Source organism: Myotis myotis, unplaced genomic scaffold (assembly GCF_014108235.1).
Source record: "Myotis myotis isolate mMyoMyo1 unplaced genomic scaffold, mMyoMyo1.p scaffold_m19_p_42, whole genome shotgun sequence".
NCBI lineage: Eukaryota > Metazoa > Chordata > Mammalia > Chiroptera > Vespertilionidae > Myotis > Myotis myotis.
Genome location: NW_023416349.1, coordinates 727,540 through 796,814, shown reverse-complemented (window position 1 = coordinate 796,814; position 69,275 = coordinate 727,540). Strand labels below are relative to the sequence as shown.

General features: G+C 55.3%; 3 protein-coding genes across 5 annotated transcripts; 2 read left to right on the top strand and 1 right to left on the bottom strand.

Moving 5' to 3' along the window:
- Positions 1-1,898: 1,898 nt before the first annotated feature.
- NLRP8 (NLR family pyrin domain containing 8) lies at positions 1,899-14,526 on the top strand. The gene is made up of 9 exons (XM_036306533.1): positions 1,899-2,145; positions 4,905-4,979; positions 5,990-7,550; positions 8,080-8,247; positions 9,110-9,262; positions 11,166-11,336; positions 12,101-12,271; positions 13,456-13,626; positions 14,418-14,526. The coding sequence occupies exons 1-9, from the start codon at positions 1,899-1,901 to the stop codon at positions 14,524-14,526; spliced, it is 2,826 nt and encodes a 941-aa protein (XP_036162426.1).
- A 9,685-nt stretch (positions 14,527-24,211) lies between these two features.
- Positions 24,212-41,080, top strand: NLRP5 (NLR family pyrin domain containing 5). The gene is made up of 12 exons (XM_036306532.1): positions 24,212-24,500; positions 25,295-25,372; positions 26,974-27,030; positions 27,521-29,120; positions 30,923-31,093; positions 32,839-33,006; positions 34,520-34,690; positions 36,229-36,399; positions 37,566-37,736; positions 38,544-38,714; positions 39,662-39,832; positions 40,939-41,080. The coding sequence occupies exons 1-12, from the start codon at positions 24,212-24,214 to the stop codon at positions 41,078-41,080; spliced, it is 3,360 nt and encodes a 1,119-aa protein (XP_036162425.1).
- Positions 41,081-44,791: 3,711 nt separating this feature from the next.
- On the bottom strand, positions 44,792-61,649 carry ZNF787 (zinc finger protein 787). 3 transcript variants are annotated; one of them, XM_036306588.1, is made up of 3 exons: positions 61,477-61,649; positions 51,623-51,711; positions 44,792-46,476 (listed from the first exon to the last, which is right to left on the bottom strand). In XM_036306588.1, exons 2-3 carry the CDS (start codon positions 51,699-51,701, stop codon positions 45,413-45,415), a joined length of 1,143 nt encoding a protein of 380 aa, XP_036162481.1. In that variant the 5' UTR covers positions 51,702-51,711; positions 61,477-61,649; the 3' UTR covers positions 44,792-45,412. The 3 variants fall into 3 exon arrangements, with proteins under 3 accessions (XP_036162481.1, XP_036162484.1, XP_036162483.1); XM_036306591.1 differs by lacking the exon at positions 61,477-61,649 and adding an exon at positions 59,461-61,187; XM_036306590.1 differs by lacking the exon at positions 61,477-61,649 and adding an exon at positions 52,197-53,734.
- Between the last annotated feature and the right edge of the window lie 7,626 nt (positions 61,650-69,275).

Below are 69,275 nucleotides of genomic sequence, written 5' to 3'. Positions count from 1 at the left end.
GAACTTAACCTACGTAAACTTCCCCCCTTGTAAAATGAAGGGGAGAGGATCAATGTGATAGACGTCTTATGAAAATGTAAGGTTAAATGGACCCGAGGGTGGTCCAGATTCTACACTGACCCCGTCAAAGATGGCAGCTTTTTACCTTTTAAAAATGTTTACCCGTGCCCTGGCCAGCGTGGCTCAGTGGGTTGGAGTGTCATGATCTTAGCAAGTTTCAATTACACACTACAATACTAAACACCATAGCCATGGCGCTGTGCATGCTGCTGCTGGGACTTATTCGTCTTATAACTGAATCTGTGGACCCCGCATAGCATCCCCCAGCCCCTGGCAACCCCCATTCTACTCTCTGGTCTTATGAGTTCACCTTTTTTAGATTCCCCATAGAAGTGAGATTCTACAGTGTTTGTCTTTCTGTTTCTGACTGATTTTACTTAGCAGAACGCCCTCCACGGGTATCCATATTATTGCAAATGGCAGGACTTCCTTCTCTTAAAAAAAAAATTATTGTTGACACCATTACAAATGGCCCTCACTTCCCCACCCTTTTGCCCAACTCCAGCCAGCTCCAGCCCCCACAGCCTCCCTCTGGCCATCATTAACTATACTATTGTCTGTGTCCATGGGCTACACATATGTGTGCTTTGGCTAATCCCTTCACCTTCTTCTATCCAGTTCCCCACCACCATCCCTCTTCCTTCTGACAGCTGTCCGTCTGTTCCACACTTTCATGCCCCTGGTTCTGTTTTATTAGTTAATTTTTTTCAGTAGATTCCACATATAAGTGAGATCACATGGTATTTGTCTTTCTCTGACTGGCTTATTTTGTTTAGCATCATAACCTCCAGGTCCATCCATGCTGTCTCAAAAGGTAAAACATCCTTCTTTTTGCCCTAGCTGGTTTTGCTAGGTGGATAGAGCGTCTGCCTGTGGACTGTAGGGTCCCAGGTTCAATTCCCATCAAGGTCACGTGCCTGGGTTGTGGGCTCCATCCTCAGTAGGAGGTGTGTAGGAGGCAGCCAGTCAATGATTCTCTCTCATCATTGATGTTTCTATCTCTCTCTCCCTCTCCCTTCCTCTCTGAAATCAATAAAAAATATATTTTTAAAGATCCTTCTTTTTCACAGCTGCATAGTATTCCCTGGTGTAAATGTCCCACAGCTTTTTTTCTCTTTTTTTCCCAGAGAGGAAGGAAGAGGGACAGAGAGCCAGAAACATCAATGAGAGAGAAACATCGATCAGCTGCCTCCTGCACACCCCCTACCGGGGATGTGCCCGCAACAAGGTACATGCCCTTGACCGGAATCGAACCTGGGACCCTTCAGTCCACAGGCTGACGCTCTATCCACTGAGCCAAACCGGTTAGGGCACCCCACAGCTTTTTTATCCACTCACCTACTGATGGGCACTTGGGCTGTTTCCAGATCTTGGCTATTGTAAATAACGCTGCTATGCACATAGGAGTGCATACTAGTTCATTCTTTCCGATTGGTGCTTCAGGATTCTTAGGATATATTCCCAGGAGTGGAATCGCTGGGTCGAATGGCAGTTCTATTTTTACCTTTTTGAGGAAACGCCACACTGTTTCCCACAGTGGCTGCGTCCAGGGCACGTAGGGTTCCCCCTTCTCTGCATCCTCGCCCACACTTGCTTGTGGATGTCTTGATGGCATCCATTCATTTCCTCATGATCTCATGTCTCCACAGGTCTCGTCTGCTCTCCCTCTCTCTCTCTTCTGATTGGTTGTTTTTCTTGGTGGTGCCTGAGGTTCTCAGACTTGAGTGAAGATGGATTCTGACTCCTCGTCCTCCTCCTCCTCCTCCACCACTTCCTCCTCGTCTACCTCATCCTTGCCATCCTCGCCCTCCTTCACCTCCCCTTTCAAAAGTGGGGTCATGCGGTACATGCTCTACTTAAGCCAGGAGGATCTGGAGAGGTTCAAGCAGCTCTTAGTGCGGGAGCAGCCCGAAGCGGGCTCCACCCAGATCACCTGGGACCAGGTGAGGACAGCCAGATGGGGCGAGGTGGTCCATCTCTTGACGGAGTACTTCCCTGGTCACCTCGCTTGGGATAAGGCTCATCACATCTTTGCCAGCATGGACAAGACCCAACTGTGCGATCGGACGCGGATGGAACTACAAGGTGAGTAATCCTCTGGGCGGGGGAGCGTAGGGATGGGCTTGGGTGCTGACGAACTAAGTGCTTTACTGGCCACCTGAACACGACGGCAAATAGTGGGGTGAGAGGGTGGCTCTGACCCCAAAAGGCAAAGACTCCCCTATTAGCATATTTAATGAAGAAACCTGCCCTGACTGGTGTGTCTCAGTGAGTGGTTAGAGCAGGGGTGGGCAAACTTTTTGACTCGAGGGCCACAATGGGTTCTTAAACTGGACTCAGAAGAAGGAGCTGCGGCCGTGTTTCCCGACGTTGCCATGTTAACACTGCTGCTGGTGAAGGAGCAGAGGGGAGAGCAAGAGAACCCTCCGCTCTTTCGGCTCCGCGGGCCGGATAGAACAGCCAAACGGGCCGGATCCGGCCTGCGGGCCGTAGTTTGCCCACGGCTGGGTTAGAGTATTGTCCCACTCACTGAAGGATCAAGGGTTCAATTCCTGGTCAAGAGTATAAGGGCATGGCCCTAGCCATTTGGGCTCAGTGGATAGAGCATCGGCCTGTGGACGAAAGAGTCCCAGGTTTGATTTCGGTCAAGGGCACGTACCTTGGTAGCAGGCTCCTCCCCGGCACAGGCCCTGGTCGCGGCTTGTGCAGGAGGCAACCAATCGTTGTGTTTCTCTCACATGGATGTTTCTCTCTGTCTTACCCTCTCTCTTTCACTCTCCCTAAAAATCAATGGGAAAAATATCCCCGGGTGAGGATTAAAAAAGGGATAAAAGAGTATAAGGGCATGTGCCTGGGTAGCAGCTCTGATCCCAGGCCCTAACTGGGGCTGGTGGGGGAGGCAACCAATTGATGCATCCCTCTCACATGGATGTTTCCCTCTCTCTCCCCATCTTCCTCTCTCTCCCCTTTCCTCTCTCCCTTCCACTCTCTCTAAATATCAATGGGGCCCTGACCGGTTTGGCTCAGTGGATAGAGCATCGGCCTGCGGACTGAAAGGTCCCAGGTTCGATTCTGGGCTAGGGCATGTACCTTAGTTGCAGACACATCCCCAGTAGGGTGTGTGCAGGAGGCAGCTGATCAATGTTTCTCTCTCATCAATGTTTCTAACTCTCTCTCCCTCTCCCTTCCTCTGTGTAAAAAAATCAGTAAAGTATATATATATTTAAAAACACATCCATGGGGGTTCCCTAGCCAGTTTGGCTCAGTGGATACAGTGTCGGCCTGTGGACTGAAGGGTTCTGGGTTCGATTCCTGATCAAGGGCCCATGACTGGGTTGTGGGCTCGATCCCCAGTAGGGGCGTGCAGGAGGCAGCCGATCCATGATTCTCTCTCATCATTGATGTTTCTGTCTCTCTTTCCCTCTCCCTTCCTCTTTGAAATCAATAAAAATATATTTTTTAAATGTAAAAATAAATAAATAAATGTACCTCAATGAGATATTTACCAAGAACCAAAATCTACCCAACATTAAAAAAAAAAGAACCAATGACTACCAATATAATTTTATACACATATAAATATCCAGAGATAGGAACATGTCCATAGAAGATAGGCCCCTACACCTGAAGTGTATATATATTTTATATATGCATGCATGTGTGAGGGTCCATATCTGTGTGTATATCTCCCTTAGTGTTGGCTGGGCCATGCGTTTATGTATTTATTTAATACTAGAGGCCCGGTTCACAGATTTGTGTACTGGTGGGGTCCCTCGGCCTGGCCTGTGGGGATCAGGCAGAAACCAGCTCTCAGACATCCCCTGAAGGGTCCCGGATTGGGAGAGGGCAATTCTCGAGTGATGCACCCCGGAATTGGGCTCCCTCTTCTCTGGTTCCCAGTGCATCACCTGAGAACCGCAGCTGCCAAGTCACCACAGCTCAGCAGCTCCTGTGTTGAGTGTCTGCCCCCTGGTGGCCAGTGCATGCCATAGCTACCAGTCAGATGGTCAGACAGTCGCTTAGGCTTTCATATAGAGAGACTAGAGGCCTGGTGCATGAAATTTATGCACTGGAGGGAGGCAGGGTGGTCCCTCAGCCCAGCCTGCACCCTCTTGCAGTATGGGACCCTTTGGGGGATGTCTGCCTGCCAGCTTAGGCCCCTCCCCTGGGCAGGACATCCCTCTCACAGTCCAGTACCCCTTGCTCCTTCCACTCGCCTGCTTGCTGCTCCTTACCACTCTGCTCACTGCTCCTTAGCACTGCTGCGGAGGTGGGAGAGGCTCCCGCCACTGCCACTGCACTTTCCAGCCATGAGCCTGGGTTCTGGCTGAGCAGTGCTCCCCCCATGGGAGCACACTGACCACCAGGGGGCAGCTCCTGCATTGAGCATCTGCCCCCTGGTACTCAGTGTGCATCATAGCGACCAGTTGTTCTGGTCGTTCCGCCGTTGGTCACTTAGACTTTTATTATATAGATGTTTTTATTGATTTTTAGAGAGAGGGAGAGAGAGATCAATGAGAGAAAAACATCAATTGGCTGCCTCCCACATGACCCTACTGGGGATCGAGCCCACAACCAGGAATTGAACTGGCGACCTCTTGGTGCACACGATGACACACAACCATCAGGTCTAAGCGATACACGTACGTGTTCTTGAACACCTTCCGTGGCCCATGAGGAAACAGCACCCTTTTCTCTCTCCCTGACATCCCGATGGAGTCCAGCTAGTGCTCTTCTCCCCGAACGAAGGTGGGAGGTCCTTGAAGGGGTGGCCCCTGCTCTCCAGGGAGGGCCCACATCGCTCCTCATCTCAATGGGGCAGCCTCTTCTCTTGTCCATTGCAGAGCTCCTGCCTCACCTGGAGCCCACGGGCCCACCCCCAAGAAGAGCACTGAGGACCTTGGAGGAGGAGTACCCTGGTATGTGTGGAGGGCGTGGCAAGCGCTGTAGGGAGACGGGCTACGGGTCATTCCTAAGACCAGGGGAGTGGTCGATGAATTTGGTGTCTCCTTTTCTCTCCTTTTTTTTCAACCCTTCTTTTATGGATTTAAGAGAAGATATGCGTTTTTATTAATTTTAGAGAGAAGAGAAAGAGAGAGCCCTAGCCCGTTTGCCTCAGCTGTGGACTTGATCCCCAGTGTGGGGCGTGCAGGAGACAGCTGATTCATGATTCTCTCTCTCTCTCTCTCATCATTGATGTTTCTCTCTCTCTCTCTTTCTCCCTTCCTCCCTGAAATCAATAAAAATATTTTTTAAAAATAATAATAGTCCTAGCCCGTTTGGCTCAGTAGATAGAGTGTCGGCCTGCAGACTGAAGGGTCCAGGGTTCAATTCCAGTCAAGGACACATGTCCGGGGGGTTCAGGCTCAATCCCCAGTAGGGGGTGTGCAGGAGGCAGCTGATCCATGAGTCTCTCATCATTGATGTTTCTATCTCTGTCTTCCTCTCCCTTCCTCTCTGAAATCATATAGAAGATATTTTTTTAAATAAATAATAATAATAAAGTGCCCTGGCTAGTTTGGCTTAGTGGATAGAGCTCCTGCCTGCAGACTGAAGGGTCCCAGGTTCGAGTCCAGTCAAGGTCACATGCCCAAGTTGCAGGCTCGATCCCCAGTGTGGGCTATGCAGGAGGCAGGTCATCAATGATTCTCTCATCAGTGATGTTTCTCTCTCTCTCTCTCTCTCTCTCTCTCTCTCTCTCTCTCTCTCTCTCTCTCTCCCCCCCCCCTTCCTCTCTGAAATCAATAATAATAATAAAGTGACATGTTTTAAAATGAATAAATGCAGGGCTGGGCTTGCTGTCTACCTCCAGGCTGCTCTCCTTGTTGCTGGATTCCTTCTCACGATGATCTCTCTCTCTCTCTCTCTCTCTCTCTCTCTCTCTCTCTCTCTCTCCCTCTCTCTCTCTCTCCCTCCCCCCTTCCCCTAGCCATGGTACAGCACTACCGGAAGCAGGTGCTGGACCACTACTCTGACCTGGTGGACGGCCTGGCGTGGCCCGGGAACCAGGCGGACTTCTTCTACCAGGACATCCTCCGGCACCAGAGGCTCCTGCCCTGTCTGTTCCTCCCCCGCAGGCCACATGGCCGGCCGCCCCGGACAGTGGTCCTGCGGGGTGTGGCCGGGGCAGGGAAAACCACGCTGGCGCACCGGGTGATGCTGGAGTGGGCAGGGTGCACCTTCTACCCGCACAAGGCCTGGTGCGCCTTCTATGTCCACTGCCGCCACGTGGCCCACGACGAAGAGCAGAGTCTGTGCGGCCTGCTGTCCCGCCAGTGGCCCCAGGCAGGGGCGCTGGCCGCCAAGGCCCTGGCCAGGCCAGAACAGCTGCTGCTCATCCTCGATGGCTTCGAGACGCTGGCCTTGCCCCTGGCGCACAGGCACAAGGATCTGAGAGAGGACTGGAGGCGGAAGCTGCCGGTCCCCATCCTCCTGGCCAGCCTGCTGAGTGGGAAGATGCTGCCCCAGGCTTCGCTGCTGCTCCTGCTGAGATTCTCCTCCTGGAGGGTCCTCAAGCCCCTGCTGAGCTGCCCCTCGGTCCTGACCCTCTCGGGGTTCACCGCCCCGGAAAGGACCCGGTATCTCCGGAGGTACTTTGGGGACGGGAGGGCGGCCGACAAGGCCGTGGATTTCCTCCGGGGCAGCGCCATCCCCTCCTCCATGTGCCAGGCGCCCGCCGTGTGCTGGCTGGTCTGCTTGTGCCTCAAGGAGCCGATGGAGAGGGGCGCCGACCTCTTCCTCGCCTTCCCCAACGCGGCCGCCTTGTTCGCCCGGCACCTGTCCAACGCCTTGGTGGCCGCGGTGGGAGGCCTTCCGGGGACCCTTCTCCAAGAATGCCTGCAGGGGGTGTGCTCCCTGGCGGCCAAGGGCATGTGGGCCGCGCGCTGGGTATTTGGGGAGAAGGAGCTGGAGCGCGCCCAGCTGGGCCCGGAGGCCGCGGATGCTCTGCTGCGTGCCCATGTCCTCCAGAGCGTGGTGAGGGGCGAGGCCCGCTACACCTTCACCCTCCTGAGCTTCCAGGAGTTTTTCGCCGCCTTGTGGTACGTGCTCCGCTTCCCAGGGCGGTTCCCCGAGTTCCAGAAGCTGGACCAGGCCCACGTGAGGCGCCTGCTGGCCCAGCCCGGCAGGAGGAGGAACGACCTGGCCCTCATGGCGCTCTTCCTTTTCGGCCTCTTCAACGAGACGTGCGCCCGGGCGGTGGGGAGGTCTTTCCGGTGCGAGGTGTCCCTGGGGAACAAGGAGGTGTTGTCCCGGACAGCCCTGTGGCAGGACCGCCTGCCCACCAAGCACCACGGGCTGCCCCTGCTGTTCTACTGCCTGCACGAGACGCGGGAGGAGGCGTTCCTGGCCCAGGTGCTGCAGCGCTGCAAGCAGGCCACGCTGATGGTCGCCAAGCACAGGGACCTGCAGGTGTGCGCTTTCTGCCTCCGCTGCTGCCAGCGCCTGCGGGAGATACAGCTGGTCTTGACCCTGACCATCCACAAGGCGATGTGAGTGCTCTGAGCCTGCCCTGCGCATCTGCTGGATCCCGGGACCCTGGACACCTGGCCCGGGCATCTGGGGTTAGGGTTAGGGGAGGCCATGATCTTCCTGCAATGAACTGAGAAATCTTGTAATAGGTTTCTGGGCTTTATATATTTTTTCTAAATTTTTGAAAAATATGTCTTTATTGATTTCAGAGAGGAAGGGAGAGGGAGAGAGAGAGAGAAAGATCAACAATGAGAGAGACTCATGCATCGGCTGCCTCCTGCACGCCCCACACTGGGGATCGAGCCCGCAACCCAGGCATGTGCCCTGACCGGGAATCGAACCATGACCTCCCGGTTCATAGGTTGATGCTCAACCACTGAGTCACGCTGGCCAGGCTGGGCCTTTCTCGTTATGGGAGAGTCTTACTAGCCTCATGACGGGGTCTGTGATGGTAACTAGGGTGGGGCCCTCCAGCCTGAGTTGACTGCCCATTTTCTACAGTGTCACCTCTAACCCTGACTCCCTTTCGGACTCTTCCCTCCCACACAGACCAGAAGGCACCAACTGGCGCCTCTGCTGGTGGGAGGAGCTCTGCATGGCGCTGGCTCTGCAGGAATTGGAGGCCCTGTCCCTGACCAACAGCGTCATAGAGCTGGACACCGTGCAGGCCCTCAGCGCGGCCCTGAAGAGCCCTCGCTGCCAACTGCACACCCTAAGGTGAGCCCCACAGGGCCCAATGGTCTCCGCCCACTCATCTCACGGGCACCATGCCCTCTGGGTCCCGTCCCCCTGGGCTGCCTCGAAGAGCACATGATGTGTTTTGTTATAACAGCCGTCATTTCAGAGAGTTACCACTACAGTGTTTCCTCGTGCTCAAGTGGAATAAAAAAAAAAAATTAAAAGAAAGATAACAATTCCTGACCTTTACTTGTGGTAAATAAATAATTAAATACATAAAGCACATATGCACATACGTCGAAATGACGGAACTTTTTTTTTTTTATAAATAAATGGGAGATGGAGACGTAACCACGAAACGAGGTACGTTGAGTCTGATGTAACCCAAGGACTGCCTGTAATATCCTAGACGCATCTGAGATAGGGAAACCAACAGTCCCCCGCAGTCCCTCCCTGGCTGGCCAACCTCCCACGTCCCTCCTTGGCCCCGACCATGCACTAGTGGGGTCCCTTGGCCTGGCCCGCACCTTCTCACAATCCGGGACCCTTCAGGGGATGTCGGAAAGTCAGTTTTGACCGATCCCTCAGGCCAGGCCGAGGGACCCCACTAGTGCAAGAATTGGTGCACTGGGTCTCTAGTAAATAAATAACAAAACAAAACAGCTGAATTGCAGGGACTGAATGGAGACCTAGGCTCATCTCCTTCTTTAGAACCAATGGTTGGACAGCCGGTGTTGGCCCCAAATGCACATCCCATTCTGCCGATAACTTGTGGCTAGATTTCCAGGCTGGGGAAGATGCAGGTGACCCTGGAGCCGCTCTGCGGTGGGAGATGGATGAGGCTCTGTGGGCGCTGTGTTCCCTGGGGAGCTGAGGCGTGGCGTTTTGTGTGGCTCCCCAGGTTGGAAGGCTGCTCGGTCACCCCTACAAGTATGCTTGAATTTGCCGAAGACCTTTCAAGTAACCTGAAGCTGAAGACGCTGATGGTACGGAGGATCTATCTGAAGGACGAGGGGGCCTGTTCCCTGTCCAAGGCCCAGCGGGAGAGGCTGGCGTAAGTGCTGTTCTTGTTGCCATGGGACTGTGGCTTGTTTGGTCACATAAGTGCTTCTGGGACAAAGGCAGTGATAGGAGAATGTGTGTATCATGGGACACACTTAAGTCCTTTTTTAAAAAAATATATATTTGTATTGATTTCAGAGAGAAAGGGAGAGGGAGAGGGAGATAGAAACATCAATGATGAGAGAGAATCACTGATCGGCTGCCTCCTGCATGCCCCACATGGGATCGAGCTCATAACCCGGACATGTACCCTGACCAGAATCGAACTGTGATCTCCTGGTTCATAGGTCGATGCTCAACCACAGAGACATGCCGGCCAGGCCACATCCTTCCTTACTAATAGGTTTTTTTTCACAGTCCTACTATTCATCTCGGTCTCTCTAACATGAATGCCCGCTCATGTCTTTAATGCATCTTTCTGCATTTTTTATAAGTCCCATCCCCCTGTGTGTCCCCCATTCCTCCTCTACCTCTATCCTCTGGATCCCACTGATCCCCAGCCCACCACCCCTTCCATTGGTCGTCCCACTTCCAGTCCTCTCTCTTAAACCGTAGGCCCCTCAGAGGTGGTCCCAGATGTAGGAGGAGGCTTTTGTGTTTAAAAGGAAAGAAAGCCCAACTGGAATGTCCATCCCTCAGTAGGAGACAAAGAAAACCCAGTCATGGCCCTGGCCCGGTGGCTCAGTTGGTTAGAGCAGTGGTCGGCAAACTCATTAGTCAACAGAGCCAAATATCAACAGTACGACTTAAATTTCTTTTGAGAGCCAAATTTTTTAAACTTAAACTATATAGGTAGGTACATTGTTATTAACTTAATTAGGGTACTCCTAAGGCTTAGGAAGAGCCACACCCAAGGGGCCAAAGAGCCACATGTGGCTCGCGAACCACAGTTATATATTATATATATTATATATTATTACATACATTATATATTATCCTATATAATAAAAGCCTAATGTGCTAAGTGTCTGGTTGACCAGTCGACCATCCAACCAATCAAAGCATACTATGCTAATGACATGCTAAGTCTTCTCAGCTGTTCGCTATGATGTGCACTGACCACCATGGGCAGACACTCCAACCAGTAGGTTAGCTTGCTGCTGGAGTCAGGCCAATCATGACTGAGCAAGACAGGCTGGACACACCCGGGACCCCTCCCACAGTCCCTCCCCAGCTGGCCAACCTCCCGCATCTCTCCCTGGCCCCAATTGTGCACTGGTTCCCTCAGCCTGGCCTGTGCCCTTTCGCAATCCAGGACACCTCAGGGGATGTCAGAGAGCTGGTTTCAGCCTGATCCCGCAAGCCAGGCCAAGGGACCACACTGGTGCACAAATTCGTGCACTGGGCCTCTAATATATATTACATATATATTATATTACATATATAATATATAGCATTATATATAACAAATTATATATCATATATCATAGTATTATATATAACATAATTATATATTATTTATAATTATATATTCTATATTATGTATTGTATATTTATTATTTATTTTATATTATATTTAATGTAAATGTGTGTGTGTGTGTGTATATATATGTGTGTGTATATATATATATATATATATATATATATATATATATATATATATCAGGCATTATATATAATGCCTGATTAGTGTGGCTTAGTGGTTTAGTTTTGACCCATGAACCAAGAGGTCCATGGTTTGATTCCCGGACAGGGCACATGCCCAAGTTTCAGGCTCAATCCCTGATGGGGGTTGTGCAGGAACCAACTGATTGATGATTCACTCTCATCAATGTTTCTATCTCTCTTCTCCCTTTCCCTTCCTCTCTCTCTGAAATCAATAAAAAACGTATTTTTGGGAAACACACAGAGTGGTGGGTGGAAAGTGAGTGGCCTGCCATCTGTGTCTGCCCCAGGCTGGAGTGCTGTGACTACACGCTGCTCTCCTACCAAAGCCTCATCCTCAATCTCAGCAGCAACCACAGGCTGACCCACCTGAGCCTGGCCGGGAACGCCCTGAGGCCCGAAGGCGCCAAGGACCTGTGGAGCGCCCTGCAGAAAGCCAAGTGCCCACTACAGAGGCTCGTGTGAGTCCCAAGTGCTCTGTTCCTAATCTTGGGGTGTACAGCACAGCGCAGGAAATGGAGTCATAATCTATATATATAAAAGCCTAATGTGCTAATTGTCCCTCCAACTGGGCGATCATTTGACCAGTCGCTATGACATGCACTGACCACTAGGAGGCAGACACTCAATGCAGGAGCTGCTGAGCTGCGGTGTCTTGGCAGCAACAGTTCTCGAGTAACACACCCCAAAACCAGAGAGGAAGGAGCCCAATTCCTCGCGGGGCTACGCAATTCCACCTTCTGCCAGGGGTTATGTTGTTGTGGGGTACTGTTGGCCCCAAATCTGGTTTACTGCACACTTATGTTTGTGTTCCACACCCTGTAGTGACAGCAACATTGCAGAGTGCCCTCTCGCACTCCAGAACCCCGCAGGGGATGTCAAACCCAGTTTCGGCCTGATCCCTACAAGTCAGGCCGAGGGACCCCACCTGCCGGAGGAACCCTGCTCATTCTGCAAATGCCCTTCAAGCTATGCTGACGCCCCAGATGCGGCCGGCTGGGGAAAGACCATGGGAGGTTGGCTCCAGGGCATGTCCGGGCCATCTTGCCCAGTCCCGCCCCACCATCCACCTTCTAATTAATTTCCTTTCAATGTGCACGAATCCATGCTCCAGGCCACTAGTATCTCAAACCTGTTACACACACATACACACACACACACGGCAGGAAGGAGGCCCCACGGAAGGGTGTGTGGGTTGGTTCTTCCCTCCGTGTTCTCTCTGCAGCCTGAGGAACTGCGCCCTGACTGCCTGCTGCTGCTGGGAGGCAGCCTGCGCTCTTGTCCAGATCACCACCCTGCAAAGCCTGGACCTCAGCTTTAACAGCCTGACAGATGAGGGGTTGGACCAGTTCTGCAAGACCCTGGAGAACCGTAACTTCGGACTCCAGGTGCTTGAGTGAGTGGCTCCCCCACCCCTAACTCCTCCCTGCTGTGAGACCAGAGCAAGGGTGGTCTCAGGAGGGAAAACGGGGACGTCTGCATGCATCACTGGGTTTTTCTCCATCGGGTTGGAGGACTGGGGCGTTTCAGAACAGGGGTTCTCCAAGTGTGGTCCTCAGATGAGAAACACCCTGGGACACTGTTAGAAATGCCAATTCTTTTATTTTTAAACTAGAGGCCCAATGCACGAATTTACGCACCAGTGGAGTCCCTCAGCCTGGCCTGCGGGATCAGGCCAAAACAGGCTCTCTGACATCCCCTGAGAAGTCCCAGATTGCGAGAGGGTGCAGGCCAGGCCAAGGGACCCCACGGGTGTACAATGGGGGCTGGGGAGGGACGCGGGAGGTTGGCCAGCCAGGGAGGGACCGCGAGAGGGCTCCAGAGTGTATCCAGTCAGTCTCGCTTAGTCCCAATCAGCCGGACCCCAGCAGCAAGCTAACCTACTAGTTGGAGCATCTGCCCCCTGGTGGTCAGTGCACATCATAGCAAGCGGTTGAGCGGCCTTAGCATATCATTAGCATATTATGCTTTGATTGGTTGAATGGCCGACCAGTCAACTAGACACTTAGAATATTAGGCTTTTATTATATAGGATATATCTTTATTGATTTCAGAGAGGAAAGGATAGGGAGAGAGAGAGAGAAAGAAACATCAGTGATGAGAGAGAATCATGGACTGGCTGTCTCCTGCATGCCCCCCTACTGGGGATCAAGCCTGCAACCCAGGTGTGTGCCCTGACTGGGAATGGAACCATGACCCCCTGGTTCCTAGGTTGACAGTCAACCACTGAGCCACGCTGGCCGGGCATTGGTTGCTTCTTGTATGTGCCCTGAACGGGGATCAAACCCGCAACCTTGGCATATCAGGACGACACTCTAATCAGCTGAGCTCCCAGGCCAGGGCAGCGTTCAATTTTTGAAGGATTATATGGCTCATACCATCTCAGAATTAGGGATGGTGCAGCCTACTCTGAATAATTGCCCACAACACACAAAACAACTGACCCAAAACCTCAAAATGCCTTTGGAGGGAGGGGACTTGCTCCTCCCGGAGTGTGTCTCCCGGGCTGTGACCGTTGTCCGGCTGAGCTCTCAGACGTGGGACATGGGGACTCTCCTGCCGTCTCTGTCCGCCCCGCAGGCTGGAGGGGTGCCGGCTCACCTCCGACTGCTGCCAGGCCGTGGCCTCCTTGCTCCTCTGCCACCCGAGCCTGAGGCACCTGGACCTGAGAAAGAATGACATTAGGCTCAGGGGCGTCGAGCTCCTGCACCAGACCTTCGACCAGTGGAAGGGGGACACGAGGGTCGTCCTGTAAGTGTCTCGGAGACCCTGGACCTCAGGCGGCCCTGCAGGTGTCGCTAACGCTCTTCTCTCCGTTCCTGGGGGTTTGGGCTCTTCTTTCCATGGCCGAGCAAACCCAACCCCCCCCTTCCCACTCCCACCCATGCTGGTGTGGCATTGGAGAGTGGACCTGGATTCTTCGGGCTGATGTTCAGTTGTCTCTTCATCTTCTCTCCTTCTCCTTCTCCTTCTCCTCCTCCTCCCTCCCCTTTTCCCTCCTTCCCCCTCCTCCTCCCTCTCCTCCTCCTTCTCCTCTTCCTCCTCCTCCTCCTCCTTCCTCTCCTCCTTCCCCTCCTCCTTCTCCTCCTCCTCCTCCTTCCCCTCCTCCTTCCCTCCTCCTCCTCCTCCTTCTCCTCCTTCTCCTCCTCCTTCTCCTCCTCCTTCCCCTCCTTCTCCTCTTCTTTCCCTTCTTTCTCCTCCTTCTCTTTTCTTCTTCTTCTTTTCCCCCTTCTCCTCTTCTTCGTTTGCCCTGTTCTATGGGTCAGTGAGCCAGGGGACCACACAAGAGTGTGTATTCGGAGGAAGGATCCTTGGGGCCGTTTGGAGGGCTGCCTACTAGCCCTGAAAAGCAGTGGGTGGACCTAGGCATGGGCGGGTCCCCCTCCTCCCAGCTCCTGGGCGCATCCCCACTGGTCTCGGTCTCTGCTCGGGACAGACCACGGGGTCTCCCTGGGTCTCACTTCTACAGGGGTCTCCCTCCGGCTGTGCCTGCCCTTCCAGGACAGACAGACGGACGAGAGTGCGGTTTCTCTCCTTCGCAGGGAGAGGAAGCAGAGTTGCCATGTGAACGTGGGGCTCAGGCTGGAGGGGCCCCGGGTGGACAACAAGGTGCTGAGGATCCTGCAGGACTGGGACGCGAGGCCGCGCTAGTTGGGGGGGTCCCCCGACGCCCTGATGGGAAGTGGGGGTGGCTTCCCCAATGGGAAATGGGAGGGGGCGCGGATTCGTGTTCTGTGGGCCCTTCTGAGTCTGGAATCGCTCAGTCCGGTGTGGGGTGGCATGACCCCCACAGGCGCCCCGGGAGGCACTGAAGGGGACGGGTTGGGTGTTAGACGGGGCCACCCCGGGAGGAGGGTCCAGCCCACGGGCTCCCTGCACCTATGCCTTTGGGTATGTCCCGTTAGCTGGGCTGTGGGGAACGGCGGGCTCACTTTTTAGATTATTTAATTAAACTTGTACACAAGTAATTGAATTTGTATGCCAGTATTTAATTAAATTTGTACACGAGTATTTAAACTTGTGACAAGTATTTAATTAAACTTGTACGCGAGTATTTGATTAAATTTGTACGCATTTGATTAAACTTGTACACGAGTATTTAAATTTGTACACGAATATTTAAACTTATACACGAATATTTAATTGAATTTGTACACGAGTATTGAATTAAACTTGTACACGAATGCAATTTGCAAACTTGTCTGAGTGTCCTTTATTCCCCCAGAGACGGCCTGTCCGCTCTTAAAAGGAGGACATTTCCCAGGGAGACAGTGCAGTGTCGGGAGGTGAGCACTCCCCGCTGCCCTTGCCTGGTTCTTTTTTCTTTTTATCTTTCTCATAAACTTGTTTATTTCAGAGACACAGAGAGAGACGTTAATTTCTTTGTTGTTGTTGTTAATCCTCACATGAGGATATTTTTTCCATTGGTTTTTAAAGAGTGGAAGGAGGAAAGGCAGGGGAGTGGGGGGGGAGAAAGAGAGAGGGAGGAACATCCATGTGAGAGAGACACATTGGTTGGTTGCCTCCTGCAGCGTGCCCTTGACCAGAGTCGAACCCAAGACCCCTTTGGTCCTTGAGTTGATGCTCTAACCACTGAGAAAAACTAGCCAGGCCTCTTTTTAAAATATACATATATTTACTTTTATTTATTTATTTTAAATTTTGGAGAGAAAGGAAGGGAGAGGGAGAGAGAGCAAGCAACATCCATGGGCTGCCTCCTGCATGCCCCCTACTGGGGATCGAGCCCACAACCTGGGCATGTGACCCAACCACAGGGATAGAACCTGAAACCCAGGTCTGTGCACTGATGGGGGATCAAACCTGCAACCTTTTGGTGTACACAGGGTGACACTCCAACCGAGCCACACCGGCCAGGGCAATAATTGTTTGTATGTATGTACGTATTTTACTTTTCAATTACAGTGAACATTCGATACCATGTTCTATGAATTTCAGGTGACCCCCCACCCCATTCTGAAGAGTAGACAAAAAGAAAGCCCTAGCTGGTGTGGCTCAGTGGATAGAGTATTGGCCTGCGGACTGAAGGGTCCCAGGTTCAATTCCGGTCAAGGGCACATGCCCAGGTTTTGGGCTCGATCCCCAGTAGGGGGCGTGCAGGAGGCAGCCAATCAATGATTCCCTCTCATCGTTGATATTTCTATCTTGCTCTCCCTCTCCCTTCCTCTCTGAAATCAATAAAAATATATTTTTTTGAAAAGGCCCACCCAAAGTCAAGCTCTGTTGCCAATATGTTTTAGTCTGTTCTCCAGAGCCGGGAATTTAACAGCTGGAGCCGATCCGATGCCTCACTAAGAGCTCCCCCTCCCCTGCCTTGTAAATGAAGGCCTTGCTGGGGTCAATGGGCTCAGAGGTGGGCCCCATGAAGCCAGAGACCCCACCCACTGAGGTGCCCCCCCAAACGGTCTAGGAGATGCCCCCTTTCCTACAGCAATGAGGACACATGCCTTGGGAAGAGCAGGGCTAGGAGGAGGACAGTGCTCTTTGATCTTGGTGGCACATTGAATGACATGGGGACCTTCAAAAGTGCATAGGGGCCTGGCCAGTATTTCCCAGTGGATAGAGCATTGGCCAGCAGACTGAGGGATCCCGGGTTCAATTCCTGTCAAAGGCACGTACTTCAGTTGCACACTCCTCCCTGGCCCAGGCCCTGATCAGGGCGCATGCAGGAGGCAACCGATCAATGTGTTTCTCTCACGTCGATATTTCTGTCTTTCCTTTCTCTTCCACTTTCTAAAAAATCAATGGAAAAATACCCTCTGGTGAGGATTCTTTTTAAAAGTGCATATGAGCCTTGGCCAGGTGGCTTAGCTGGTTCGCGCTGACCATACATCAAGGTTTTGAATTCGATCCCTGGTCAGGGCACGTGCAAGAAACAACCAATGAGGGTAAGAGATCAACCTAAGGACTTGTATGCATGCACACAAGCATAACCAATGGACATGACACTGGGGGACAGGGGAGGCCAGGGGACTGTCAAGGGTGGGGGGGAAAAGGACACATGTAATACCCTTTGTAATACTTTAAGCAATAAAAAATATATATATAAAAAAAAGAAAAAGGAAAAAAAAAGAAACAACCAATGAGTGCATCGGTAAGTAAAAAACATGAATCTGAGGCTAGGGGACTGTCAAGGGTGGGGGGGAAAAAAGGACACATGTAATACCCTTTGTAATACTTTAAGCAATAAAATATATATATATATAAAAAAGAAAAAAGAAACAACCAATGAGTGCATCGGTAAGTAAAAACAATGAATCAATGTTTCTCTCTCTCTCTCTCTCTCTCTCTCTCTCCTCTCTCTCTCTCTCTCTCTCTCTCTCCGTCTCCCTTTCTCTCTCTCAATAAAAGTGCAACGGTATCCTGGCTCCCACCCCAGACATCCTGACCACTGGGATTTGAAAAGTTCCCCCAGGTGAGTCTAAGCTACGGTAAGGTTTGGGGAGGACTCGTAGGAGTTAGCATTACCTTTCACAACGTATGAGTGTATCACATCAATCTGAACCTACACGGGGATGCCAGTTCTATCTCAATCAAGCTGAGGGCAAGGGAGGAAAGAGACTGTGAGAGAAGCAGGAATGGGAGGATGGAGGCACGAGGCTGCTGGCATTTCTGCTGCCCCAGGTGGGCCCTGTAGAATGTTGGAGAATATTTATTGGATGACCAACGGGAATGCCTACTCCGAGGTCACGGGGAACCCAGGTGAGAGTCTCGTGGAGAAGGTCGATTGAACAACAGCGTCCTTTCATAGAGATCAATAAGCGCCAGGTGTGCCCTGGTTGGATGGCTTGGTTGGTTGAGCATCGTCCCATATACCAAAGGGTCATGGGTTCAGTTTCCCATGGGGACACATACCTGGGTTTCAGGTTCAATCCCTGGTTGGGGCACGTACAGGAGGCAACAGATAGATGTTTCTCTCTCTCTCTATCTCTCTCTCTTTCTCCTCTCCCTCCCTCCCCTCTCTCTAAAATATCAATAAAAACATATCCTCAGGTGAGGATAAAAAATAATATGTGCCCTGGCCAATTTGGCTGAGTGGATAGAGTGTAGGCCTGCGGACTGGAGGGTCCTGGGTTCGATTCCGATCAAGGGCACGTGCCTGGGTTGCGGGCTTGATCCCCAGAGGAGGGCATGCAATGATTCTCTTTCATCATTGATGTTTTGATCTCTATCTCTCCCTCTCCCTTCCTTTCTGAAATCAATAAAAATATTTTATAACAATAATAATAATATGCCCGGTCGGTGTGGCTCAGTGGTTGAGCGTCGGCCCATGAACCAAGAGGTCATGGTTAGATTCCTGGTCAGGGCACATGCCCAGGTTGCAGGCTTGATCCCCAGTGTGGGACAAGCAGGAGGCAGCCGACAGGTGTTTCTCATTGATGGGGTTTTTATGTTTGTTTGTATGTCAATCCTCACCCGAGGCTATTTTTCCCATTGAATTTTAGAGAGAGTAGAAGGGAGGGGGAGAGACAGAAACAGAGAAACATCAATGTGAGAGAGACACATCGATTGGTTGCCTCCCGCATGCCACACAAGGGGGATGGAGCCTGCAACCGAGGTACGTGCCCTTGACTGGAATCGAACCCGGGGCCCTTCAATCCGAGGGCTGATGCTCTATCCACTGAGCCAAACTGGGGCTCATTGGTGTTTCTATCTCTCTATCCCTCTCCCTTCCTCTCTCTAAGATCAACAAAATTTTTTAAAGAATAATAATGATAATTAATAAAAATAAATGCCAGGCCCTGACCGGTTTGGCTCGGTGGATAAAGCGTCGGCCTGCAAACTGAAGGGTCCCGGGTTCGATTCCGGTCGGGGGCATGTACCTTGGTTGCGGGCACATCCCCAGGAGGGGGTGTGCAGGAGGCGACTGATCGATGTTTCTCTCTCACCAATGTTTCTAACTCTCTGTCCCTCTCCTTTCCTCTCTGTAAAAAATCAATAAAATATATTTTTAAAAAATAAAGTAAAATAAATGCCAGGCGAAATGTCCAGGTCAGTTAAAGGACACACGTGTGCGCACACACACAATTATTGCTGCAAGACAAGCAGGTGAAGGCCGTGCTCGCCCCGAGGCCCTGGGCACAGGTGTGGTGGGGAGGTGCACGCAGGGGCAGGGAGCAGGTGCCCCTCATTCACTGGGCCGTGCCCTTCCCAGCCCAAAGCAGCCAATGGCCCGAGGCAGCCAATGGCCTGTGGCCACGTAACCACCCAAGATTCCCCAAAGACCCTCTGCAGGTGGTGCTGGTTGGGACCTGATCCTAGAGGTGAGGAGTGGAGTCGGTGAGTATTTCCTCAGGTCTTGTTCCAGCACCTTCCTTTCTCTTAAACGTTCAAACCTACTTGTTGAGCCTTCGTCTGGGTCCCCACCCTCCCCACTAAGACTCTCCGGAGCCCAAAGCCACCTTTAGAAAGAATGGAAGGTCCCGTTTCCCAAGCAAAACGCCCCTGTTAGGGGCCTTAGGAACCTGCCTCACCCTTTCCAGTCTCTGCGTCTAAACCTGAGGACGGAGCTGGGGTCCTGGGGTTCAAGGTCAAGGTCAGCGGAGGTGGTGGGAGTTGGGGTGCTGCTGTGTTCGTGGTGCTCACGTGAACTGTGGCTCAGCCACCCACCCTGCGGGAGCTCTCTGTCCAGTGAGGAAACAGAGTCCCAAGTGAGGTAACAGGGTGGTGAGGGTGGGACCCCCTTCGAAACCTCGCTGTAATGGGAACCGCCTCTGCGGGGTCCCCGAAGACCCTGTGATGTCCTCAGGGAGGAGAGAAAGGGTGGGCGCCAAGTGGAGTTTCGGGGGGGGGGGGCACATTGGAGAGAAACATACATCCCCATCGTGTTTGCTTGCTCTAAAATACAGAAAGGTATCTCCTGTGAAAGCATCATTTTAGGGAAAGCTGGTGGAAATAAATGGGTCTTACTAAAATGATTGAGCTGTTACCATTACCCATCTATTAGTGACAGAGAGACAGGGAGGTAGGAAGAGAGAGAGAGAGAGAGAGAGAAGAGAAAGAGAGAGAGAGAGATGGGGAGAGAGAGAGAAACGTTTTGGGGGTTGGGGAGGGAGACAAGCAGGAGAGCCATGCCCTCTCTCCCTCTCCCTTTTGTCTGCTCATTTAGTCTCAGAAAATAGCCTTCACCACCCAGCTTGTTTTGGGGGTTTTTTTAGTTAGGGCAATATTGGTTAATAAAACTATGTAGGTTTCAGGAATATAATTCTACACATCATCTGTGTATTGTGTGTTCACCACCCCCAAGTCTCCTGCCATCACCATTAATCCCCCCTTAACCTTTTCCTACCCCCCCCAACCCCCTCTCCCTCCGGGAATCACCCTACTGTTGTCTGTGAGGGATTAAGCAAAGGAAAAAAAAAGCTCACCTGGGGTGGAGACGGGAGCCGGGTGGAGGGGGTCAATGAGGGGGGAAAAGAGGAAAGTTGGGGTAGTACGTCTGTAATACTTTCAGCAATAAAAATAAATTTCAAAAGAAAAGAAAAAACTCATAGACACTGACCACCCCTCTTCATTCACACCCCTCTAGCCTACCCTCTTGCTGGGACACCATCTCCCCTTCCCTCCCCAGTCAACCCTTCCAGCTGGGCTCTAACCCCATGTGGGTGTCTGTCTGTCTTTGGGGCTTCATGTCCCACTTCCTTTTCTGGGATGTATTGCACGAGGGGTAGCAGTAGCTTTTCTCTGAAACACGGTGAGCTACTCACCACATCAGAACTTTGGCCTTCAATTCCATCAAGGGAGGACAATAATATCTCAACATTGAGGTAGTTTACAGAAAGCGTGAGTGGCGTACCGTCTGTCACCTGAGGAGGGGTTGGGCAAGAACATGCATTTATTTGTTTTTGATTCTTTGCTTGTTCTGCCTTTATAGATTCTTTTTCTTTTTCAATTAAATGTATTGGCATAGCATTGGTTAATAATGTAACATTCAGCAGTAGAGTTATTGGGGTGACATTGGTTAATAAAAGTATATAGGTCTCACGTGTACAGTTCCATAATGCATCCTCCGAATATTGTATTGTGTGTTCACCACCCCAAGTCAAGTCTCCTATCACCATATGTTTGACCCTCTTTACCCTCCAGCCCCCTTCCCCTCTCATATGCTGTTGTCTGTGTCTGAGTCTTTGTGTTTGTTGCTTTCTTTTATACCCACATATGAGTGAAACCATGTGGTTCTTGTCCTTTTCCATCCGACTTATTTACTCAGCACGATACTCTCAAGATCTATCCATATTGTATCAAATGACACTATTTTTTTTTTATTTTTCGTATAGACATTTTAAAAATGTTTTCATTGATTTTTATTTTATTTTTTTCACCCTCACCTGGGGATATTCTTCCATTGATTTTTAGAGTGAATGGAAGAGAGAGGGAAAGACAGAAATATCGATGTGAGAGAAATACATCAATTGGTTGCCTCCTGCACCAGCCCTGACCAGGGAAGAGCCTGCAACTGAGGTGCATGCCCTTGTCCGGAATCAAACCCGGGACCCTTCAGTCCACAGGCCGATGCTCTATCCACTGAGCCAAACTCGCCAGGGCTGGGCTGTAAGTTTAATTCAAATGTTTCCTTCAAGTTGTGGGTATGTATGAAAGTGTTTCCTTGTGACCACCCAAAATTCATTCTCTTTTAAATAAACTTCCTCGTTAATTTAACCACTCAACCAAGCAGTTGAGAGATTTTGTGTGTCTACTTTCCATCTCCGTGTATCCAGGTTCTTTTATGTTAGAGGTTTGGGAAAATGAGGAAATCATTTTAATTTTGAACGAAGAAATCTGAATTAGGATGTAACCTTTTCAACTTGTTCTTAGAAATAAGTGGGGTCATTTTTTCCCCCTCTAACCACCAATAGGATCGATAGTTTTCCTAGCTATTACATGGGAATGTGGAGAAAAGCTTAGTTTTTTGCTAGGGTTCTGTTTTGAATAATCCAGCACATAAACTTTATCATCTGTCCATTGTTAGAAGTTTTCTCCTCTCCGTCTCTCTCCGTCTCTCTCCGTCTCTCTCCGTCTCTCTCCGTCTCTCTCCGTCTCTCTCCGTCTCTCTCCGTCTCTCTCCGTCTCTCTCCGTCTCTCTCCGTCTCTCTCCGTCTCTCTCCGTCTCTCTCCGTCTCTCTCCGTCTCTCTCCGTCTCTCTCCGTCTCTCTCCGTCTCTCTCCGTCTCTCTCCGTCTCTCACTCATAGATGGGTAATAGTAACAGCTCAATCATTTTAGTAAAACACGCATTTCTACCAGCTTCCACTAAAATGATGCTTTCATGGGAGATGCCTTTTCATAGTTTAGAGAAAGCAAACACTATGGGAAGGTATGAAGTAAAATGTGTTCTTCGGTTCACCCTCCCCCCCTCAATCCATGTCCTGTTCATCACCCCTAAATAGTGTGTTTGGGGTGGGGCACTAATATCTTACAGGTGGAGGCACCGTTCTGCGCTGGCAGTTGGGTATTGAGGATGCAGGGCTTGAATGGACACACCTGTCTCGCTGTTGTTGAGAGTATTACAGATGTCCCCCATTTTTCCCCATTTGCCCCCCTCTTCCCACTCCTGCCCCTCCCCAGGCCTTCACGACACTATTGTCTGTGTCCATGGGCTATGCCTATACCCATATAAGTTCTTTGGTTCATTTCTTCCCGCCTCCTCCCCCCTTCCCTCTGAGATTCTACTCTCTGTTCCATGCTTCTACTAGTATGCCTCTGGACCTATTTTGTTCGTCACTTTGTTCATGAGGTTCCACATATGGGTGAGATCATGTGATACCTGTCTTTCTCTGACTTATTTCACTTGGCATAATACTCTCCAGGTCCCTCCATGCTGTCTCAAAGGGTAAGAGATCCTTCTTTTTCACAGCTGCGTAGTATCTCATGGTGTAAATGTCCCACAGCTTCTTTATGCACTCACCTACTGATGGGCACGTGGGCTGTTCTCACCTACTGATTGGCTCTTGTAAATAATGCTGCAGTGAACATAGGGGTGCACGTGCTCATCCTGACTGGAGCACACCTGTTCTTGATCAACCCCAAACGGCCTTCGGTGTTGCCGTTGCAAACAAGCCTGTGTCTAATGATATTAGCAGTTAGAGGGCATAGCTCTTGACAAACTGCCCTCCACAGACATGGCCCCAGTTGATACGTCTACTCAAAATATAGGAGCACCTATTTCTCAGCCCAAAGAAAAGTAGTAGGTCATCAAACATTAGGGAGCTGGCCAGCTGGCATATGGGACTCGGCACCTGCCAGCTCAATAAAGCCGAAATATTTCCCCCAGAATTTTATGGTCTATTTTTGGCTTTTGATAACTTGGCACTTGGAATTCTTATTGAGCAACATTATCATTCATGACTCTGTAACTAGTACAAATGGAAGCCACATCCAGGTAGAGTTGATTTTGTTTGTTTTTTTAATCCTTTGCTCGCTTTTAGAAAATGTTTTTATTGATTCCAGAGAGAAAAGGAAAGGGAGAGAGAGATAGAAAGATCAATGATGAGAATCATTGATTGGCTGCCTCCTGCACCCCACATACTAGGGATCGAGCCCGCAACCCAGGCATGTGCCATTGACCGGAATCAAACCTGGACCCTTCAGTCTGCAGGCCGGCGCTCTATCCACTGAGCCAAACCGGCTAGAGTGAAGCATTCTTTACAAGATCCAAGATCTAGAAACAGCCCAACTGTTTATGAGTGGGTAAAAAAAGCTGTAGCACATATACACTATGAAATACTTTGCGACTATAAAAAGAGAGAGAAACCCGGCTGGTGTGGCTCAGGGGTTGAGTATCAACCTATGAACCAGGAGGTCACATTTCGATTCCTGGTCAGGGCACATGCCCAAGTTGTGGGCTCGACCCCCAGTGGGGGTCATGCAGAAGGCAGCCAGTCAATGATTCTCATTATTGATGTTTCTCTCTCTCCCCCTCTCCCTTCCTCTCTGGAATCAATAAAAATATATTTACTTAAAAAAAAAAAAAAAGGAAATCTTACCTTTTGCAACAGCATGGAGGGACCTGGAGAGTATTGTGCTAAGTGAAATAAGCCAGTCAGAGAAAGACAAGTATTCTCACTCATATGTGGAATCTAAGGAACAAAATAAAGTGATGAACAAGACAGGACCAGAAGCAGGAGGCATGGAATAGACTGACATATCTCGGAGGGGAGGGGAGGGGGCCGGGAGGGATGGCAGTGAATGTGATCATGTGATGCTTGACTCTCCTTTGAATCTTGTCACTCTCCCCCACCCCCACCCCCAGGTCCCATCTGCTCCCTGCAACCAGGGAAATCTTCTCCATCCACACAGGGGGGCCCTCCACCTGGCGTAGCAATGGGAGAAGCCAACGTGTCCCCCTTTTCCGACTGTGGACTGCGCTGGTGTCTCCAGCAGCTGGACAAGGAAGAGTTCCACACGTTCAAGGAGTTGCTGATGGGAAGCACTTCGGGGCTGGTCCCGGGCTCCTTCCCGTGGATGGAGGTGGCTGGGGCGGACGCACAGCACCTGGCCTTCCTCCTGCATGAGCACTGCCGGGCTCTGGTGGTCTGGAGCATGGCCATGGACATCTTTCTCGAGATGAACCTGCCAGTGCTCTCTCAGAAGGCGAAGGAGGAGATGGAAAGTGAGTGAGGCCACCCAGCCGCTGTGGCTCAGTGGTTGAGTGTCAGCCTAGGAACCAGGAGGTCACGGTTTGATTCCCAGTCAGGGCACATGCCCGGGGTGTGGGCTCCATCCCCAGTAGGGGGCAAGCAGAAGACAGCTGATCCATGATTCTCTCTCATCATTGATGTTCCCCCCTCTCTCTCCCTCTCCCTTCTTTTCTCCCTTCTGCTCTCTCTAAAAACCAATGGAAAAAAATCCTTGTGTGAGGATTAACAACAAAATACTGAGACCACAGGATAGTTTCCCCTCTTGCACATTTAAAAAGAAAATCTGTATTATTGAAAGTATTACATAGGTGTGGGGGGTGGGGGTGGGGGTGGGGTCCAGGAGGCAGCTGATCCATGATTCTCTCTCATCACTGATGTCTTTCTCTCAAATCAATAAAAACATTTTTTAAAAATCAGAGCACCCTTCACATAAATCTCTGTTGTTTCTCGGTGATGGTGACACTTGAGGCTCCGACTCCACTGTCCCCATTACAGGCTAGTCATGGGGTAAACTGGCTCATCTTGGTTCCCCTCAGTCATTTGGGCAGAGAGTGCACTTAAAAATTATTTTTTCTTAATTTGAGAGAGAGAGATTTTTTGTTCCACTTATTGCACTCAGTGGTGGACTCTTGTATGTGCCTGACTGGGGATCAAACCCGCAAACAATCGGCATATCGGGATGATGCTCTAACCCCAACTGAATCACTGGCTAGGGCCATTGCTGTGATGTTATGGCCACTGTTCTGTCATCTGCTCTGTGTTGCAGAATGTTCACTGGCTGAAATACTACAAGATTTTACACCCACGAAGACTGACCAAGGAACAAGCATGGGCCAGCCTTCAGGTCAGTGTGGGGTGTTGGGTCAAGGGTTTCCTATCTCAGTCCATGGCCCTGCCATCCTCTGTGCTGCTCACACCAGAAGCCTGGTCATTATTTTTAGTACTAGAGGCCCGGTGCATGAAATTCATACACAGGTGGGGTCCCTCTGCCTGGCAAGCAATCAGGGCCATCTCACCCAGTCCCAATTGGGGCTGGTCACCAGGGAGGGACCGCAGAAGGGCTTTAGAGTGTGTCTGGCCCCATCTCACCAAGTCCCGATAGGCCGGACCCCAGCAGCAAGCTAACCTACCAGTTGGAGCATCTGCCCCCTGGTAGTCAGTGCATGTCATAGTGACTGGTGAGTTGACCAGTCGGTCAGACACTTAGCATATTAGGCTTTTATATAGAGAGATGTTTATTTATGATTGATTGACTCTTTTCTCTACCTTCTACCTACTTCATCAGAAAATCATATGAGACCTAACTCTGAAGTAGGACTTTTTTTTTTTTTCTTTTATTTTAGAGAGGAAGTGGGGGGAGAGAGAGAGAGAAAAAAACATCAATGATGAAAGGGAATAATTGACTGGCTGCCTCCTGCACACTCCCTACTGGGGATCAAGTCCATAACCTGGGCATGTGCCCTTGACTGGGAACTGAACCATGACCTCCTGGTTCATAGGTTGATGAACAACCACTGAGCCAAGTTGGCTGGGCTGGACGTATTTCTACACATTTATTACCATAGCCTGTATGTCAGAATCATCTCACTTGAATGTCTAATCTGTTTCTACTCTGGTTACATGGAATCCTTTCCCCACGGTGATAAGCAAGGTGATCTTTTAAAAATTTCCATCTGGCCCCAGCCACCTTGACTCAGTGGATAGAGCATCAGCCTGCGGACTGAAGGGTCCCAGGTTTGATTCTGGCCCAGGGCGCATGCCTAGGTTGCGGGCTCAATCCCCAGTAGGGGGTGTGGAGGAGGCAGCCGATCAATGATTCTCTCTCATCATTGATGTTTCTATCTCTCTCTCCATCACCCTTCCTCTCTGAAATCAATAAAGAAATATATATATTTTTAAAAATTTCCATCTGGACAGATTCATAGATAAAGAGGAGGCCATAGCTCAGGTGGGGATGGTGCTGGAGGCGTGGAGGGATTGAGCAAAAGAGGGAAAAAAGGAAAAGAACCCATGCCCTGGCCAGTGTTTCTTGGTGGTTAGAGCCTCAACCCTGGCACCAAAGGGTCTTGGGTTTGCTTCCCAGTCAAGGGCACATTCCTCGGTTGCAGGTTTGATCCCTGGCCCCAGTTGGGGCTCATGCAACCAATCTATGTGTGTCTCTCACATTGATGTCCCTCACTGGGTTTGACCTCTCATTTTAACAGCTTACCCAAAGGTCTCCAAAGAATAAAAAGCAGAAATGAGACCAAAACCCGTACCCTCTGAGCTTGACCCTAAGGCTCGTTTTCTGTCCACTGTGCCTCTCCAGCTGAGTCATAGTTTCAGATGGGTCAGAAGGTGAAATCTGGCGTTGCAGACCCTATCTCGGGGATACTGTGGGTCTGACCTTGTTAAGTCACCTCTAAGTGTGTGGGATTTCATTCTTCTTCCCTCTCTTTTCTGCAGAAATGTCAAAAGTTATAAAACAAGATGATACCACAGCAGCAAAGACAAAAGACCAAGGTAAAGAACTCTAGTTTATTCATAGTCTCTCTCTCTCTCTCTCTCTCCCTCTCTCTCTCTCACTCTTCCTCTTCCTCTCTTCCTCTCTCTCCCCCTCCCTTCTTCTTTCTCTCAAAATCAATAAAAAACATCCTTTTACCTGACCAGCATGGCTCAGTGGTTGAACATCAACCTATGAACCAGGAGGTAAGGATTCAATTCCCAGCCAGGGTACATGCCTGGGTTGCAGGCTCAATCCCCAGTAGGGGGTGTGCAGGAGGCAGCTGATCAATGATTCTCTCTCATCATTGATGTTTCTATCTCTCCATCTCCCTTCCTCTCTGAAATCTATATATATTTTTAAAATATATCCTCAAGTGAGGAATAATAATAATCACAATAATCCATTGCTGAGAAGCAACAAAGTCTCCTGTGTGTAGAGTGTCTGAAATCCAGACTGTCTTCCAACTTTGTCTCCTGTTTCTCTTCTGCCCTCTCCGGTCTGGCATAGGCCAAGGAGGTGACAAAGAGAACTACAAACATCATGTGAAGAAAAGGTTCGCCACAGTGTCGGGTGTACACCACAGTTTCAAAACCTTTGCCGCTGATTGTCCACAAATGCAAATGTTGTCTGGTGCTTTCGCTCCAGACCAGCAGGGCTTCCGGCCACTCACCGTGGTCCTGCACGGAAGACCGGGGGTCGGGAAGTCGGCTCTGGCCAGAAGAATCCTGCTGCACTGGGCCCGTGGGGAGCTCTACCCGGGTGTGTTCTCCTATGTCTTCTTCCTCGATGCCCGAGACATACCATGGAGGAGGAGAAGCAGTTTCACGGAGTTAATTTCCAGGGAGTGGCCAGACCCTGAAGTCCCCGTGGCAAACATCATGTCCCAACCAGACAGGCTCTTGTTTGTGGTCGACGGTTTTGATGACCTGGACGTTGCCCCCGAAAATGCTGACCTGAACGTCTGTGACAACTGGACGGAGAAGCGGCCCGTGTCCGACCTGATGTGCAGTCTGCTGAAGAAGGCCCTGCTGCCCGAGTCCTCTCTGATCGTCACCGTCAGAGACGAGAGCCTGGAAAAGCTCTGCTCGATGCTCATCTCTCCCCGCTACCTCTTCATTGAAGGAATCGCGATGGAGAAAAGGATCCAGGTGTTCCTCAAGCACGTCAAGAACGAGGACCAGAAAACGCAGGTCCTGCACGAGGTGCTGGACAACCACGTGCTGATTGACAGGTGCCAGGTGTCCGTCACGTGGTGGCTGCTCTGCCGGGCTCTTGAGCTGCAGACGGCCTCGGGGAAGGGCCTGCCCCCTACCTGCCAGGTCCTCACCGGCTTGTACGCCACCTTCGTGGCCCATCAGCTCGCCCCTCGAGATGGCCCGGGACGCTGCCTCAGTCCGGACGAACGAGTGGTGCTGAAGGGCCTGTGCCGGATGGCCGTGCAGGGCGTGTGGGCCAGGAAGTTCGTGTTCTACAGCGATGACCTGGGCATTCACGGGCTGACGGAGCCGGAGCTCTCCGTGCTGTTTCACAAGTACATCCTCCTGCGGGACAGCCAGGGGGAGCGGTGCTTCACGTTCCTGCACCCGAGCCTGCAGGAGTTCTACGCGGCCCTGTACTACGTGCTGGAAGGCCTGGAAGCCGAGTGGGAGCCCCATGCTCTGTGCATTGAGAATTCCAAGAGCCTGAAGGAGCTCAAGCAGGTCAGCTTCAACGTCCACGTGCTGCAGATGAAACGTTTCTTGTTTGGCTTCATGAACAAAGAGGTGGTGCGGGCCCTGGAGGACCTGCTGGGGTGTCCCGTGGCCCTGGTGGTGAGGCGGGTGCTGCTCCAGTGGGTCTCCCTGTTGGGTCAGCAGGCCACCACCACCTCCCCGCTGGACTTCCTGGACTCCTTCTACTGTCTCTTCGAGACCCAAGACGAAGAGTTTGTCCGTTTGGCGTTGAGAAGCTTCCGGGAAGTGAGGCTGACGATGAACCGGCCCATGGACCTGAAGGTGTCCTCCTTCTGCCTCCAGCACTGCCAGCGCCTTCGGGAAATTCAGATGGACGTCAGGGAGATCTTCCCCGAAGATGAGGCCACCGAGGCGTGGCCCGTCGTTCCGCAAGGGTGTTTGCCCCCCCCCCCCGCCCGCCCCCGCAATTTTCATTCTTTCCATCTCCACGCGGAGGTGTTGGTGTTTTGAGATGATCATCGCCACAATCGTGCTAATTAGCATAGCCATCCCTCACACAGCTACCTTGGAGCAGAAGACATTTAACATGTTGCGGACGGATCATGAGAATTCTCGCTTCATATGACACCGATTTACAGAGTATCATACTTTAAAAAGATATTAGCTTGTAACAACATGCAATGAATAACTTCAAAATGCAACGGGTATTTAATTTTAAAGCGTGCCTTTCACATTTACGTAAAATGCTTTTTGTACTCGTTCAATAGAAACTTATCTGGCCACTGGGTAAAGCTAGCAATAAAACTACTGGTCCGCAATGCGTTAAGACCTACCGTCCTAGCCAATTTCCAGTGCGAAACACCGTAGCTGTACGTTATATGTAACTGAGACTCTGCGCCCTTTGGCCAACGTGCCCCCATTCCCTCCACTCCCCCCCCCCAAATCACTGGCAACCACCGCGGAGGCTCGCTCTGCCTGTGTGAATCCCACTGTTTTACATTCTGCATGCGAGGTCATGCGTGTCTTTCTGTGTCTGGTTGGTCCCGCTCAGCATCATGTCCTCTGGGTTTACCTATGTTGTTGCCAATGGAAACACCTCCTTTTATAAGGCTGGGTAATATTCTATTGGGGGTACGGGTGACATTTTCTTCATCCATCCACCGACATCTGGGTTGTTTCTATAGGGTGTCCCCCAAAAATGTAGACACACACTTTATATACTTACAAAGGCCGTGTTTGTTAAAAGACATTTCATTTTCAAAATTGAGCTCTCAGCTGTGAGAGTATGTATACATTTTGGGGGGGATACTCTGCATATCTTGGCTGTTGTGGATAATAGAATGAAAATATCTCATAGGAACCTGACTATCAATTCTTTGTTTGTTTGTTTGTTTGTTTTGTAAAATATGTATTTATTGATTTCAGAAAGAGGAATGGAGAGGGGGAGAGAGATAGGAAGTCAGTGATGAGAATCATCGATCAGCTGCCTCCTGCACGCCCCATACTGGGGATGGAGCCCACAGCCCAGGCATGTGCCCTGACTGGGAATGGAACCGTGACCTCCTGGCTCATGGGTCGATGCTCAACCACTGGGCCATGCTGTCCAGGCCTGACTGTCAATTCTTTTGCATACATAGGATTATTGGGTCGTAAAGTAGTTTTATTTTTAATTCTTTTAGGAGCCTCCCTGCTGTTCTGCATAGAGGCTGCACCATTTCACATGCAAAGGGGAGCTGGCATCAAAGCACAATCTGACTCAAGAGCCACTGGCTCCAAACCATCCTACTGCACCCCTGGGTACCAAGGACTCAGGATGCAGGGTAGCCAGGAGTGTGCCCATGCAAGGCATGGACATCTCTATTGTGTCCTCTGAGCCTCTACACCCATCCCCATCTCATCCTGTAGACTAGTCTCTCTTCTCTGACATGGGAGTGGCTGTTGCTCATGTTAAAATCCATCCCATGGGCCTACCCAGTTTGGCTCAGTGGCTAGAGCATCAGCCTGCAGACTGAAGGGTCCCAGGTTCCATTCCGGTCAAGGGCACATGACCAGGTTTCGGGCTCGATCCCCAGTGGCATGCAGGGGCAGCTGATCAATGATTCTCTCTCACCATTGGTGTTTCTTTCTCTCTCCCTCTCCCCCTCCCTCTCCCTTCCTCTCGGAAATCAATAAAAATATATATTTTTTTAAAAATTCATCCTGTGGAAGCCAATGTTTCCTTCCTTCTCCCATGCAGGCTGCAGACCAAGCCCCTGGTCATCGAGTGGTGGGAGAACCTCTGCTCCGTGCTCAGCACCCACCCTAGCCTGCAACAGCTGGACCTCGCAGGCAGCATCCTGAGCGAGTGGGCCATGAGGACTCTGTGCGTCAAGCTGAGGCAGCCAACCTGCCAAATCCAGAAGCTGATGTAAGGCTGCCCTAAGGCCAATCTATAAACTGTAGATTCGGAGGGGACAAGTGCCATGGGAGGTATAAGAACCGAGCTCCCAAAAGCAATGGGATGGGAAGGGACTCAAGACCTCATGAAGGGTGGGTTCTTGTGTTGAGGTTTTGAAGGATGCATAAGAGTTGGTTAGTAAGGGGAAAAGAGAAGGGAGCTCATTTCAGGCGAGTGGTCCAGCATGAAGCAATGAATGCAAAGATCAAAGTGCATGATTTCCTGAAGCACTTCCATCAGTCCTTGGTGCCTTTAAGGTCATAAGGTCATATCAGTATATATAAAAGGCTAAGTGACCAACTGTATGTCCGGTCGACCAGCCGACCGGTACATATGAAGCACACTGGCAATTTAAAAATAAACATTGACTCGTGCATGCGCAATACATATTAAAATATTTTATATTTTAATTTTATACTACCATATTATATATACTACTTGACATGTAATTTTTTGCAGTAACTTAGTTACTGCACGAATCTTCTAATTTATTGCCTTTCCATGTGCACGAATCCATGCACCGGGCCACAAGTATAGTCATAAGCTCACACATATTTGAATGCTAATACGTTCCTGGGTCTGTAGACCCCGGGGTACTCACCAGGCACCTGCAGTGATCGAGGAAGGGTGAGTTGTACTTTGAAGGTTCTATTTAATGTTCCTTCCAAGGCCATGCAAAGCCCACAGGACAGCCAAGACGAGAGTCAGTCAGGTTCTTGGTTGCAAAGGCCGCCCCCTCCCCATCCTCCCCTTTCTGCGTCTGAGTGCTTTCCTTCAAAGGGGCTGGGCCAAGGGGCTGGTGACCCCACAGTAATGAATGGTGCCCTGTCACCTTACGTCCTGCACAGAACTTAACAGCTCTGCCCACTGCTATTTGAACACCCTCCCCGGGGAAGCCCTCCCCATAGCTGTCCCTGTGTTGCTGCTGTTTTTAATAAATTTTTATTGATTTCAGAGAGGAAGGGAGAGGGAGAGAGCGAGAGAGAGAGAAACATCAATGATGAGAGAGAATCATTGATAAGTTGCTTCCCATACACCCCACACTGGGAATTGAGCCTGCAACCCGGGCATGTGCCCTTGACCAGAAATCAAACCATGGCCTCCTGGTTCATAAGCCAACGCTCAACCACCAAGCCACACTGGCCAGGCATAGCTGTCCCTGCTGTAAACTCTTGTCACACCCTGTCATTGGCTCTAATCCATGTCATCACCATATTTGTAATACAACAGTAATACATGATAGTGGCAAAGAGATTTAGGAATTGCAGAGGTGTTAAGTAAACCCTTTGATGACTCTTCAACTTCCTGTCTCCCTCATTAATCTACATATTTTCCATGAAATTATATGTTAATATTGGCAGGAAAAGTCTAGTCCCCACCTGGCCCCATCCATAGTAATTATAATGTTACTGACTATATTCCCCATGCCGTACTCCACATTCCCATGACTGTTTTTGCAACTATCAATTTGTACTTTTCTTTTGATACTCACCCCAGGATGTGTTCATTGATTTTTAGAGAGAGAGAAACATCAGTTGGGCGCATGCAGGAGGCAACTAATCGATGTGATACAGGATTAGTTGCCAGGACCCTCTCTCCCTCCCGCTCTAAAAATCAATGGAAAAAATACCCTCAGGTGAGGGTGAACCACGACGAAAGGAATAATTAGGCTGCACCCAACCATCTAACTCTCGCTCCCTCACTCTCTCCGGCAGATTTAAAGGCACACAGATCACCCTGGGTCTGCCTCATCTCTGGAAGACGCTGATCGTCAACCATAACATTAAACACCTGAACTTGGACAACATTCACCTGCAAGAGGAAGACATCGGGGTCGTGCAGGAAGCCTTAAAGCACCCCCACTGCTTGTTGGAGTCTTTGAGGTAAGTCCCGGGTCTGGTTCTCAACTTTTCTTTTTTAAATCTTCAACTCCAGGATATGTTTAGAGAGAGGAGGGGGGAGATCGAGAGAAAGAGAGAGAGAGATGAATGTGAGAAACATACATCGGCTGCCTCCCACACACCCTGCCCAGGGATCAAACTTACAAGCCAGGTACGTGCCCTGACCAGGAATCAAACCCACAACCCCAACCAACTGGAGCCACCCAGCCAGGGTGATTTTCACTTTTTTGTTGTTTGGGGTTGTTGTTTTTTTAATTTTCACCCAAGGAAATTTTTCCATTGATTTTTAGAGAGAGTGGAAGAGAGAGGGAAAGACAGAGAAACATCGATGTCGGAGAAACACATCGGTTGGTTGCCTCCTGCACGTACTCTGACCAGGGCCCTGGCCGGGGAGGAGTCTGCAACCGAGGTACGTGCCCTTAACCAGAATCGAACCCAGGACCCTTCGGTCCTCAGGCCAACGCTCTTATCCACTGAGCCGATCCAGCTGGGGCGGTTTTCGCTTTTTGATTGTATGGATTTATTTTATTTATTTATTTATTTTTTTTGATTGGTTTGCTTTTTCACTTTCTATGTTGAAATAATTATTCCTGGCGAGTTGCAAAAAGATGGCAACAGGTTGGAAGGTTGACGAAGTCCAGAAATAGATGGCAGGGACACGGTACAATGATGTGAATGGACTTAATGCCCTAGAACTGGGCACATAGAATGGTCAGGGTGGCCATTTTTATGTTGTGTATATTTTACCACAATACAAAAGTCACTTGTGATGTTTCATAAAGTTGGGGGAGGGGGGGGGATCACAGCGTGGCCAGTGTGGCTCAGTGGTTGAGCATTGACCTATGAACCAGGAGGTCACAGTTCGATTCCCGGTCAGGACACATGCCCAGCTTGTGAGCTCAATCCCCCATGGGGGGGGGGGGGGAGTGCGGGCATGCAAGAGGCCGCCGATCCATGATTCTCTCTCATCCTTTTTTTAAAATATATTTTATTGATATTTACAGAGAGGAAGGGAGCAGGATAGAGAGTTAGAAACATCGATGAGAGAGAAACATCGATCAGCTGCCTCCCGCACACCCCCTACTGGGGATGTGCCTGCAACCAAGATACATGCATTTGACCGGAATTGAACCTGGGACCTTTCAGTTCATAGGCCGACACTCTATCCACTGAGCCAAACCCATTAGGGCTCTCTCTCATCCTTGATGTGTCTATCCCTCTCTCCTCTCCCTTCCTCTCTGAAATCAATAAAAATATACTTTTTAAAAAATCAAAAATAATCACAGTGGTTAGAATGTGGGCCCCACGCACCAAAGGGTCTCAGGTTTGATTCTAGGTCAAGGGCATGTGCCTGGGTTGCAGGTTCCGTCCCCGGCCAGACTTGGAGGCCACAGCGGACAGTGTCCAGGGACCAGCGGAGAGGCCCAGGTGCTGGGGACAGACGGACAGACGGATGGACGAGGGTGTGTTTCACAAACCTCCTCTCTGTCTGCAGGTTGGATCACTGCGGGTTAACCGACTCCTGCTGCCCACTCATCTCCCAGATCCTGTTGGCCTCCCACAACCTGAGGTCCCTGAGCCTCGCGGGGAACAAGGTCGCGGACCAGGGCGTGGCGTCCCTCTGCGAGGCCCTGAAGGTCTCCCAGTGCGCCCTGCACAGGCTGATGTGAGCGGCTCTTCCTTTCATAGCCGGGTTGTCTTTGTCTTGTCTTAACCGAGGTCCTCCCAGTCATGGGGGACCGGGGTGGGGGGTTGGGGGACCGGGGTGGGGGGTTGGGATTGGCTTATGCATGCACCAAGGGTGAGAGCAGGCGCTGTGACCTCAATGTTGAGGCTGAAGAAAGACCCAATAAATAACATCTGTGTCTTTGCTGCAAAGGTCTGATCTGATAGAAAAGATTGAACAGAGCCCTGGCTGGTGTGGCTCTGGCTAGAGCGCTGACCTGCAGACTGAAGGGTCCCGGGTTCGATTCCCGTCAAGGGCACATGCCCTGGTCTGGAGGCGTGCAGGAGGCCGCCAGTCGATGTGTGTCTCTCATATCAATGTTTTTCTGTCTCCCCCCACCCCTGCCTTCCACTCTCTCTAAAAAGATCAATGGGAAAATATCCTCCGGTGAGGATTAACAAACAGAAGTGTGCAGCGTTATAATACAACGGCACATGCTCAGATTCTGTTTCCAGTTTGCATCTCACCCATGTCAAACCACTCACTGTGAAATGTTAACGTCAGGGTCATTAAAAATTACCTATCTGCATTTTTTAAATATAATTTTATTGATTTCGGAGAGGAAGGGAGAGACAGAGAGAGAGAGAGACATCAATGATGAGAGAGAATCATGGATCAGCTGCCTCCTGCGCGCCCCCCACTGGGGACCCAATCCACACCCCAGCATGTTCCCTTGACCAGAATCAAACCCAGGACCCTTCAGTCCGCAGGCCGACGCTATCCACTGAGCCAAACTAGCTAGGGCTATCTTCATTTTTTAAATTTTTATTGGTTTTGGACAGGAAAAGAGGGAGAGACAGAAACATCAATGATGAGAAAGAATCATGGATCGGCTGCCTCCTGATGCCCCCAACTGGGGATCCTGGCATGTTTCCTTAACCAGAATCAAACCCCGGACCCTTCAGTTTGCAGGGATGCTCTATCCACTGAGCCAAACCAGCCAGGGCTCCATCTGCATTAACAACAAACAGTTCCAACAAATTAAGACGAATTAGCCATGTCAAAAACTGGGCTTTTACGGAAATCTTCTATATATATTATATATATATATTATGTATATACATATATACATAATATATATACATATATGTACATACATATACATATATATACGTATATATGTGTATATGTATGTGTATGTGTATGTATGTATGTATATAAAAGCCTAATATGCAAAGTGTCCCCTCGGGAGTTTGACCGGGAGACTGGGAGTTCGAACGCTCACTATGGCATGAGCTGAACGCCAAGGGGGCAACGCAGAATGAAGGAAGACTCCGGCCGGCAGCCAGAAGACCCTGATCAGCCCTGATTGCCGGCCAGGCCTAGGGACCCTACCTGTGCACGAATTTTGTGCACTGTGCCTCTGGTGATGATATAAAATACAGCAGCCGGTTCTGTGTAGTTGGCTCTTGGCCATGTTTGTAGGAGTCCAGCACTTGCTCTTGGGGGGCGGGGGCGGGCACTGTCTCTCCTTGCAGACTGGGGAACTGCGGCCTCACGGCGGCCGCCTGCCAGCACCTGTCCGAGGTCCTCACCAGCAGCCAGAGCCTGACGCACCTGGACCTGTCGACCAACCCACTGGGAAAGGATGGCATGACGCTGCTGTGTCGCAGCTTGAAGTGCTTCACCTGCGCTGTTCAGAGGCTGATGTGAGTCCCCCTCGCTCCCCGTGAGGGTTCCGTGGCTCCCTGACCAAGGGTGTGGGCCCATCTCAGAGAACAGGGAGCAAAGGAAGGTCAGCGTCAGCCTGCTGACTGAAGGGGCCTGGGTTTGATTCTGGTCAAGGGCACCAGGCTGCTGGCCCTGGTCGGGAGCATGTGGGAGGCAACCAGTTGATGTGTCGCTCTCACATGGTTGTTTCTCTCTGTCTCTCCCTCTCGCTTCCACTCTCTCTGAAAATCAATGGGAAAAATATCCTGAAGATTAACAATAAAAGAGTCATAGCATACAGCAGGTGCATTAGACATCGTGTCAAGAACTTCAAGGTCATCTGACATTAACACCTAACAACCTTTTTTTTTTTAGTTTTTTAATTTAAATTCTTTATTGTTGAAAGTACAGCGGGGCCTTGACTTACGAGTTTAATTCGTTCCGTGATGGAGCTCGTAACTCAGATTACTCGTATGTCAAATCAAAAAGTGGACGAGTGAGACACGTGATGCTGGGCTGATGTTGTGGCGTTCACTGTGACGTTCACTGCACCAACTAGCGGTGGGGTATCTGAAGCTGGCTCGTAACCCGAATTTTAGCTCGCAACTCAAAGCAAAAAAATCGGCCAAGAGACGGCTTGTATCTCGAAAAACTCGTTAGTCGGGACACTCGTAAGTCAAGGCCCCGCTGTCTTGCATATGCCTCCTTTTCCCCCCATTGACCTCTCCCCGGCCACGTCCGCCCCCCAGCACAGGCCCTCACCCACTCCTGTCTGTGTCCATGGGTTATGCTTATCAGTCCTTTAGTTGAGCCCTAGCTGGTTTGGCTCAGTGGAAAGAGCATTGGCCTGTGGACTGAAAGGTCACAGGTTCGATTCTGGCCAAGGGCATAGGCCTGGATTTTGGGCTTGACTCCAGGTAGGGGGGCATGCAGGAGGCAGCCAATCAATGGTTCTTTCACATCATTGGTGTTTCTATATTTTTAAAAAAAATAAGTCCTTTAGTTGATCCCTTACCTGCCCCCCAACAGCCTTCCTAGATACTAGCGTAATCCCCTCCCAAACGAGGAGTACCCTGAGGCTGGGACAGACAGACGGCCGACCCGAGGTGCAGGGTCACGGCGTCGCGAGTGTGACCCTCCCTGTCCCTTGGCACGTGCCCTGCAGGCTCCGGGACTGCCACCTGGACGTTATTGGCTGTGGCTTTCTCTCCCTCGGACTCATGGGCAACCGCCATCTGACCCACCTGAGCCTCAGCATGAACCCCCTGGGGGACGACGGCGTGGACCTGCTGTGCGAGGTCCTGTTGGAAACCACCTTTCACCTCCAGGACCTGGAGTAAGTGTCCCGTGGGGGGGAGGGGAGGGGGTCACCTCTACCCACGTGGGGGCTGGGGTCCTAGAAAGTCAGGAGACAGGAGTTGGGGGATGAGCACAAGGTTAGCGTCGGGGTCCACGGAGCCACGTGCTCCCCACCGGACACTGTGGGGAAGTGGATGAGTTGGCGCTGCAGGGATCCACGGATTCTAGGTCCTCAGGCGTCTCCCAGAGCTGCCCACGTCTCAGAAGGCGTCCTCCTGCTCCAATTTAATCTTTACCTCTTTATCCTTTTATTTTTTCATTTTTCATTGATCTGAGAGAGATACACTGGTTTGTTGTTCCTCTTATTGAAGCATTCATTGGTTGAGTCTTATATGTGCCCTGACCGGGGATCGAACCCACGACTGTGGCGTATGAGGACGATGCTCTAACGCACTGAGCAGCCAGCCAGGGTGGGTCGGCCTACTTCTGCTGGCACAGAAACCGAAGCTGAGCCCATGGGAGATGCCATTCTGGGGGGATTGCATTGAAGTGCTCAGCGACGCAGGCATCAAAGACTTGGTCATTCTCAGCCCGGTGGCGTGGCTCAGTGGTTGAGCGTGGACCTATGAACCAGTAGGTCATGATTGAATTCCCAGTCGGGGCACAAGCCCGAGTTTCGAGCTCGATCCCCAGTGTGGGGCGTGCAGGAGGCAGCTGATCCATGATTCTCATCATTGATGTCTCTCTCTCGTCCTCGCTCTCTTTCTCTATCTCTCTCTCCCCCTCTCCCCTCTCCCCCTCTCCCTCTCTCCCCCTCCCCCCCCTCCCCCCTCCCCCTCTGCAGGCTAGTGAGATGTGGCCTCACCGCCGCCTGCTGCAGGAAGCTGTCCCTGGTGATCATGACCAACACGCACCTGAAGAGCCTGGATCTGGCGGCCAACGCCCTGGGGGACGACGGGGTGGCGGCCCTGTGCATGGGCCTACGGCTGAAGACGGCCTCGCTGCAGAGACTCGGGTGGGCTCCGGGGTCACGGCTCGGGGCGGGCGGAGGAAGGGGGCCACGCACGGGGTCGTTGGAGCAGAGACGCGCCCCGACTTTCAGGATTCCCTTCAGTCAGAACGCAATTCTGAACCCCAGGCGTCCTTTCATGGGTGCCCACAGGGCCAGGGCGAGGTGGCGAAGCCTTGGCGTACAGCGCACACGTCCAGCCAGAAAGGGGGGCGCAAAGGGCAGGGATGACCTGGGGGGCTCTCACCCTTAGAGGCAGCGGCAGAATCTCCCATGAGGCACGTACCTCGGTTGCAGGCTCCTCCCCAGGCCCGGCCCTGGTAGGGGCTCATGCAGGAGGCAACCAATCTGTTTCTCTCACTTGGATGTTTCTGTCTTTCCCTCTCTCTTCCACTCCCTAAAAATCAATGGAAAAATATCCTCCAGTGAGATTTTAAAAGTAGAAATAATAATTTTAAAAGGGTAAGAGGTCCTTCTTTTTCATACCTGGATAGTATTCCACAGCATACGTGTCCCCCAGCTTTTTTATCCACTCACTCCTCCACTGACGGGCACGTGGGCTGTTTCCAGATCTTCCCTATTGTAAATTGTGCTGCTATGAACATAGGGGCGTGTGCATTCTTTCTGTAGGAATGGAGTCCACTACTTTTTAAAAATATCTTATTGTTTACAGAGAGGAAGGGAGAGGGACAGAGAGTTAGAAACATCAATGAGAGAGAAACGTCGATCAGCCGCCTCCTGCACACCTCCTACTGGTGATGTGCCCGCAACCAAGGTACATGCCCTTGAGCGGAATCGAACCCAGGACCCTTCAGTCCGCAGGCCGTTGCTCTATCCACTGAGCCGAACCAGTTAGCGCTTTTTTTTAACTGTGAAAGTGGAAGTCAAAGGGGTTGAAGGAAGAAGGCGGGAGCATTGGTCTTGGGGTCACCCCTGGCGTGTCCGGCCTGTAGGTTGGAGGCGTGCGAACTGACGTCCGGCTGCTGCGAGGCCCTGGCCTCCGCGCTGCTCTGCAACCGCTACCTGCGCAGCCTGAACCTGCTGCGGAACAACCTCTGCCCCGAGGGCATCCGGGAGCTGTGCCGCGCCTTCGGGCGCCCCACCTCCAAACTGCAGGTCATCGGGTGAGTCCTGGCGGCTGTCCTCCCAGACACGCGGGGGGCAGAGTGTGGAAGCGGGGGGGGGGGGGGGGGGGTGGTCGCTGGGAGGGGAAGGTCGTGGCTAAGCCACCAGAACGTTATCCAACCATTAACGCCTCCTGTGTCCCAGGCCCTGTGCTGGGCGCTGGGATCAGGGATACGGAGCTAGAGGCCGGTGCCGGCTTCATGGGCTTAACTTGGGGGTGGGAAGACATCATACACATGAAATGTAGATCCTCAAAAAACTAAAAACATCCCTGGCCGGTTTGGCTCAGCGGTTAAGCGTCCGCATGTGGATTGAAGGGTCCCAGGTTCGATACCCGGTCAAGGGCACATGCCCGGGTTGTGGGCTTGATCCCCAGTGGGGAGCGTGCAAGAGGCAGCCGATCCATGATTCTCTCTCATCATTGATTTTCTTTTATTTTTTTTAAAATATATTTTATTGATTTTTTACAGAGAGGAAGGGAGAGAGAGAGTCAGAAACATCAATGAGAGAGAAACATCGATCAGCTGCCTCCTACACATCTCCTACTGGGGATGTGCCCGCAACCCAGGTACATGCCCTTTGACCGGAATCGAACCTGGAACCTTTCAGTCCGCAGGCCGACGCTCTATCCACTGAGCCAAACCGGTTCCGGCTCATCATTGATTTTCTATCTCTCTGTCCCTCTCATTTCCTTTCTGAAATCAACAAAAATATATTTTAAAAATAAAAATAAATAAAATCAGTAAACATATCCTCGGGTGAGGATTTTTAAAAAAGGGGGTTCAGCCCTAGCCTGTGTGGCTCCGTGGATAGATCGTCGGCCTGCAGACTGAAGGGTCCTGGTTCGATTCTGGTCAAGGGCTCCTCCCCAGCCAGGGCCCTGGTAGGACACGTGCAGGAGGCAACCAATCGATGTGTGTGTCTCCCATCGATGTTTCTCTTTACCTCTCTCTTAAAAAAATCAATGGGAAAATATCCTCCAGTGAGAATTTTAAAAGGGGAGGCGGGGGTGACAGGTGAGCTAAAGCAAAGCCCTGAGCCCCTGTCTGCCCCCTGTGCCCCCTGAGCCTTAGTTCCGCCCCCTGACCCCCGCCCCTCCCTGCAGGCTGTGGAAATGGCAGTACCCTGATCCGGTCATCAAGCTGCTGGACGAGGCTCAGCTCCGCAGGCCGCACATGGTGATCGACGGCCGCTGGTACGCCTCCGACGGAGAGGACGAAGGTGACCGGTACTGGTGGAGAAACTGAGGCCCAGACCCCTGCCCGCCCGCCTGCTCCGGCGGAGGAACCTGGAAAGCCGGCTGTCTCCTGAGGCCCCTGTGCCCCAGGATTCCTCCGCGGGGGTGGGCCCTGAGGTCCGCCGGTCCCAGAGCCCTCACCACGGGGATCCTGGGACCTCTGATCTATTGCGTCCGCCTCGGAGGTAGGACCCGAGTCGCTGGGCAGTGCCTGTCCTCCCTCTGAGCCTGCAGAGTGGATCCAATAAACACTGAGCATTTGGCAAACGTGTCCAGTGTCCTTCTTTATTCTTTTACTTTAATTTAAAAAAAAACAACTAAAAAAAACCCTGTTTTTTATTGATTCCAGAGAGGAAGGGAGAAGGAGAGAGAGAAACATCAATGATGAGAGCGAATCATGGATCAGCTGCCTCTGCACGCCCCCCACTGGGGATCCAGCCCACAACCCGGGCATGTGCCCTTGACCGGGAATTGAACCTGAGACCCTTCAGTCCGCAGGCCAACGCTCTATCCACTGAGCCAAACCAGGTAGGGCGACAGATTAATTTTAAAAGGCATTTGTCATTCACTGAGTATTCTCGAAGGATAATGTCGGGTGAGGAATGAGGACTCTGGGTATAAAAGTGTCTTGGGAAGTAACCTTTTCCACCAACTAGCTATTCCTTTTTTAAAAAATCTTATTTGTGACCAAACTATCTATCCCTGACCCAGATGCCCCTAGTATAGCCCCCATCTGTCATAATGATGTGAGCCATCAGAATGGTTCCTGCTTTGCAAGCTGGCCGCCACACCTGTTCTGTGAGCGGACGGACCAGGGTGGCTGTGGGCGTCTGGTTCAGACGTTTAAGTTCTGCTGCCTAGCACCTGGGGGAGACACCCTCCCCTGAGCCTCTGTTTCCTCATCTGTGAAACGGGGATAAGGCCTCTTAGGTGATGGAGGAAGCGGAAGCTGAGCTGTCACTCAGACCCCGCAGTGGGCTCTGTCCACGGTGCTGAAGGGTTCGCCCTGGAGGCACGGTGGGGGGCTGGGGGGGGGGGCGGGGAGTGGTTCTTGGGCAGGCTTTGTCCACACCAGCAGGAGAGGAGGCAAGATGGAGGAGGCCAGAAACACCCCCTCTCACCCACAGCCTCTTTGTGAGGTAAGCGGAAGGAAAATGATGAGTGGATTATAACACACACACACACACACACAAAGATGCATATAGTTGCCCAGCCAGCGTGGCTCAGTGGTTGAGCAGGAGGTCACGGTTGAATTCCCAGTCAGGGCACATGCCCGGGTTGCAGGCTCAATTCCCAGTGTGGGGAGTGCAGGAGGCAGGCGATCGAGGAATCTCATCATTGGCACTTCTCTCTCTCTCCCACTCTCTTCCTCTCTGAAATCAAGAAAAATATTTTTGTTAAAAGATGCATATAGCTGTTCCTCAGTAGCATGGGGGATTGGTCCCCGGACCTCCAGTGGATACCAGAATCCGTGGATGCTCCAGCCCTTATGTAACATGATGTGGCACAGTGGCCGGCAAACCCATTAGTCAACAGACCCAAATATCAACAGTACAACGATCGAAATTTCTTTTGAGAGCCAAATTGTTTAAACTTAAACTATATAGGTAGGTACATTGTTATTAACTTAATTAGGGTCCTCCTAAGGCTTAGGAAGAGCCACACTCAAGGGGCCAAAGAGCCGCATGTGGCTCTTGAGCTGCAGTTTTCCGACCACAGATGTGGTACGTATGTGCATGGAACCTGTAGTTGCCTTCCTCAGTCGCAATGTATGTAGAGTGTTTATCCCAGAGGCCACCCCCTTGGCCCCCAGAACCAACTCTACCAATTGGAAGAGACTCACAAAGTGGGTTGGGCCTGCAAGTTGCAAAGACCCCTGTTCGGGGGTCCTGGTACCAAGAGCCATCGGCACCCCTGCCTCTGGCTGGGGGGTGTCTGACGCTGAAGGACACACACACCACACACACCTCCAGCCAAGTGTCTCGTTCAATACGAATCCCCAGTGACGCCAGATTAACTGTCCCGAGAAGCCAGAAGCCAGATTGTTGTTAGTCCTCACCTGACGATATTTTTTCATTGATTTTTAGAAAGAGGAAGAGTGTGGGGGGGAGACAGAAACATCAAAGTGAGGGAGACACATAGATTGGTTGCCTCCGGCACAGTCTCCACCCCCAATACATGCAATCAAGGTAAGTGCCTTGACCAGGAATCGACCCTGGGACCCTGCGACCCTTGGATAGGTGGGCCAAAGCTCTAACCACTGAGATACCGGCCAAGGCCCACCCCTCCCCCCTTTAAAGTGACCTGAGTTTTCAAAATAAACCCATTCCAAGCAGGTGATGGCCCTCGAAAACCTGCCTTTCTGACCGACAATCACGCACAGGACGGCCTCATGCGTCCGGGAGAGCCACACCCCTTCGCCAGGTGGCGGGCTGCACGTGGTTTTGAGCCTCTGGGTCTCCACACCTGAGGCGGGGGTCGGGGCGGGGGGGGGTGGGGGGGGGGCCGAGGGCGGAGTGATCTGCTCCAGGGAAGCAGGGCCCCGTCTGGTAGATTAGGGCTCAACCCGGAAACTTCGCTTCCTCCTCCTCCAGCCCCTCCTCTGCCGCCAACCCCTCTCCTCCGCTGTAGTAGCGGGGGCACGGAGCCCTCCCTCCCCATCCCCAACCCCGGCCGCCTCTGCACAGCCTCCGCCGTCCAGCCCGGCTGCAAACGCCCTGGCAGGGCTCTCCCCCCCTACTCCCCTCCCCACGACAGAGCAGCCCGCGGCCGCCTCCCAAATCCTAGGGACGGGGGTCCCCAGGACCCTGGCCGTGGGTTCCGGGAACCGGGAGGGCATCAGAGGGCCCACCCTGACGAGCCCCCCACCCAGCAGCCCTCCGCTGCAGGACTGGCCGCTACAGCGACTGGGGGGACCCGGTCAGGCCCTGGACAACAGGCGCCGGGACCCCGTGCTGCGCCCGGCCGCCTCCCGGCTGGTTGGCCCCTGCAGACCGTAACTTCCCGCAGGCCCCTGTTCTGCTCCCAGGGTCGCTCTGAGGCTGGGAAGTGGCCGCCTTCTGCCCCCGTCGGGGGACGTGAGGAGGGAGAAGGGTGCGTTTCTGGCCAGTCCTCCGGAAGCCGACCCGGGAGGTCCACGGGGCGCCGGGAAGCTGACGGGGGCGTGGTGCGGGCCCTTCGCCCCGCGGAGATGAAGCCACCTGCCCCCGCTCAGGAGTGAGCACGACCCATGTGTCCACTTTAGAAAGCAGCAGTGGCCCTGGCCCGTGCGGCTCAGTGGATGGAGCCTCGGCCTGGGGAATGAAGGGGCCCGGGTTCGATGCGGGTCAAGGGGAGGGGGACGTTCCTTGGTTCAGGCTCTTCCCCGGCCCTTCGGGCGCGAGCAGGAGACAGCCAAGCCATGTTTTCCTCTCACACCCGTTTCCCTCTCTTCCACTCTCCCAGAAGATCAATGAAAAAATTGTCCTCGGGCGACAATTAACCAAACAACAAAGCAGCAGTCAGCTCCCGTCCCTCACGAGCCTGGGAGGTCCGCAGCCACCGCAGGTGCCCGGGCCGGGTCCCTCTCTAGGAAAACAGCGCAGCCCGCACCCAGGTGGTTCCGCACGGTCTCCGCGGGCAGCTCCCAGGCGGCTGCCCCTGCCCACACCCCGGCCCCGGCGCAGGGCCCCTGCTCAGCCTCTCCTCCTCCCTCTCCCTCAAGAACCACGCACAGCAGAAGTCGGATAGTGCCATTTATTGGCCCTGCACCCCTCCTCCACGCGCCCAGGCCGCGGAACAGGACGGTTCTCCGAGGGGCCCCTCTGCTCCGCACTCCAGCGCCCCCGACCCAGGACGGGGAGGGCGGGCTCGGGCGAGAAAGAGGACGGGGCCCGCGGGAGGGGAGAAAATAATGGTGACGGGGTGGGGTGGGTACAATTAAAAGAAAACTCTAAAAGGGAGAAGGACCCCTCTTTCCCTTCCCTGGGCCCCCCTCCAAAAGGAAGGGCCCGATTGCTCTCGGCTCTGTCACGCCCCCGACGGAGGGGAAGAGAAAGCGGGCACTGGTCTCGCGGGTGGGTTTGTCGTCGCTTGGTCGCTAGTTCACATCGTCTATCTCGGGCTCGGCCGAGAGCCTACAGGGGGCAGCAAGGTCCGCGCTCGGGCGCGGGGAGGGCGCAGCGGGCAAGGTGGCGAGGGGAGCACCCGGCGCCCCTCCCCAGGCCATTGCGCCCCGGGACGGGCCCGGGAGGGAGGTCGCTGCGGGTCCGGGCCCCTCGGTCCATTTTCTCCCCGGGTCTCTGGGTCCTGCGCCGTCGCTCCCGCCGAGCCCGAGGGGCCCTGCCCCCCCGGGCCCCCACCCCTACCGGGCCTCCCCGCCGCGGCACTCGCTGCACCGGCCGCCCGCTGCCTCGTCCCCGTCGTCCTCCTCTTCCCCGCCGGCGCGGTAGTAGCTCTGTCCGCAGCGGCTGCAGACGGAGGGCGCGCCCACCGCGTGGACCTTCTTGTGTCTGCGCAGCGCCGCGCCCTGCACGAAGCCCTCGCCGCACTCCACGCAGATGTGCGCGGGCTCCTCGCCGCCCGCCCCGAGCGCGTCCTCGTGCTGGGCGCGCTGGTGCGCCAGGAGCGCGGCCGCCTGCCCGAAGCCCTGGCCGCACTCCACGCACACGTACGGCTTGGGGGCGGGCGCGCGCCGGGAGCGGGGCCCCGGCGCCTTGGCCCCCGCGCCCGCCGCCGCCGCCCCCGCCGCGCCCTCCCCCGCCGCGCCCACCACGATGATGCCGTCGCCGTCGCCCACCGGGATGGCGATCTCGCCGTCCGCCGCCGCCGCCTCGTCGGGCGCCTTGGCCCGGCGCACGCTGGCCGCCAGCACCTTGGCCGCCACGCCGGGGCCCGACAGCTCGGGGTGCAGCCGCAGGTGGCGCGCCAGGCTCTTGGGCTGGCTGAAGCCGCGGCCGCAGCGCGGGCACACGAAGGGCTTGAGGCCGCTGTGCGAGCGCCGGTGCTTGGCCAGGCTCTTGCTCTGCGTGAAGCTGCGGCCGCAGTCGGGGCAGGCGTAGGGCTTCTCGCCCGTGTGGATGCGCTGGTGCTGCATGAGGTTGGAGCTCCAGCTGAAGCGCTTGCCGCACTCGGAGCAGGCGTAGGGCTTCTCGCCCGTGTGGATGCGCCGGTGCTGCACCAGGTGCGAGCTCTGCGAGAAGGTCTTGCCGCAGTCGGTGCAGGCGTTGGGCCGCTCGCCCGTGTGCGTGCGTTGGTGCCGCGTCAGCTTGGACCAGTGGCTGAAGCTCTTGCCGCACTCGTTGCAGATGTAGGGCGCCGGCGGGCGCGGCCGGGGCGGGGGGCCGGCCGGGGGCGCCGAAGGGGGCGGGGACAGCTTGGTGGGGGGCCAGGTGGGCACGTCGTCATCGTCCATGATGAGGATGTCCACTGGAAGACAAGAGTGGGAGGGGGAGTCAGAGACCAGCTCGGGCAGGACCTTCAGCATCAGCGCACAGGCGGGCCAGGGTGTTGTACCCCGCGGATCACATAAGGAAGCCCCAAGAAGTGGAATGAAAGGAGCCACATTTATTTCAAAGCCGGGACTAGGGGCAATTGCTCTCCAAATCTCGCAGTGCCCCCTTGGCCGAAACATCAGACTGATATAGGCAAATAGCACAAAGGCATTGATTACCTCTTGGGGTTTGGAATGAGGAACCTGGTTTGCAAAAAGCTTAGATTTACAGAAGCTTAGATTGAGCAAGTTAGTTATCTTACATGGATTAATTATAGTTTCGGGTCTTAGGACCACTGAGTCAGCGGAAACACATTATCTGGAGCCGCTGAGCCATTTAGAGTAATTGTGCTGTCCTGGTCTCCAGGTGCAGAGGAACGTGTTTCGAAAGACCAGTAAGATCACAATCGATGGGGGTATTCAAACCACAATCAATGGAGTATTCGATCGAATGGGATAACGTATATAAGTTCAGAAAATCAAAATAATTTTTCTATTATTTTAGCAAGCAGATAATTACAGAAACCAAGTCAGCAGGGTTAAAATATTAAACAGCAATTTTTACCCAAGCATGGTTGCCACCACGTTTTAAGGGCAGGGCTTCAACCCGCCCTCCTGCCTGCCCCCTGCACGGCTCTGACCTCTGGGCTTTGTCAGCGCACCCCCTTTCCCCCCACCACACACATGCACACACACGCACCTCTGCCCACTCCAGCACCACACAGACGGGCACCAAGCTCTCAACACTGTCCCTGAGCTCCCGCTGGCGAACCTGGGAGGACTGATGTGTGGACGCCAGCACCGCAGGCTGTGGCTGCTGGCTTATCCCCGCCAACTCTATCGGGGGCTCACAGGGACACCTTCGTACCTAAGACATGTTGTCAGTGTGTCCCAGGCAGATGGGCTTGCCATGTGGGGCCCAGACACGCACCCTAGGGGGCCTCTCAGTGAGCTGCCCAGTCGCCAGAGCTCCCTCCCCTGTAGGTGATGTCATCCTCCCCCCTCAGTGTTGGGACCCTCTGTATTTCTATGCATTTTGGGGGTCGCTTCCATCTCGCACACGTGGGACCTGTAGTTAAAGGCCCAAGATGGACCTGGATGGCTGTCACCCTGTCGCTGGCCGGCTCACACCCCTCACATCCCACCCTGGGAACTCCAGGCGGGGGCCACCCGGACCGCGGCCAGGGCAGCAGGCAGGGGAGCCAGCCAGCCCGGGGCGTGGTCTGCCCCAGATCCCGTGTTCACTGTGAGATGGTGCGCCACCTGCGGTGAGGCCTGTGCTGACCCCAGCACCTCAGCAGCGCCCCCCCAGGAGGGAGGGAGAATCCGTGATGACAGCCGGGAGTTGGTGCAGCGCGGGCACTGCCAGGGCACCAGCTCAGGAGCCTGGACACCCTGCCGGCGGATGTCCAACACAGGAAATGATACATTTTCTTCTTCTTTTTTTAATCCTCACCCGAGGATATTTTCCCATTGATTCTTAGGGAGAGTGGAAGAGGGAGGGAAAGACACAAGATACATTGATGTGAGAGACACACATGGATGGGTTGGCTCCTGCATGAGCCCTGATAAGGGCTCTGGCCGGGGAGGAGCCTGCAACTGAGGTACGTGCCCTTGACCAGATTCGAATCCGGGACCCTTCGGTCCGCAGGCCGCTGCTCTGTCCACTGGGCAACACCGGCCAGGGTGTGGTAACATTTCTGAGGTTCCCCCAACGCCCTGGTGTCTTCGCCCTTGACTGGGCAGCACAGCGGAGCGGCGAGGTCAGGGACCGACCAACAGCGGGGCGCTGGCCTGGGGATGAATGGCAGGTGGGAGGCCTGCTCCCGGGAACTTGAGTTCAGTCCCACGTAGACACGCGGGGCTGGGAGTGTGCGGCCGGAAGTGACCATGGAAACGACTTCAGGCCTTGACGACGGTAGAACTCGCTGTGGGGTCCACAGCCCCCGGCAGGGCGGAGGCAGCCAGGCCCCGGTGAGTGTCCCTCCGCCTCTCGAGCCGCTTCTCCGCGGGGTGGGGACGGGCTGGAACCTCTTCTTCAGACGCCGGGTCCTGAAGCCCGACCTCCTGGTCCGCACCGGGGCCCAGGGCACCGGGTCTGTGAAGCCACTGCCTCAGGGAGGGAGTCTTTCACCCGGGACGACCTGGGGAAAGGCTGCCCATGGCTCCTCCTCCACGGGGTGGGGGCTGGGAGGGCTGTCCCAGGCTCGGCCTGCCCCGAGGGCCCCAGGCAGCTCCCAGCCCCAGGAGCCCGGACGCTGTTCTCCTGGTGGAGGGCGCTCGGGCTGCCGGTCAGTCCCCTTCCCCCGCCAGGAGCCCCAGCAGGGCCTGAGCCTGAACAAGCCAGTCTCCGCGACTCCGAGGCCACGTCCCTGTCGGGGAGACTCACGCTGAGGGCTGCAGGGCCGCCAGGAAGTAGGCTCCCTCCCACGCCCGCCTGCCCTTCCTCCGGTTCCGGTGGCCTCCCGGGGCGATGGCTGGGCCAGGCTCATCTCAGGGCCCATGGCAGCCGCTGGATCGCACAGCAGTGGCCGAGTTAACCACTGGCACCGCCCTCCGGCCTGCTGCCCAGGCCATTCCAGTCCTTTGGCGGAGCCACTCTTGGGGGGTCCCCCAGGTCCCGCCTCGCTGCCTCCTGTCTTCCCTCCACTCTCCCCGGGACCTTTGCTCCCCGCAGCACTGTCCTCCGCCGGTCACGCCCGGCATGTGCTTCGGCGGGCAGCCCTTCTTTGGCGAGGCCCGTGCTGGGCGAGGCGCCTCCAGAGGCTGACTGTGCGGAATCCGTGTGTGACGCTGAACAAGTTAGGGCTCCCGTCTGCGCTGCGGACGCGTCCGTGCTGGGGTCCCGTGCCAGGGGGGTCACAGGCCAGTGAGCGGTGCAGGGCATGGGCACCCCTCCAGATGAGCCAGGACCTGGCTCCATTTCAAGAGGCTCGCGCTGGCAGCTGTGGAGGCAGGGATGGTGGGGCGGTCGGTGCAGCCATTGATCCTGGTGTTGAGACGCACGGTTGGGGCCCAGCAGGCCCGACGGCCTCATGCAGGAGAGACGCACGGAGTCCAGTGTCCGGCGGGGAGGGGCGCAGGGCGACTCCTGGGCTGGCACCGCCCACTTTCTCTTCGGAGCGGTCTGACCTCCTCAGAGCTCTGCTGAGCGGTCCGACCTCCTCAGAGCTCTGCCGGGGCCTTGGCACCGCCCCCATCGTCCAGATCCTCTCTGCCCATTAGGGCTCAGCGCCCCCTCACTGCTCCTCCTCCGCACAGGCCGTCCTTCTCCCCCTCGGTCACTCCTCTGTGGGCAGCCGGCAGAGGACCGGCCGGAGGTACTGGGGCGCCTCAGGGCCAGACGGCTCCTTGTGTTGGGAAGAGAGCCCCGCAGGCGGGCCTGCTGCCTGGGGGTGCCCACTCACCTTTCCATGGGGGCCGCCCCGCCTGCCATGCGCCGACCCGCCCCAGGCCCCACGTCCCTCACCGACAGGCCAGCGGGAGAAAGACCTCGTGGGCCTGAGCCCAGCACCGTCCGTCACAGGCGGCCCGAGCTCAGCCGACGCAGGGACGCAGCCAGGCCGCAGGGCCTATTGGTGCGCCAGGGGCGGCCCCCAGAGAGGTTTCCAACAGGGGGTGACGGGGTGACGGCATGACCGTGGGGCAGCCAGCTGGACAGGGGGCGAGGCCCGCCTCGGAGGTTGTCTGAAGAAGGTGACCGGCAACCTTAGAACTAAACTCCCCTGACTCCCCGGCGCACGCGCATGTTGGAGGGAGACAACCTGGGACCCTGGACCCGGACTGGGTGCTGGATGGCAGCAGGAGTGGCAGGTCATGGGAGACACACGGTTGTAGCCGGGTGGGGGGTCTTGTTTGGGTTTTAGTCCTGATCTGCTGGGGAATGTGTAGGCGGAGTGAGATAATGTGGGGGTTTAAAATGCCGCAGGACGTCGTAACGGGTGTGGCTCAGTGGATAGAGCGTGGGCCTGCGGACTGAAGGGCCCCAGGTTCGATTCCGGTCAAGGGCATGGACCGTGGTTGCAGGCACATCCCCAGGAGGGGGCGTGCAGGAGGCAGCTGATCGATGTTTCTCTCTCATCGATGTTTCTCACTCTCTATCCCTCTCCCTTCCTCTCTGTAAAAAGTCAATAAAATATTTTTTTTTTTTAAAGCTTAAAAATAAATAAATAAATAAATAAAATGCCGCAGGCAAACACGAACCCACACCCCCAGGGCGGCTGGTGGGGCGACGCGGAGCCGTCACCGTGTGGAACTGCCTCCATGAACCAGACCCGCCAGCTAATGTTTAAAGGGCACGGAGGCCACGCGCGTGTGGCAGGGAGGCGGGCGGCGGCCCAGGGAACCGGGGCGATGGGGCGGCCCCCCTCCGTCGGGTGCGGGAGGGGCTGTCGGCCCGCTCACCCCCCGGGGACCAGTCCTGGGGCGCCGACAGCGCCTCCGTGTGGAGGACGTTTTAGAGACGAGGCGGCCGCTCACTTCCGCTACGGCGCGGGCGGGGCGGGGCCTGGAGAACCGGAAGTGCTTCCGCTCAGGCCCTTTACGCAGCGTCTGCGACCACGTGGCGGCGAGGTCCTGGCTCGAAGCCGCCCCGGCCGAGGTGGAAGCCCGGGACGGGAACACGCTGCCTCCTTGGGGTGAGTTTTACTGAACCCGGACCATGTCTGACTGAGCGACACCCGTTTCCGCGTTTGAAGGGCGAGATCTCACCTGGGAACCCCGATGCCCAGCGCTCCCCGCGGCAGGCTCCCCCAGCCCGTCCCGCCCGTCTCCCAGCACCGGCGCTGGGTTGGCCGCCCCCGGCCTAGTTTCCTGCCCGGGGAAACCGAGGGCCACAGAGACGGGGCAGGCCCAGGGCTCTGGGGGAGCAGGGGCGGCCCGGGCCCCTGGGTGCTGGGGAGCGGCCTGTGGCCTTCGGGGAAGGACGCCTACCGAGGGGCGGGGAGGCGGCCTGTCGGGGTCCGCCCAGGCGGGGTTACGGTGCTTACGGTGCGGGGCCTCCGGAGGGAGGCTGGGTGATCCCAGGGAGCCCAGGAGGGGTCAGGGCGAGGGCGCGGGTCAGCTGACCGCCGGCCGCCTCACCTGGGTTCTCGTGACTGGCCATCTGCTGGTCCTCGGAATCCAGCGGCCCCGGAGACCAGGCCTCTTCCCGCAGCTCCATGTGTGGGTCCCTGTCGGGAGGGAGGGAACAGGACAGCTCACCGGAGGGCAGGGGCGCTCGGCTCCCACCCGCGCTTGAGCTGAGGCCCCGCATGGCCCTGCGGACAGCGGGACGGTGGGGACCGCCCAGGCTGCAGCCGTCCAGAACCCCCGGCCTCCTTTCCCACGCGTGCGGAGACTTGCGGACACGCGGCCCCCGCCCTTCCCCGCACTCTCAGGTACGGAACCCCGCAGGGCCAGGAGGCCTGGCCTGCAGGAGAAGCGGTGCGAAGGGGGCACCGTCACACCGTTTAGCAGATGCCGAAGCTGAAGCCAGCACACCGGCCGAGGCGGGGCCGCGAGGTCACCCGGTGGGTGGGGGCTTAGGACGGGGGCTCAGGCCTCAGAGGGAGACTTGCCCGCCTGCAACAATCTTCCCCTGGGCCGCGGGCTGTTCCTTCCTCAGAGACACCCCTCCCCCCTCCTAGTGGCCCTGTGACCACTGGGTGCCCAGCACCTGCAACAGGCTGCCCGGCAGTGAAACCGACACGGCCCACGTGACCCGGCCCATCGAGGTGGCCCCTGGCCGGTGACCGCTCCTCCGGCTCAACACAAACTTCTTGCACCAAAAAAGGTCATCACAGCGAGATTCCGATCAGGGAAAACTGGAAGGAACCGGAGCCCCGTGGGCGGGCAGTGAGGGCAGCAGGGGGCGCCCACAGGTGGCACCGCCGGGAAGCAGCTGCCCTGCTGATGACAGGAGAGCGACTGTAACCTTTTCCTGAAACCTTCCTTTCCCAGTCGTTTACAGTAAGGGATGGAGGGCCTCTGTGCTGAGGGGAGACTGCAAGTGGGTGTCCTGGTGGCCACGAGGGCTGTGTGTGACATGGGAGGGCGCAGGGGCCGCCTGGCCGGCGTGGCGCAGAGGTTGCGCCTCGGTTCAGTTCCTGGTCAGGGCGCATGCCGGGGCTGTGGGCTCCATCCCCAGAGGGGAGCGTGAGGGGGCAGCCGATCACTGGTTCTCGTCATTGATGTTTCTACCTCCCTCTTCCTTCTTCTCTAGAATCAACGAAAATATATTTAAAAGTAATAATCTTGGGCACTCGGGCCACACCTGGTAGACACGGGCACCCACAGGGGCCCACGCCGGTCGCCCCGCAGCCGCTGTGGGAACGGCCTGGCGGGTCCTTGGGGGGGAAGCAGTTACCAGGGGAGTCTGCGGCTCTGCCCCAGGGGTGCCCTGGCTCTGCCCCAGGGGTGCCCGCGCTGCCAGGGCAGTGCTGCTCCTAACATCGGCCGGAAACCAGAGGACCCAGAGGCGGGCGAGAGGGGCAGCCACCAAGGGCCGCCCGGGTGTCCAGGACAGAGCGGCTGGCACTCGGGTATCTCTGGCAGGAGGGCTGCTCGCTGTGTGTGAACGACAGGGAACTGCACGTGTTGGTAAAGGGGAATGTTGCAGCGTGCATGGCCCAGTTAAAAAGCGGGTAGGCTTTAAACAGTTGCGTGGCCTTCTGTTTACACCGTCAACATTAAACATGCGGAAAAGAATGAATAGGAAGCTGCCGGGCATGTGTGGGTGGCGGTGGCGGTGGGCGGGAGAGGCTGCTGCTCTGCCTTCCTGGCCAAACTCGTTTGCCAGGGGCTCCGGTGCTGCCTGGAGTAGCCGGGTTCGCAGCCAGAGGGGGACTTGCCGCCGAGCCTCCAGCGGGGGCAGCAGGCGTCCTCTCCCTCCAGGGGAGTCGGGGGCCGTCCTGGGCTAAGCAGTCCGGGACGGTGGTCCTGTCTGCAGCGGTCAAGGTCGGCACCTAAGACCCCCACGCGCCCCGCAGGTGCTTACAGCCAGGAGCCCACTGCCAGGGCACAGCAGAGACCAACACGGAAACGCCACGCACATGGTTTCCATGCGGGAGAGCCAGGAAGACAGTGAGGGGGGGACGAAGCAGGAGGGCTGGTCTCGAGAAAAAAATCTGCCCTGAACAGTCCACTCGGCTGGTTAATCTTGACTTCAAGGCCACAGCAGGTACAACAAGTGCTCAGCCCTTCTTCCTGGAGCAGCTCTCCCCTCCCCTCCCCTCCCCTTCCCACCCCCACCCGGGGAGAGTGCCGCTGTGCAGGAGGAAGTCTTATCTCTGGCGGCAGGGAGGCCGGCGGAGGGAGAAATCTGTGCAGACTGTGGTCACAGGACCTCTTCCCCTGTGTCCCAGTCCCCTGCCGCCCTGCGGCTCCAGCCCGGCCCGGCCTCCCGGCCATGGAAACAGTTCTCAGGCTCCTGTTACCTGAGTCCTCCCAGCTGGAAACCCTAAGAGCCTGCAAGGCAGGGGACCTTGCTCCCTGCAGACAGCGGGGAGGCGACCGGGACTGGCGGGTGGGGGTGGGGCCTGTGCCTCTCAGGGACCTGCATGCACTGGGCCTCAGCCCGCAGGTGCCTGCCGAGCCGCACGTGAGGACCAGGAGGGTGCCAGCTGCGAGGGTCCTGGGGAGCCTCAAGGGCATGCAGCCCTGGCTGCTGGAGGGTCGGACTGAAGGGTCCCAGTTCGATTCCGGTCAAGGGTACATGCCCAGGTTGTGGGCAGGGGGCAGCGGATCAGTGATTCTCTGCCATCATTGATGTTCCTATCTCTCTCTCCCTTCCTCTCTGTAGTCAGTAAAAATATATTTTTAAAGAAACTACTGAAGATTGCACGTAACACTTAAATAAGGGGCATTCCCTGCAGGTGACGCAGGTCCTTCCTCGCCCGCCTGCTCAGTCCCTTACTCACTCACACAGCTGCTGAGCCTCTGGTCCTGCCCCCTCCCCCCGGGGTGACTGCACAGTCGAGAAACCAGGGCCGTGGCCTGGGCAGCCCCAAACCACTAGCAGGGCCCACAGCGCGGAGGGCAATGCGGAGCCAGCCTGACCCTGGAATGGGACAACTTCTGAGGCTGCAAGGGGGCTCCTGTCCTGCTCAGCCTCCCACCCAGCTCCCCCAGTTCTCAGCTGGAAGCTCAAAGCCCCCCACAGTCCCCGCTCCCCAGCCACCCCGGGCTGGCTGGGCCCTGGGGCGACCCAATTAGCAGGCAGAGCTGTGGGGCCCGGGGCTGGTAAGCTGCAGACAAATTACTGTTATTGTGTTATTAGCTCCCTCCCACCTCCCTGGAAGCCTGCCCGCCAATTACCCGCTTTCTTCTGCTGCCAGCCTCCTCCCTGCAGCCTCCTGGCTTCTCCTCCTCCCCTGGCAGGAAACGCTGCCCCCCACTGTCTGCTCTCTGCCCCAGACCCGCTCTCATGTACCTGCTGGCTTTCTCCCCACCCCCTGCTTCCCCTCCATCTCCTCCCCTGACCTCCCGGCCACTCCCTAACCACTGCCCCCTCCCACCCTCTGGTCACCAAATCCAGTGGCTACTTCTCAGCCTTGACGCCCACCCTGCAGTCACGTGCATGTGTGCTCCCCTTACCCCCCTCCACCTCACACCACAGACGAACACATCTTTGTAAGTCACTCCTTCCAAACAAACGTTAAAAAGGGGCCGGGCCAGCCTGGCTCAGTGGTTGAGCATCGACCTATGAACCAGGCCACGGTTTGATTCCCCGTCAGGGCACAGGCCCAGGTTGCGGGCTCCATCCCCAGTGTGGGGCGTGCAAGAGGCAGCCGATCCATGGTCCTCTCTCATCACTGATGTTTCTATCCCTCTCTCCCTCTCCCTCCCTCTCTGAAATTAATAAAAGTATATATTTCTTAAAGGCAAAGGATCAGAACAGCCATGTCTCCAAAGAGAACGTGCCCGGGGCTGCCAGGCAGGTGACAAGATGCCCAACGTCGCCGCCACGGGGACCCACGTGCACATGAAGCCGGTGCGGGCCGCACGCTGCTGGTGGGCACGAGAGCAGCGACAGGTGGGCCGGACGGGGTGCAGGAGCCGTGCACTGCGGGGGGACCGTGGGACCCGCAAACCACTTCTGCCCCCCCCCCAGAAATGACAGGTCCACACCACACAGCACACGCCCCACAGAGGCAGGGTCACAGGGCCCGAGTGCCCACAGCAGACAGCGGACGGACACCTGCGGCTCCTCCGCGGCCCTCCCACAGGAGGCGGGGCCATGTGCTCCCCGAAACACTGGCCCAGCGAACAAGTGCGAGTCCGTGGACGCGCGCCCACACAGGCAGTTGGGGGACCACAGGAGGCCCCCAGAGCGCTGTGCTGACAGACACCCCCCAGCCGACACCAACAGCCCTGAGCGGGCAGCGTGGGAATCCCCTCGGCACGCTGGGTTTTACAGGCGGCTCAGGTCACGTCACCCCGCCTCACCCAGCCCCCCGCACGTGCCCTGCACCGACTCCAACACCTGTCCCCCCGGCAACGCACTGCCCTCGCCCCTCACTCCCAGCCCACCGCGCCTCTGGAAAGCCTGCCAGTCCCCCACCGCGGCCTGCCGGCTCACCTTTCCAGGGTGAGCTGGGTCCCCGCCCCAGGCGCCTGCCCCAGATCACATCGCAGGCCTCCCCCTCCCCCAGCGTCCACAGGTGCTTCCTCCAGGCTGCTGCCCACAGCTGCTGACTCAGCGCCGCCTCGGACCCTCACACCGACTGCAGCCGCGGTCACTCCTGGGCCACAGGCCGCAGTGGGAAGCCCCACAGCACGAGCCTGCCCCCACTTCCCTTTTGTGTGAGCTCTTTGCCCCTCCCTCTGGGCCCCAAACCTGGTGCCCCCCCCCCCCCCTGCGGCCAGAGCATCCCCGCCCCCAGCAGGGTCTGTACAGAGTCCCCCCGCCTGGGCGGGTGGGAGATTAGTCCCAGCTGTGACCTGCGCCTCCCTCGGTCCCAGGGTGGGTGACAGAGCTGACAAGGCAGGCCCCGCTCCTCCTTGCTCTCGCCTGAGCAGGTGCCTCTGGGAGCCTCACTGCTTTATTCCTCCCCCCTCACCACCTGGCCTCCAGGCCTCCCAGACTCACACCTCGCTGCCAGCCACCGTCTGTCCTCGGCAGCTCCCCAGGGCGCACACTGGGCCGCACACTCCCTTTCTGCAGAGACGGAGAAGTTCTAGAACTCCTAGAACCTTGACCTGCGGCAGGCCCACCTGGGAGTGGCAGGGACACAGCCCTGGCCACCTGCTGCCAACCAGCATTTCCAGATTTTAAAAGTTGGTGAGTAACTGAAAATTGTTTTAACAAAGACGCTCTGCAGGCCAAAACCCTGGAGCACCCCGGCCACCTGTGCTGTCGCCCCTCTCCGGCCGGCCTAGCCTGGGGGGGGGGGGGGGGGCGGCGGCACTCTCCGGCCCTGGCCTTTCTTGCAGGCGCTTCCAGGGTTGCTGCCAGGCCCACGACAACAGCACCTCCCCCAGGAAGCCTGCCCTCAGCTCACTGTCCTGCCTCTCAAACAGCAGAACGAACGTTCACCAGGCACAGGCCCCCTGAAGACCCCAGGCGCGGGGTGTGTGGGCACGATGTGCTGTGGGCACCATAGCCTGATCCCCAACCACCCGGGGAGAGGAGGACAAGCTGCGGCAGGCTGCCGGGCCGGGCTCGCCGCCCCCCCCCACGTGACCTTGGCGTCAGGATCAGTGAGTGGAGGTGTGAGGTGCCCCTGAGCCAGGCACTTGGTGAGGGCCCAGTACTGCTGACGGAGCTCAGACAAGAGGGCAGTGGCCAGCGTCACCGCCAGAGCAGCAGGCTGGGGGTCCCGGGCCGGCCGGTCTCCAGGGCAGCTCTGCCCCTCCCCTAGGACATGGCACTTGTCCCTGCCCCTCCCATCACTACAGCTGAGTCCTGCATCCCTGGGGGACCCCCATCCCATCCCAACCCCAGCAGACTGCGAGCGCTGGGAGGAGAGGGGCTGGCTCCAGCACAGACCCGCACACAGCAGCCCCAGGAGCCCAGCTCTGACTCGCCTGGGCTGGAGGCTGGGCCCCCAGCATCAGTGAGGCCACACAGGCTCCCCTTTCCCTCGGGAGAGAAGCGGTGTTCTGAGCCCAGAGGCCAGGGCAGACTGACCGGGAAACCCCGCGCCCTGTGCTCCTGCAGCAGGGCTGCTGGTCTGGTGGTGCGACAGCCCCAGCTCCCCTCCTGCCCCCGTGAGAGTCCTGCCTGACATCTGGGGCTGGTCTCAGAGTCAGCCAGCAGCTGGCGGCACCCCCAGCCCCATGACAGATGCCTACGAGGCCGCAGGTCAGCAGCCTGGCCCCCCAGACCCCAACCTCGGGCAGAGGGAGTCAGTCCCCAGCGTGCCTCCCCGGGAAGGGCCGAGCTCTGGAACCGCCGGCAGCCGTGCCCATTGCTGTGCGGGGCCTGCACTGGACTCAGTCCCCTAACACGGGACCACCTCCACCCCCGGCCTCTGGGGGCTCTGAGAGAGTGGGGCACAGGCAGGCACCTGGCAGTGCTCGGTGAGCGAGAGCGGGCACCTTCACCGTCAGGGAGGAGCGTGAGGTCAGGAGGCCTTTGCCACTGGCCTCCTGGAGTCCAGGGTCCCTTGGTCAGGTCCTCTGTCCTTGGAGACGGGACAGCCCACCGCCCTGGGCATCCTCCCTGAAGCAGGGTTCCTCGGCGAGTGGGAGGGAAACAGCGATGCACACTGGCCCGTCCGGCACCGGCCCCCTCCCTCGCACAGCCTCTCCCCGAGCATCAGGCGAAGCGGTGAGGCAGTGACACTCGTCTCGGGAGAAGCTGCTGTATAAACGTTACCCTGCCATTCGGGCTGCTGTGCACACCTGCTGCTGACACAACGGGAGTCAAACCTCCGTTTGCAGCAGGAGACCTGGAAACTCACAAACCACCCATCATGTTGCCAGCCAACACTACGGCTTTACAGGTTATGCTCCTGTGCCCGCGGACCAGAACCGCAAACACTGCTTTAATGGCTTTCCCGTTGACTCAGTGGCTTCAGGAATGTTGTCCGTTGACTCAATGGCTCCAAGAACTAAAACTATAATTAACTTGTAGCGATAACTAACTTTGCTCAGTTTGCTTCCGTACAACCTGCTTTCACAGGATCGCTCCACATTCCAACATCCAGCAGGACGTGGTTTTCGTCCTTATAAGTTCGGTACTGGAGTCACTCGGGGCTTCGAGATTTGGAGAGCTAATGCCCCCGCGCAGCCGCCGGCTTTTGAATAAAGACTCCTTAATTTGACTTTTTGGGGGTCCTTTGTGCAATTCTCGGGGTACATACAGCACCAGCCCTCAGGCGGTGAGGTTCTGGCAGCATCAAATGCTGAGGAACAAGGCCTCGGGTCTGCGGACCCTGGAGACAGAGTTTTGGTCAAACCAGAGATAACATCCAGGCCTGGGTGGCTCAGCTCCAGGCGGGGAAAGTGGCAAGGGCGGACAAAACAACAGTGCCTGCCGACAGGACCCGCTGCAGTGACCTGTGACCCCTGCCCTGGTGCTGACCAGTCAGCAGTGACCACAGCCCTGAGGGACACACCTGGAACGCTGCCGAATATCCTACTGAGGCCCTCCCCCAGGCTTCCCCTAGAAACCCTGCCTTTCCACAACAGAGTGAAACCTGTAAGACAGCCCTGGCCGGTGTGGCTCAGTGCACAGAGGGGAGGCCTGCGGACTGAAGGGTCCCGGGTTCGATTCCCGTCAAGGGCACGGACCTCGGTGGCAGGCTCCTCCCCAGCCTGGGCCCTGGACAGGGCATGTGCAGGAGGCAACCAACCGATGTGTTCACATCGCTGTTTCTCTCTGGCTTTCTCTCTCTCTCTCTCTCTCTCTCTCTCTTTCACTCTCTAAAATCAATGGGAAATATCCTAGGGTGAGGATTAAAAAAAACCTTTAAGACAAAGAACCCGGCACCCACCTCTCCCTCCGCCCTAAGGGGTGTGTCCTTGCGCCCTTTCTCCAGGGCCCTTCTCTGTAACACCGGCTGGCTCGCTTCTGGTGCCTCCCTGACTTGCTCTCTAAGGGCCAAGGCAGCCAAGACCAGGCTCATTCCTGCCACTGTGATCTTTCCTCCTCTTCTCAAGTCCCTCCTTCGCGCCGCGGTCCCGCTGTAATAAATGTACTCAGTCACCTGAACTCGCGTTGTGAAATCTTCCCTGTACAAAGTCAAGAACCAGGAGAGCACGCGGGTAACATCACCCCCAGCGGGGCTCCCAGGGCTCCGGGAACCGCTCTGCACCCCCAACCCCTCTGCCCGGCCCTGGGCCTGGCCCCTGGGAGCCCCGAGCCGTGCGTGCCCACGGACCTCCCCTCCCGCCCGAGCAGGGGCTGCACCGGCCGCGTGGCCACACAGGGCGGACACGGCTTGTCCAATGAAGAGTGGGCTGTGCTCGCCACCTTAGGGGAAGAGGAAGTGACAGGGCCAAGGTCACGGGGCTGGAGAAGGGGCAGTGGGCAGCCCGGGGGCACCTGGCTTCGCGGCCCTCTGCACCCCCTACCCCCTCCGCGGGGTGTGGGAAGGAGGCCCTCCAAGGTCAACACTGTCGCCATCCCTGCTCCATCCGGGCAGAGCCCCAGCTGCCTTACCTAAGGTCCCAGAGGTCTGAGTGCGGGGCTGGGGTTCAGACCCAGAGCGTCTGCCCGAGAGCCGGGCCAGCGCCGGGATACACCCTCCCTGCACCCCGGGGGCGGGGAACGGGGGGCGGGCTGGCTCTGGGAGGCTTCCAGAAGGAAAAGGCAAAGACGAGAGATAAGGCCAGGAGGAATCTGATATGAACGCTCCCCGGGCAGAGGCGGCCGCGCGGCCAGCTGCGCCGGCAAAGAGGCTTACAGACTCCGGAGGAGCTAAGCCAGGATCAGCGGCACCTGTGCGCCCGGCCAGGCCCGCTCCGCCGCGCCCGGGGCCCTCGGCATTGCCCAACCTGGGGCCTGGCACCAGCCAACACCGGGGAGCCCAGCCAAGTCCCTCCTCTGGGCCGGGCTGATGGCCCCCCCCCGCCCCGGGCTCCCGCGGCCTCTCCACAGGGTCCTGGACAGCGGGTGGGGCTGTGTCCAGCTCTGCGTCCCTGCCCCGGGCCCTGTCCTTGGTGCCCGCACCGCGGACCCTGTGTCCACTCCCGCTGCCGCCTCTCAAGCCTGTGGGTCACTTTTCCGTCTGATCTGGCAGGACCCCGCGGGTCCGAGGGGCCCTCAACTCCGTGGCCTGGGGTGTCCCCCTTGGCGGCCGGGAGCGGGGAACCCAGCGGGCCCGGCCGCCGCCGCCTTCGCCCTGCACCGCGGACCACACGGGGCCTGACCTTGGCCCAGCCGCTCCCCCTCGCGGGGCGCACGCGCTCTCCGCCCCCGCCCGCGCCCGGCGAATGAATGAGCCTCTGCCGCCGAAATGCCCGCGGTTACCGCCCGGACCAAAGTCCGCACGCGGCCCGCCCGGGGCAGCAACGGGCCCAGGTGCTGTGAAAAGGGGAAGGAGCGGGGGACAGGCTTCCGGTCAGGCAGGCTCCTCCGCGCGGCCCCCGCCCCCACCGGGGCCTCAACTTCCCTCCGGAGTCGCCACCACTTCCGGCCACCACTGGCCGGCAGGATTTTGGGGGGAGGGGGGGTGGCGGTGGCTGGGAGCCGGGACTGCGGCGACCCCACCCGGAGCCGAGCCCCAGGGCCAAGCCCCCGGCGCTGCGCACGCGCGCTCCTCCCGAGCGCGCGCCCGACCTGCACGGCCGCGCACGCGCACTCCCCGCCCCGCACGCGCTCCCCGGCGGGACCCCCCGCCCCGCCGGCCGCGCGCCCTCACGCCCCCCCAGCGGCGCGCACGCGCACTCACGCCCAGTCGCGCTCGCCGTCCGCCTTCCCGCCCGCCCCCCGTCCGCAGCCCGGCTCCGGAGGCGCGCCCCCCGGCCCTGGCCGCACGCCCCTCCGGCCCCCCGCACCCTCCCCTCACCTCCTCGGTCCCGGGGCCGCCGCGCCGCACTCCTCCTCCTCGCGCCTCCCTCACGGATGGTGGCAGCGGCGGCAGCGGCGACTCAGACCCTGGGGTCAGGGGGACGGGCGCCCAGGCCGGAAGTGACCTTCCTGGCCGCTTCCGCCCGCGCCGCTCCCCCCTCCCCCCAACCCCCTCTGGCCGCCACCCCGTTCTGGCCGCTCTAGGAAGGTGAGCCCGCGACCCCCTTGGCCGCCGCCCCCGCCCCCCGCCCCCCGGCTCGATGGTGCGGAGCCGGCGCTCAGGAAACCACTTCCGGGCACGTCTAGGACGCGGGTCCTCCGGCCGCGCTCTATGGCGCCGCGCGCGGAGGGGCTGCGGCCCCGCCCCCTCCCCCGAACGGAGGCGCGGGCTCGGCCCGTTAGGCGGAGACTTCCGGTGTCTGGGGAGGTGCCCCCCTCCCCCCGCACCCCGGGAGCCGGGCCCTGGCGCCTGCGCAGTGTGCTCCCCGAGCCGGGCCGCGGGCGGGAGGTGCGCGGCGAGTGGCCAGGGCCCCTCGCGCCGCCGGGTCCTCCAGGCGTCTCTATCGTCGTAACCCCTTCCCTGCCGACGCCCTCGCGGTGACCGGCGCCCGCGAGCTGCCGGGGACCGTCCCTTGCGACCCCGGTCCCTCCGGTACTGGACGGAGCGTGCGGCTGGCCTCGGCGCCGCCCGGGTCCACGTCCCCCTCTCGGCCTCAGTTTCCCCTTCTGGAGCGAAAACCCCGTTCCGAGCGCGTCTCCAAGGGCTTTGCCTGCAGAAGGTCCTAGTCCTGACCTCTAACGTGCGCCCACTTTGCAGATAAGGAGGGGGGCGCAGAGAGGTCACGGGCTCGCACCCCGGCACCTGGCCGCTGCCTCTCACATGTAACTGAGTCACAGCCGCCAGGACCCGCCTGCTGGCCTCCTGCAAGGTGGGCTGGTCTTGTGAGCATTCTCCTAGACCAGTGGTTCTCAACCTTCCTCACGCCGCGACCCTTCAATACGGTTCCTCATGTTGTGGGGACCCCCAGCCATAAAATTATTTTCGTGGCTACTTCATCACTGTCATGTTGCTGCTGTGATGAATCGTCATGTAAATATCTGATATGCAGGATGTATTTTCATGGTTACAAATTGCACATCATTAAAGCATAGTGATTCATCACAAAAACTACGTAATTATATATGTGTTTTCCGATGTTCTTAGGCGACCCCTGTGGAAGGGTCGTTGGACTCCCAAAGGGGTCGCGACCCACAGGTTGAGAACCGCTGCCTTGAGGACCTATAGGATGTGTGTTTATAAATCACAATTTGCCCCCTGCAGCCCCTCCCCTGCCCTGTCCTTGGCCAGATGATCTGTGATCATTTATAACCATCGCGTTGTCGCCATCACAGTCGCCAAGCCTGGGATGCAGTACCCGTCACACGAATAACACCTTCCCGGTGAAAATTGTGTCGATTGGTATTGCTCATTAGTATTGTTCCTACTCCCCTGGCCACGGTACACCCTAACTCCTCAGTCAGCATCAACCATAAGATGTGCGTTGTTGCGTTAATAGCATCTTCCGAGAGAGGAAAACACAGGCGCACACACAAGCAGGACTGCATTGCCCGGTCCGCGTGGCTCAGTGGTAGAGCATCAGCCTATGAACCGGGAGGTCAGGATTCGATTCCCGGTCAGGGCACATGCTGAAATCAATAAAAATACATTTAAAAAAAACCAACAGGACTGTAGGTGCATGGAATAGCAAGATATGTCTGCCTCGCCTTCAGAAAGGTAAATGTTGCAATGCCTCTTAGAACAGAGGGACAGGTACAGCCCTAGGCCCTGGCATCCAAGGATCTTGGGTTCGATTCCTGGCCAAGGGCATGCACCTGAGTTGCAGGTTGGATCCCCGGCCCTGGTTGGGGCACATGTGGGAGGCAACCAATTGATGTGTCTCTCCCACAGTGATGTTTCTCTGTCTCTCTCTCTGCCCTCCCCCCCCCCCCCCCACTGCACCTTCCACTCTCTCTAAAAAATCAATGGAAAAGCCGTAGCTGGTTTGGCTCAGTGGATAGAGCATCCGGGGCCTGCAGACTGAAGGGTCCCGGGTTCAATTCCGGTCAAGGGCACATGCCCGGATTGTGGGCTCAATCCTCAGTAGGGGGTGTGCAGGAGGCAGCCGATCCATGATTCTCTCTCATCATTGATGTTTCTAGCTCTCTCTCCCTCTCCCTTTTTCTCTGAAATCAATAAATACATATTTTTTTTAAAAAAATCAATGGAAAAAATATCCTTGAGGGAGGATTAACAACAACAAAATAATAATAATATCCACTCGAGTGTAGCCAGCTGGGCACTGCTGGTCTCTGCAGTCACGCTCTCCCATCGCGTCCTCGCAGGAACAGGTGCTGCACATGGTGATGCACGCGTGTGCACACGTACACACACACACACACACACACACACACGAGTACTCTTGCCTCAGCCGGCCCAGGCGGTGTAACAGCATCCCACTCACCCGGGGCTTATGAACCGCGGAGGTTTACTGCTCTCCGTTCTGGAGGCTGGAAGTCCTGGGTCAGGGTTCTGGCACCTGTGGGGGCCCCCTGCCTGGTTCGTGGCCGGCTTCTGGGGCAGGGGCCAGGGCTTCCCCTGGGGTGTTTTACAAGGACACCAGCCCATTCACAAAGGCTCCACCCTCAGGACCCGGCCACCTTCCCAGAGGCCCCATCACCTAACGCCATCACCTGGAGCATTAGGATTTCAACATGAATTTGAGGGGGGCAAAGGGGGAGCGGGACATGCCCTGGCTGGGTAGCTCCGTTGGTTAGAGCATCATCTTGATACACCAAGGTTGTGGGTTTGATTCCCGGTCAGGGCACATCCAAGAAGCAACCAATGAATGCATCAATAAGTGAAACAACAAATCAGTGTTTCTCTGTTTCTCTCTCTCTCTCTCTCTCTCTCTGAAATAAATAAATAGTCCTAGCCCATTTGGCTCAGTGGATAGAGCGTTGGCCTACAAACTAAAGGGTCCCAGGTTCAATTCCAGCCAAGGGCACATGCCGGGTTGCGGGCTCCATCCCCCGCAGTGTGGGGCGTGCAGGAGGCAGCCAATCAATGATTCTCATCATTGATGTTTCTATCTCTCTCCCTTCTCTGAAATCAACCAAAAAAATATATTAAAAAATAAAATAAATAAATAAATTTTAATGAATGTGGTGGGAACATAAACATTCAGATCAAAGCAACTCCCTTCGGAAAAAAGAAAACAAACTATTTTTTAAAATCCTCACCAGAGGATATGATTTTTTTTTTTTTTTTTTTTTTTTAGAGAGAGACAGGGGAAGAGAGAGAGAGAAACATGGATCGGTTGCCTCCCGTATGTGCCCTGGCTGGGGATTGAACCCACAACCTAATTATGTGCCCTTGACCGGGAATCAGACTTCCAACCCTTCCGTGCGCCAACGGACGCTCTAACCATTGAGCCCCACGGGCCAGGGGCCTAACCTTCTTTATGGGTGAAATATTAGAATGCTTTTCTAACGACATCTGTTAAAGAATAAAAATCCAAAAAAAAGGAATAAAAATCCCCCCCAAAAAAAATATAAAAATAAAAAAGACAATAAAAAAAGAATAAAAATCCCCAAATGGGACTTCACTATTGACTGCACGTTGTCCCCTAAAAAGCTCCTGACACCCAAGGAGAGGAGGGGATTACCCAAAACAAAGCAAAATGAAACAGACAAACAACAAAACCCTCACAGACCTCCTTAAGGACCAACGTAATCCGCTTTAACTTAATGTTAAAAATACATCATGACCCCATTCACCCAAGCCCGTGCACTCCAGGCGAAAGCCGCTTGGGGATCACAGACTGTTATGGGAACATTAACGAGCTCGTTAAGTGGTGTCTCCTGGAGCCAATAAACTGTACAACCTGCAGCCCTGCAGGCGGGCAGTCCGGCAACTGCTCTGGGAGCTATAGAAACTGCAGCCTGGATGCCTGGTGCCTGTGAGGGGCCTGGGACCTGGGAGCTATGAAAACTACAGCCTTACCCTAATCCAGTGGTTCTCAACCTTCTGGGCCTTTAATACAGATCCTCGTGTTGTGACCCAACCATAAAATTATTTTCGTTGCTACTTCATCACTGTCATGTTGCGACTGTTATGAACCGTCATGCAAATATCTGATATGCAGGATGGTCTTAGGCCATCCCTGTGAAAGGGTCATTCGACTGCCAAAGGGGTCGCGACCCACAGGTTGGGAACCGCTGCCCTAACCGGTGTGGCTCAGCGGATAGAGCATCAGCCTGCAGACTCAAGGGTCCCAGGTTCGATTCCGGTCAAGGGCATGTACCTTGGTTGCGGGCACATCCCCAGTAGGGAGTGTGCAGGAGGCAGCTGATCGATGTTTCTAACTCTCTTTCCCAGGGGTCCTCAAACTTTTTAAACGGGGGCCAGTTCACTGTCCCTCAGACCGTTGGAGGGCCGGACTATAGTTTAAAAAAAAAACTATGAACAAATTCCTATGCACACTGCACAGATCTTATTTTGAAGTAAAAAAGCGAAACGGGAACAAATACAATATTTGTATTTGCATGTGGCCCGCGGGCCGTAGTTTGAGGACCCCTGCTCTATCCCTTTCCCTTCCTCTCTGTAAAAAAATCAATAAAAAAATATATTAAAAAAATATTTTTAAAAAATCTGCAGCCTGGATGCCTGGTGCCTGTAAGGGGCCTGGGACGCTTCCCTCTCATTGCTGTTGCCCGAGGGGCTCAGTTTTAAAATCCTGATATTATCACCCGACATAAGATGGTTCCACGGTGCACCTCACATCTCCCTGGCCCCTGGCTCCTCAGAAGGGAGGTGAAGGGCAGAGGGCCCCCTGGGAGTCTCTTTCTATGGAAATCAATCTCTCTCTCTCTCTCTCTCTCTCTCTCTATCTCTATCTCTATCTCTATCTCTATCTCTATCTCTAGGTCTCTATCTACTACTACATCTCTCTGTTTGTCTCTGTGTTTATCTCTCTACCTTTATCTCTGCATCTATCCCTACCTCTATGTTTATCTCTGTGTATATGTCTGTATCTCTCTCTCTATGTCTATATCTAGGTTTAATCTAGCACTCTTTTTTTTTTTTTTTTTTTAATTCTAACCCGAGGACTGTAGCTGGTCAAGCGGAATGAAGTTAACTAGAAGAGGACGTTCTGCCGGGAAAAGGCGGGGGCCTGCAAGCGGGCCCCGTCAGAACAAAGTCTTGCACGCGAGACTTATTGTTCAGAGGCAGGACTTTCCTTGAGGTGAGAAATAGTCCATAAGGGCATGGAAAGTTCAAGGGAGGGCGCACTGCTGCAGGTGGAAAGGGTCTTCGTATAACATAGGAAATTAATAGTGTTGCCGAAACCGGTGTGGCTCAGTGGGTAGAGCGTGGGCCTGCGGACTGAAGGGCCCCGGGTTCGATTCCGGTCAAGGGCATGTGCCTGGGTTTCGGGCACGTCCCCAGCGGGGGGTGTGCAGGAGGCAGCTGATCGATGTTTCTCTCTCATCGATGTTTCTGACTATCTCTCTCTCCCTTCCTCTCTGTAAAAAATCAATAAAAATATATTTAAAAAAAATAGTGTAATGTATAACTTAGCTCTGATGATCCCATAAGCATGCCTGTTAGTCACTGTCACTTGCTGTACTCCATTGTCATTTGCTGGACTCCCCAAATAAAAGCCATGGGAGCTTTGGGGGCTTTGCTACTTGCCTGAGTGAGTGGTAGCCCTCTGCTTCTCTAAATTTAATCCTGCACGCCAAGCTCACCTCAGCGTCACCGTTCACAAACATCAACAAGGACATTTTTCCATTGATTTTTTTTTTTTTAGTAAGACTGGAAGAGAGAGGGAAAGACAGAAACATCAATGTGAGAGAAACACATCGATTGGTTGCCTTCTGCATGCACCTGACCAGGGCTCAGGCCGGGGAGGGGCCTGCAACCGAGGTACGTGCCCTTGACTGGAATCGAACCCGAGACCCTTCGGTCCGCAGGCCGGCACTCTATCCGCTGAGCCAAACCGGCCAGGGCACATTTGGGGGTAGGCCAGGGAGAAGCTGCTGCTGCCCAGTGCTCCCCTGGTACGAAGTCTGGTGTTGACCCTAAGAGTTCAGGAGAAACTAGAAGGTTCCCTCTGGCTGGTGTGGCTCAGTGGATAGAGCGTCAGTCTGCAGTCTGAAGGGTCCTGGGTTCGATTCTGGTCAAGGGCACATGCCTAGGTCATGGGCTCCATCCCCAGTTGGGGGCGTGCAGAAGGCAGCCGACCCATGATTCTCTCTCATGATGGATGTTTCTCTCTCTCCCCCTCTCCCTTCCTCTCTGAAATCAATAAAAATATATTTAAAAAAATAAAAAAGGGAGCCAGCATTGAGTCTTTGCCCCCCCGAGGGCTTCCGATCTTTTGTTTTTCTGCGGGTGAGAGTCTTGGGGAGGGTTTTGGCAGGATATCCACCAGCTTTCCCTGCGTGTTTAATACGCTGATGCGTCACAGTGAGTGCCTAGGGGCGTGTGGGTTGTTCTCATGGGCCTGCCTCACTGCTTTGCTTTCATCTTGGGCCTGCCTGGCTTTCACGGCGTTTTTTGTTTTGTTTTATATATATTTTATTGATTTTTTACAGAGAGGAAGGGAGGGGGACCGAGAGTTAGAAACATCGATGAGAGAGAAACATCGATCAGCTGCCTCCTGCACACCCCCTACTGGGGATGTGCCCGCAACCAAGGTACATGCCCTTGACCAGAATCGAACCCGGGACCCTTCAGTCCGCAGGCCGACGCTCTATCCACTGAGCCAAACTGGTCAGGGCTTCACAGCGTGTTTGTTACTTGTTCCCCAACCTCACCTGTCCTTGGGTTGAGCTGCCGTCGATGACATGAACGGGTCTCTGTTCTCTGTCCACCAGGCCAGCGGGACTTACGCTGCGTGTTCCCGGGCCAGGGCGGAGGGTGTAAAGCACTCGCCCTCAGTGTCCTTGGTTAGGGGAGACACGGCCTGGCCATTCGCCGACCCGGAGGGCTGGAAGTTGCTCAAACTGTCTGGCTTTAACTATCTTGTCTCCGTTTCCTCCTTCCACTGACCCAGGGGTTTCCTAGCTGTTTACTCTCCTGCCTCAGGATTCTCTCCTGATGAAAGAAGCTAAACGTTATTGCCCTGGCCAGTTTCCCTCAGTGGACAGAGCGCCGGCCTGCGGACCGAAGGGCTCCGGGTTCGATTCCAGTCAAGGGCATGTATCGTAGTTGCAGGCTCCTCCCCGGCCCCGACCCCGGACGGGGTACATGCAGGAGGCAACCAATTGATGTGTTTCAATCACATCGTTATTTCTCTCTGTCTTTCCCTCTCTCTGCAAATCAATGGAAAAGTATCCTCAGGTGAGGATTAAAAAAGAAAGAAAGAAAGAAAGAAAGAAAGAGGGAGGAAGGAAGGAAGGAAGGAAGGGAGGAAGGAAGGAAGCAAGGGAAGGAGGAAGGGAGGAAGGGAAGGAGGAAGGGAGGAAGGACGTCAACATCCTACATAATAAAAGCCTAATATGCCAAGTGTCCTCCCGTTCGACCGGTCAACCAGTCACTATGATGCGCACTGACCACCAGGGGGCAGACGTTCCGACCCGCAGGTTAGCTTGCTGCTGGGGTCCAGCCCATCAGGACTGGGCGAGGCTGGTCAGACACGCCCTGGAGCCCTCCCCGGTCCCTCCCCAGCCCTGACCATTCACGGGTGGGGTCCCTCAGCCTGGTCTGCGCCCTCTCGCAATCCGGGACCCCTGGGGGATGTCGGAGAGAGG

Bases quoted from the DNA above. Each gene is read 5' to 3' on its own strand.
- NLRP8 (XM_036306533.1), top strand. From the start codon at position 1,899: ATGCGGTACATGCTCTACTTAAGCCAGGAGGATCTGGAGAGGTTCAAG. The intron at 7,551-8,079 runs GTGAGTGCTCTG...CCTCCCACACAG, and splicing joins CTGACCATCCACAAGGCGAT to ACCAGAAGGCACCAACTGGC. The intron at 9,263-11,165 runs GTAAGTGCTGTT...TGTCTGCCCCAG, and splicing joins GCCCAGCGGGAGAGGCTGGC to GCTGGAGTGCTGTGACTACA.
- NLRP5 (XM_036306532.1), top strand. From the start codon at position 24,212: ATGGGAGAAGCCAACGTGTCCCCCTTTTCCGACTGTGGACTGCGCTGG. The intron at 27,031-27,520 runs GTAAAGAACTCT...GGTCTGGCATAG, and splicing joins AGCAAAGACAAAAGACCAAG to GCCAAGGAGGTGACAAAGAG. The intron at 39,833-40,938 runs GTGAGTCCTGGC...CCCTCCCTGCAG, and splicing joins TCCAAACTGCAGGTCATCGG to GCTGTGGAAATGGCAGTACC.
- ZNF787 (XM_036306588.1), bottom strand. From the start codon at position 51,701: ATGGAGCTGCGGGAAGAGGCCTGGTCTCCGGGGCCGCTGGATTCCGAG. The intron at 46,477-51,622 runs GTGAGGCGGCCG...CTTGTCTTCCAG, and splicing joins GGCCAGTCACGAGAACCCAG to TGGACATCCTCATCATGGAC.